Source organism: Helianthus annuus, chromosome 13, assembly GCF_002127325.2.
Source record: "Helianthus annuus cultivar XRQ/B chromosome 13, HanXRQr2.0-SUNRISE, whole genome shotgun sequence".
NCBI lineage: Eukaryota > Viridiplantae > Streptophyta > Magnoliopsida > Asterales > Asteraceae > Helianthus > Helianthus annuus.
Genome location: NC_035445.2, coordinates 169,329,132 through 169,401,220, shown reverse-complemented (window position 1 = coordinate 169,401,220; position 72,089 = coordinate 169,329,132). Strand labels below are relative to the sequence as shown.

Sequence of the window (72,089 nt, the reverse complement as noted above, 5' to 3'; positions counted from 1 at the left end):
GCAGTTGCTTTCTGTCACATCAGCAGTCTCTGCCGCCCATGTTTCCCGAAAAACGAGCCGACGTCTTCTCTCTCCTCTGACGTGTCGGCCATCTATTGGTTTCTTTTTCTACCTCCTGACGTTCCACTATCTCTCGCATTTAATGCGATGAGTATAAATAGTAGAGCGGTTATTCACTTCTCGCCTATCTTCGAAATTTCTAAGTGATTCTCTCCCTTTTTTTCTCCTTTGTTCTTCTTGTTCTTCATATTTTTTCAAATCCGAAGTATCTTACTCCTGATTTTTCTTAATGGCGGAGAAAAATCCTACTCAGAAGAAAAGAAAACAACGGAGTAGGGGTCCTCCTGGCCCGGATCAGGCCGTCATTAACTGGAAAGAGGAGGAATTTCATAACCTCGTTAGAGGGCATAACTTTCGACCTGAGTGGGGGGCTCGATATCCTCCGTCTGGATCTACTGCACTGGATGCCCCCCCCCCGGTTTTATCACTTTATATGCTGCTTTTTTCCGAGAGGGCAATTTTAGGTTGCCCATTACTAAGTTTGTTGCCGGCGTTTTGAGGGGTTATGGTCTTCATATCTCTCAGATAAATGCCATTGGGCTTACCCGGATTACTCACTTCGAGTTTGTTTGCCGGTCTTATCGGGTTGAACCAACGTTTCAGATGTTCAACACTTTTTATAGTGTGACATATTCTAGTGGTTTTTATTCTTTTCAAGCCAGGACGGGGGTTGTCCCAGTGTGTTCTGCCCCAATAAAGGGTATTCATGACTGGAAACAGAAGTTTTTCTACATTTGTCGTGGAGTGATTCCGTCGGAGATGACGTACAGGCAGGTCGATCAAGGGATTCCAAGGGTGGAACCGTTGGAGGATTTTGCTGCCCAAGAATGGTACGGGAGGATAACGGCCAAGGCAACTGCTATTTCTCAACTGGATGAAATGGCCTTGGTCGGTGCTGGGATGAGCATGTTATGGGTGCCTAAGCATCCTTTGGGTCAGCCTGTAAACAGCCATAAGGGCAAATGTATGATTCCTTCTTATTTTGTCGGTTGTTTACTTCCCTTTAGGCTTGTTTTGTATTTTGATTTTTGTTGTTTTTCTGCAGTTGGTTACAGTTTGTTGAATGCTCTGGATCCCAAAGCGGCGGGTGCTATGGTTGAGGCCATCCAGGCTGATGGTAACCCAACATGGCTGGATCAAATACAAGATCGTTTCTTGCATCCTACCGAGCAAAGTTTGAGTCGATACGCTGCTGAAGTTCTTGGTGAGGATGTTTGGGATGACTTTGTTGACTCTGATCAGGAGGAAGTCATCGTTGTTTCCAGTGGGAGTTCTGGTCGGGGTGGCGTAGGTCTAACGTCTCGTTCCGCGCGTGCAGGTACCGTGCCTGGTGGTAATGCTGAACCGGTGCACGAGGTTGTTGGAGATGATGAGGATGCTGAAGCTTCTATCGATCCGTCTGCCCAGTTGGAGACGAGGAAGAAAGCCCGGACTGATAGGTCTGGAAGGAAAGGAGAGAGAACCGAGGGTGGAACTGCTGGATCTTCTCGTAAGCGACCCTCCATTCTTTCTTGTCTAGATTATGTAGTAGTGTCTGATACGTTGTCTGGCTTAGGCCCTGGGGAGGTGCGTCGAGGGTCAGATCCTGATGATGGAGCTACTTTGACTGAACATATGAAAAAGAAAGTTTTGGATGATCATAAGCGTCATCTGGATGAACAAGCTGCTGCTCTTCTTGCGGCCAAGAGAGCTAAACTTCAGAAGGAGGCTCCTCCGGCACCCTCAGAATCTGAAGTTGATTTGGGTGTGTTCAGTGGTGGTCGAGGGAACTTGTTGGAGGAGTTGTATGCCGCTTCTGCTCCTCGCCCTGGTAAGTTATTATTGATAGTATATTCTTTGTATTTTTCTTTTGGTGTTTGTTGACTTTTGCTTTGTTGCAGTGCTTAAAACGTCCAAGAAGCCTCGACCGGTTGATATTTCTCAGATTACCCCACCTACTTCTCCTCCGTCGAGGGTTGTTGAATTAACTCCTCCGCGAGACGATGTTGAGGTTCGTGTGGAGGGCGTTGAAACTGGAGCTGGAGGTAGTGCTGAAGGGGGTGGAGATGCTGGAGGTGATGGTGCTGCGGGCAAGGTTGCGGCGGGTGATAAGGGTAAGGGTGTTGAGCTAAGTGCGGAGTCTAGTGAGACTACCCCGCCGCGAACCATTTATACCAAGCGTCCATCTGGTGGTGGTGGAGCTACCTCTGGAACTGTGCGGGGTCCGCACGTTGAACGAATGCCTGAAGAGTCATGGGATAACCCGGCTTGTGATGACATGCCGCATGTTCCTCGGTGGAACCTTATGCAGGGTTCCCGTATGGATGACTTGGACAACTGTCATCAGTTTTTCTCTTTGTCTCTGCCGCCAGCTGAAAGAATGTTTCAGAAGAGACGTAACCGCTTTGCCCTTATGGACGATCACGTTAGAGCCGGGGTTAACTTCTTTGCTACTTCCCAGGAGATTCTTCGTGAATGGCGGTCTATGGGGGAAGAGACTCTTGAGTTTGAAGAGTCTAAGAAAGCTTTCTCTGAGGAAAGGGAGAAGTTTAACTCGGAGAAAAAAGGTTTGCAATGGCGGGTTGCTGAGGCAGAGAGGAAGTTGGAAGAGCAGAGGCAGTTGAATGAACAGAAGCAGAAGGAATGGGAATCTGCATGCGCGCGCACGAACTTGGAGATGCAGTCTCAGCGCGATGCTATTGTGCGTTTATCTGGTGAGAAGACGGCTCTAGCTGATGAGGCTAACCAGGTGCGGCTTGCTGCAGAGAAAAAGGAGAAAGAGTACGTGGCGCGGATTGACAAGTTAGAACTTCTTGCGCAAGAGAAGGCGGCGCAATGTGAAAATGCTCAGCGTCTTCTTGATGAAAAGACGGCGGAGTGTCGTGCCTCTGAGGTTCTTGCTGAGGAGGCTGCAGCTGATAATAAGTGGTTGCTGTCTCGCGGTGTTCCCTTGGTAACGTTCTTTTATATTTTTTTGTTTTTGCATGTTCTTCCTTGCTATTTTATTTACTTTTTGTGTTTTGCGTAGCTTGCTGATCGCATCGTACATTCATCGGAGCTTGCCCGCTACATGTTTGAACTAGGTGGGGCGGGTTATAATAGTGGACGCAAGTTCGGGTATGCGGAGGGTAAGCTTGCTGCTTCTAATAACGACAGCGATCATAAATTTGAGCTTTTCAAGGTTGACTGCGATGGTGCGTATGCGGAGAAGCGGCGAGAGTTTGCAATGCTTGATTTTGCCGTAGTTAAGGCTGCTGGTAAGTTGGCCCTCAAAGCTGATGGGGTTGCTTTGTTAAAGAAGGCATTGGGAGAAGATGATGCTAGCGGTGCAGGTGGTGCTGGTTCCAGCCGCACTTAATTTGGGATTTCCGGCCTGTGTGCCGCGTACAGCCTTGTATGGGCTTGTAATGATGTTTCAAGACAATTTCTTACTTTGCACTTGTAGTGTTGTGTACTTTGACAGTTGTGTTTTTGCTTTTATCGTAGTTATGGTATATTTTGTTATCGTCATAATATGTGCATGTGTAATTACTTTGATTAGGTGTCACGAATGAATGGTGGCGCTGACAGGTGGTGTTGTGTTATTACAACGTTTATTTCTCTGTCTTTTATGTAGGTGCGCTTCTCGTGTGACGTACTAAGTTACCGAAGCTGCAAGGTATCGTGTGAGCTCAGCTGTGCTTAGCCTTGGGAGCGTTACGATGTTTACTTGTGCTGTTATTGGTACTTTCGTGTTTTTGTGGGCACGAAGTTGTTTTGTGGCATTTTGTAGGCTTTGGTTGTGTTTTTTGACCCGGCAGTTCACTTTATTGTGACGTGCCTTGGAGGTCTACAACGTTTCCTATGGTCTAGCCAGCGATGTTTTCGTGTACGCCCAAAGTAATAAATGCATTTGTGACAAGAAATATGCATAACGTAAAGATAGCCAAACACTTTTTGTATTAGGTAAATGTGTTGGCGAACCGCCTTGTACGATTACATGTTTATATGTAGCATTTTCGTAACTGTTGGGCGTTCCAGGTTCTTGGGACTTCTTTGTCGTTCAAGGTGCGCAGCTTGTAAGCTCCTTTGCCGAGGACTTCATCAATGACGTACGGGCCTTCCCACTTAGGGGCTAACTTTCCGGGTCTTTCTGCATTGGATGCTTCGTTGTCTCTTAAGACGTAATCTCCCGGGTTGAGGGTGCAAATTCGAACTCGGGTGTTATAATACTTTTCGAGTTTTGATTTGTATTTGGCCTCGTTGATTGCTGCCATCTCTCTTCGTTCTTCGAGGAGGTCCAGGTCGATCCTCCTTTCTTCTTCATTGTTGATCAGGTTCATAGAGAGCATTCTCGGAGACGGGAGTCCGATTTCAGCTGGGATCACGGCCTCAGATCCGTAGACCAAGCTGAAGGGTGTTTCTCCATTGCTTGTCTTGGGCATTGTTCTGTGGGCCCATAAAATGCTTGGTAACTCATCGACCCATCCCCGTCTTTTTTCGCCGAGTCTTGCTTTGATACCGTCGACGATGCTCTTATTGACCGCTTCAACTTGACCATTCCCTTGCGGATGTGCTACCGACGAGAAGGTGTGTTCAATGTGTAGTTCCTTGAACCATCGTTCGAGGTCGTCTGCCGCGAAGTTCGTACCATTGTCGGTTATAATTCGGAGAGGGAGGCCGAAACGGCATATGATTTGTTCCCAGATGAATCGTCTAACCACCGCTGATGTAGTTGATGCGAGTGCCTTTGCTTCCACCCACTTGGTGAAGTAATCGACCGCGACGATGATGAACTTGACTGCCCCCGGTGCTTCTGGGAAAGGACCCACCATGTCTATGCCCCATTGCTGGAATGGCCATGCGGTTGTTACTGGCACTAACTCATTTTTTGGGCGCATGGTTTTAGGTGCATGTCGTTGGCAGCCGCTGCACTTTCTTAGTTCTTTCACGGCATCAAGGTGCATTCCGGGCCAGTAGTAGCCGGCGTTCATTACTTTTGCCACTACCATGCGTGGTCCGGCGTGGATACCGCATATGCCTTCGTGCACTTCCCTGATCAAATAATTTGCGTCGTCGGCGTCAACACATCTTAGCAGTGGGCCGAGATATGACTTTCAGTACAGTATCCCGTCTGCCATCTGATAGTGTTCTGATTTATACTGGATTTTTCGTGCCTCGGCTTTGTTTTCTGGGAGTATCCCGGATTGTAAATACATGATTATGGGTGTCATCCATGACGTGGTTCCTGTTTGGATGACGCTGACTTCTCTGAGAGGAACGGACGGATTGCTTAAAACTTCTATTCGTACGTCTTTCGCCAGGTGTTGGAAACTTGTCGACGCGAGTTTGCTTAATGCGTCTGCTGGCTTGTTCTCGCTGCGGTTTATGTGGTGGACCTTGTAAGAGTAGAAAGTTTGTAGCAGAGTCTTTGCTTGTTGGAGGTAGAGTGCCATTATGTCGCCTTTGGCCTCGTATTGGCCATTGATTTGGCCTGCCACCAACATGGAATCCACATGTGCTTCGATGTGTCGTACTCCCATTTTGATTGCCAAACGCAAACCAGCCAAAAAGGCTTCATACTCTGCTTCATTGTTGGTGCTCTTGAAGTCTAGGCGTATGGCGTAAGTGAATTCATGTTTATCGGGGCTGACCAGCCGTAACCCTGCGCCTGCCCCATCTTCATTAGATGCACCATCTGTGTATAGAAACCACGGTTCTTCAGTCTGTTTTTTCTCGGCCTTCTCCATCGCCTTACACTCTCTGTCTTTGTCATCTGGAACCTCTGTCAAGAAGTCTGCCAAAACTTGGCCTTTGATTGACGGTCGGGGTCTGAAAACCACGTTGTGTCCCCCTAACTCGATTGCCCATTTTGCCAGCCTTCCTGATACTTCTGGCCTTGCGAGGATGTTCCCAATGTTATAGTTTGTTAGCACGTGGATGACGTGATTGGCGAAGTACCTACGTAGCCTTCTTGACGCGTGTATCAATGCGAGGACAAGCTTTTCCATGATAGCATATCTGGTTTCTGGATCGGTCAAAGTTCTGGAGACATAATACACAGGTGTTTGCACACCTTGTCGATCGACCAGGAGTACAGCTCCGACTGCCTTGTCGGAGGCTGAGAGGTACAGGATCAGGGGTTCCCCTTTGTTTGGTGCAGTTAATGTTGGTAGCTTGATGAGACAGTCTTTCATCTCGCGGAAAGCGTTTTCTGCTTCCGGAGTCCATTGAAATTGGCTTTTCTTCATGCAATTGCGCAAGGTCTTGATGAATGGGAAGGATTTTGCCGCATGATTTGCTAGGAAGCGATTGAGTGCTGCCAGTCGTCCTGCAAGTTTTTGCATATCTTTGACGTTTGCTGGCGAGGGCATCCTTTCGATGGCTTGGACCTTTTCTGGATTCACCTTAAAACCATCTTTGGTGACTATGAAGCCCAAAAATTTTCCTTCTTCCATTCCGAATGAGCATTTTGCTGGATTTAGTTTTATGCTTACGCTGCGTAGCGTGTTGAAAGTTTTTTGAATATTTGTCAGCATCGCGCTCTCTTCTTTGCTCATTATCACCAGGTCGTCCATGTATACTTCTATGTATTTGCCGATGGCGTCATTGAATGTTCCGTTCATCAACCGTTGGTATGTAGCACCCGCGTTTTTTAAGCCGAACGGCATCTTGGTGTAGCAGTAGAGGCCTGTTGGCGTGCGGAACGCGGTTTTGTCTTCGTCCTGAACAACCATTTGGACCTGGTGGTATCCCTTGTAGCAATCCAGAAAACATTTCCACCGAAATGTTGCTAGAGAATCTATTTTCTCGTCTATGTCTGGTAGAGCGTAACAGTCACGGGGACATGCTTTGTTCAAATCTTTGTAGTCGACACACATTCTCCAACTACCGTTTGGTTTCTTTACCATTACCGGGCTTGCTACCCATGTTTGATACCGGACTTCCCTGATTATTCCTGCGTTTAACAGTTCTAAGACTTGTTCTTTCATGGCTTCATGCTTGATATCTCCGAGGTGTCGTTTAGCATGTACTACTGGTTTTGCATCCTCTGAGACATTCAGGCGATGTTCTGCTATGCGCCGTGGAACACCAACCATATCTGCTGGTGTCCAGGCGAATACATCCATGTTGTCATGCAGTAACTTCTTTAGCGCCGCACGCGTTAAGTCGGACAGTGCGGGTCCCAGAGTGACTGTTTGTTCTGCGTACGCGCTATTTAGTGTCCAATTTTCTGCCTCTATGCGCGGTGCGGGCTTGCTTGCTTTTGCCGGTCGGATTTCGTCTGTTGCTAGCACCTCTTTGCTTGCGTATATCAAGGCGATGCCTGTTTCAGTTGGAAAGCCTATAGCAGAATGTGGTGCGGAGCAAATCATGCTGAAATCTCCTTGTGATTCTCTTCCTAGGAGGATGTCATGTCTTGAATGTGCGGGCAGTACCATGAATGTGACTTCCTCAGTTCTTGAATTTCTCCCGTCAGAAAGCAATACTGGGAATGAGATTTGTCCCAGAGGAAAGACGGCCTCGTTGCAGAAACCAGTTAATGGGTAATCGACTGGTTCTAGGCGCGCCTTATCTTCTTGATCGAACTGATTGAAGCATTGTTCGTATATGATGTATGCGGTGCTCCCGGGGTGGATGAAGATGTAATCTGTTTGGTAGTGACCAATTACGCCTGGAATGACTATTGGCCGCTTTTCTCTTGGGCCTCCCCTGACTACTGGGAACACCACTTGCTTCTCGCGCCATTAATCATCTTGCGCGCGTTTGTTGTAGTTTTTTCTTGGTCGCCGCGGTCCTCCTTACACCATATGAGTTTCTAGCTTTCTGAGCTTCTTGTTGTCTGGGCCCTCATCTCTTCGTTGTATCTGGCGGTAGTCGCGCTTTCCTCCTTTAACTAGGTGGCCGAGTTTTCCATCTCTTAAGGCTCTCTCGATTTCCTGCTTTAAGCTAAAACAATCATCGGTCAAGTGGCCTGTATCTTTATGGAATTCACAGAAGAGATTTAGGTCTTGCCCCCTTTTGTTGCGCATCTGCAAGGGTGGTTTAAATTGGTGATTTTCTGTGGCTAGAACTTCGGATGGTGTTTTAGTCAGTGGTGTCCACTGTTTTTCTCTGTTTTCTCGTTTAACTTCCTTCCGGTGGGCTATTTGGTTGATGGTATGTCGTGCGTCCTCACGCGGGGGGCTCCGTTCTCGTTGTGCGGAGGCTTTCCATGGTTGATTTCTGCCCCTTCTGTTGTTTCGGTCATTGTGATTGTGTGCACGCTGACGGTGGTCGTCACCGGTCAGTTGTCTATCTGTTTGTGCGATGGTTTTGGCCGCTTCAATGAAAGTTTCCCAATCTTTGGGGCCTCCGTCTCGTCCTTTGATTCGCTTTATTAAATCATCACACTTTACCGCGCGCATGAAGTGTGCGCGCATCATCTTTTCCGGTATGTCTCCGATTTCCAAACATTCCTTGTTGTACCTCGTGATAAAATCCTCTACGCTTTCGTAGTCTTTTCTGTATATGTTCAAACAATCACCTGGGTCTCTGGCGTGTCTTCGCTGTTGAGAGAAGTGTGCCAAGAATTTCTCTCGGAAGTCGACCCATGATTTGATTTTTCCAGCTGGTAGATTATCGAACCAGATGCGTGCCGCACCAACGAAAGTTTGAGCGAACAGGTGACACCATGTTGGTAGGTTCCAACCACCTGTTGCTCCTGCTCCTTTGAACACTTGGAGGTGATCGTCTGGGTCCGTCAGCCCGTTGTATTTACCTACGTTGTGCGGAAGCTTCGTTTTATCAATGGCCGCGCATGCAATTTCTCGGATAAACTTTGAATTTTCAGCCATGTCTTCGGGACGATAGCTTAGGGTGTAGTCATGCTCTGCTTTTGGGTCGTACCCCGCGCGCTTGATTGGCTTGTATGCTTCGTGCTCCGGATGGAGCCTGCTGAATACTGTGGATTCCCCGTTGTATGTTGGGTCTTCTTCATCTTCATCCCATTCTGTGTTCATGTTACGTGCGCCCAAACGGGTTTGGATTGGTTTTCGGTGCAAGGTGGAGTTTTGCACGAAATTGCTCTCTGTTTCAGCATAAGTGTCGCGCGTATCTTGCACGCTGGGTCTTCTTATATTCTGCACTGGTACTCTTTCTGGACGCAAATTCCATGCGTTGGCTTGCTGAGCCGTGTGTGTGCTCAGAGACCTTGGTTGCGGAGTTGCAAATGTTGCTTGGTTGGCCTGTGCTTGTAGCAGAGCTTGCTGTGCGCTAAGTTGCGTGTAAACTAAGTTTATGGATGCCATTTGCTCGGCGTACCAGGAGGCTAGAGTTTTTCCTTCTGGTAGCCCTAAGAGCGCGGAGTAATTGAGCTGTGTTGGTTCCGATGGAGCAGAAGGGCCTGCTCCATGGCTTAAACTTGGCATCGGGGGAGGCACGTGGTGCAGGGTCCCCGTTGGAGTTTGGAACACAGCTCCGTTTGTGTTTTGTGTAACGGTTCTCGTTGGTGTTTGGAAGGCAGGTCCAGTCGTTGTATGGCTAACAGCCCTGGATGCACTTCCAAAGATGGATGGGAACTCGTTGTTCAGCTGACCTTCTTGGGTGGTTTCGTTCCTTTGGCTCCTTTGGACGTGTGCTGTGTCCGAAACGAGTTCAAAGGAAGAAACTTCTCCGTCAACCGGGTGTGACTGATTTTGTTCTGCCATTTTCACGAGTGTTTTTTAGGAACGAAAAGAGGTGAGAGTGGTTTTTGCAGAAAGCGGATGGCGCCAATGTTGAAACAATGGTTTTCACCGAGGATAACCAAAGGGGTTGTTTCACTTGTAGGTTCAACCTCTTTTCCAGCTCGCGATAAGGACCTATGATCTGCAAAACAGCAACACCGTTAGTCTCGTTAAGAGGGGAAAGGGAGGTTTTCCCTCTTAACCAGGCTCCGGCGTGAGAATAAGTATTGTTCCGAGAGGAATGAAATAGTGTGTGTATAGAGTGAGTGAAGAGAGCCAGGATCCTTAACCCGAATGATGAAAGGTTCTATTTATAGCCGGAGGGTGAAGAAGGAGGAAGCATCTGTGCCAGCTGTGGGTGCACGCCAGCTGTCCGACCAAGGGGAATATCCTCTTGGTCTGCTCTGCAAGGAACGGCGTAGTGGTACACGTGGTGTCCTCGTATTCGACGGTGCTGAGTACCTCGTACTGGTCATGTCAGCCTTGCTCCCTGGATTGTCGCAGGCCCACGTGGCTTCCCGTGTATGGTGCCACGTATTGTCCTTGTTGCTGGGCGAAGCATCTTTGATGCCAGCTGGGTTTTATCCAGGTGTCTTCTGGAAGCTTCTAGAAGATCCGGATGATGTGGATGCCTTGTGTGTATGAAGGTGGTGTGGTCCCTGCCATGTAGGCAGGGAATTGGGACCATACCTCTTCACTAGTAGATTATGTAGTCAAGGATTATTGATAGAAACCACATACTCTCTTTCCTCATGCAAAAAGTAGTCAAGGATTATTAGAAAGAGCGCAATAAATTCTCAAAAATTCTAGATAAGGTAGATCAATAAACTATAGACCATAAACATACTTTACAATGGTCAATGATAACGCTTATACCTATGCCTGGCAAAATGAGCGGGTCAGATTGGGTGTAGTGACGGATCAAAACGGGTTCGGGTCAGAATGGGTGCGGGTCAGAATGGGTGTGGATCAGAATGGGTCATGTTAAGGAAAGCGTCATTTTGGTTTGGGTCAGATTGGGTTTAGATCAGAATGGGTTCGGGTTAGAACGGTCATTTTACAGATTGATGTCTGCACCCAGCAGTAATAGAATCTCTATTCCCTACGGTAAAACCTTTGCTTTCTTTACTAAAATAGAAATTGAAACTGTAACAGATGTTGAATAGAAATTCATTTTAATTGAAAAACTAAAATTCAGTTAAACTTAAAAGAAAACAGTTTTATTTTGGGAAAAAAAAAAAGCAAATAAACACAAATCAAATATTAAAACATACTAATTGAGAAAAGAACAACCAAATGATCGTATCTGTTTCTTCTGGTGAGGCAGCAACGATTCATAATTCATGCGGTTTCAATTCAGTAATCTCTCCACCTGATCTCTCGCATATGTCGACCCGTTTGGGTTCATAACTGTCGGCTATTGAGTGATCATTTACACACTCACAGGTTACACCATCGATCCGTTACTACCTCCGCATAACATCGAAACACCATCGTTTAATATGTTACCAACTTTATGGTGGTCGGCGTCGCTAGTTTACCGGAACACAGAAACACCGTCGTTTGATGTCACCAACTTAATGGTGGTCAGCGTCGCTAGTTTACCAGAACACAGAGATAGTGCATAAAGGAGACCAGAGTAGAGGAGAATCTGTAAGCTTCTAATATGGTGGTTTGGTGAGATTTTTCTAAGAACTAATTTTGTGTGAGAGTGACGATCTCAGATTTAGAGAGAAGAAAAAAAAAGGCTTTTGAGAAAAAAAAAACCCCGAGATTTCTTCTAACTAGTTCCACCTGTTTCTTTTTTCTTCTGAACCCACTAACCTGTTCCACCCGTTTCTTTTTATTTCCAAACCCAATTTGACCCGTAAATATCTTTCTGTATTTTAGGGTGACCCAGCCGGACCCATTGATTACTAAAAAGAAACCCAAATCAACCCATGGTGATTTAAAAAAGACCAAAACGACCCATATTTTTGCATTTGGGTCAAAAGTGCCCGCTCTACTTATACCCCTTTACTCGAACAATCTTGTATCCACAGCTGGGTGAGGTGAACCAAGTCATATATTTCATCTTTGCTCTTTTACCTCTCCTACTTTGACTATAATGGTCAAAACCAAAATTTTCCAAAATAAGAACTGATATGAATACATTAAAATTTTCTAAGAAAAACTTAATATGTATGTATGTATGTTAAAACACACCTTATTTAAGGCAACCTCATTGAAGCTCCTGCAGAATGTGCAATTTTGCCACCAACATATCTTCAAATGATTGCCTCTTACCAGATTTTGCCCTTACTACATGAAAAAGGTAGGATTTTTAGCATTTTGCCAAACTCGCCATACAAAACAGGCAGCAGGGCAGTTTAGTCACATAACAAAGAATTTCAGGTAGAAGTGAAACTAAGAGACCTAAAACTGCATATAAAACTTGTTGCCTTGATACCATATCATATTATCTTGTACACAAAATTTGGTCAATAACTGTGAGAATGAAGGTGGAAAATTTCAACCCATTTACTTATGAATGCCAAGATGGGTCGATTTGGTTTGTTTTCCACTTTTTCTATCTCAAACTGATGAGACATATATATAGGGTCATATGGCTTTAAAGTTTACGATTTATTAGTGAAGCGGGTCTTATAATGAGCATCTATATTCCATTGTCTTAATAGCAAAACAACAATGTTGATGAAGATTGCTGTTTACTGTAATGCGTTTTTTTTCCTCCATGAGACATCCATCCATTTGACTAGGGGTGCTAAATGTATTAACCTAATCATTTCAGTAAAAATAAATTAGAATATCAATGAAATAATGCAACTTTTGTTGACCCACTAAATCTTTATTTTTTCTAAACTTTTTAGACAACAAAAGAAGCTTTGATCGACTCAATCCGTTCCAATTTGAACCTCTAATAAGTAACCATCTTGATTAGTCAAAGGCCTGGTTAAGACAAAGTATGAGAGATTGCTATATCTGAGATTGCATACCGTTGGAAGTGTAGGATACTTCATTTAAAGTTGCATGAAGATATTGTGTCTTTTCTAGGCTCTGGTAAGAACATCTTCTTTGGTGAACTGGCCTTTCGATGCGACACCAAAGCTGTCACCACATGAAGCCTGGATCCAGCTTGTGTTGCAGCACGTAATTCGGGAGCCTGGATCCACGTTTGTTGGAACCATCCAAAATGGTTTGATTTATATGGGAATCTTTTGATACCGTAGAAAATACGGGTACAAACCAAAATTTGAATTTGATGACAATTTCAATCCACTACTTAAGAACCGGTATACATTGGGGCTATGATTTATTTTCTCAAACGTCAAATGGGTAATTAAACTGAAAATGGCTTGAACGGGTCAAAAGTTATCTATGACGGCTTGGATGTAGATGTATTTTGTACAATTGCTCACCTCAAATTTGTGGTTCCATTTACATTTTGAATCACAAAAATGAAACTCATAATGAAACACGTTGAAGTTAAAGTCGTCAACTGTACTCTTTACGAGTTAAACCTCCAAAAATAGTTCAATATCCAACTAATATAGTTTTTGAAATCAGATATGAGTCTTGAAAACACTCATCCTTTATATATAAACAAATGTTTGACATAAAGTACTTTTGGGTCAACCCAATACACGACATGTTTGACCATACAAAGTTTACTCATTTTGACCTGTTATTCCAGTTTCAACCCAGTCTACCAACCCATTTTGGCACGTCTGAAACAACGAAACAGTAAACTGACAACATAAGAATGAATAGTAATTTAACAACCCAGACTAAATTTGAAATTTTAATTTAATAATCAGATGAGACCATAAGGCTGCACGGTATGCATGCCGTCCTCCACCGGCGCCCCCCACGTCCTCCGTCCCGCCCCCCACGTCCTCCGTCCCGCCCCCCACGTCCAATTTCAGACGGTGGCGACGATCTGAAATGGTGGGCCCCCTTTGTTTTGTTTGTTTGTTTGGTTGTGTTAGGGACTTGTACATTAGGCTTCAATACTTGTACATAGGGCATAGAAATTAAAAAAAAATAAAAAAAAGTGGTGGGGTAGGATCATTCTCTATACCCTCTAGTGACCATCCTTGGGAGGAGTATGACGTGGCGCCTACGTGGCGGATGGTCCTCAAAGGATGGGATGTCACCAATCACCATACCCTCTAGCCTAACAACATCAAATTAGGTCACACCAAATTTGAAATTTTAATTTAATAATCACTTCTAAGGTTCAAAAATCAAAACAGAGACACACAGATACATACACCTCAGTGTGTGTCAGTGAAGAGAAGAGAAGACCTTGAAGCTGCAATTAGACCATGTGTAATGGTAACAACTTATAATGCCCCCACCATGGGGCATTATGCGACACGTGTCATCCTAGTCAGCGTTGGGGCATTATAGCAAAAGTGGCGTAGTGGGGCATTATGCCAATAACCCCATTCAATCATTAAAAAAAAAAAAAAAAAAAAAAGGAAACAAAGGTGATTGGCTGGTCAAAGGGTTGAAGATTTAAAAAAAAAAAAAAAAAAGAAAAGGCCCCTTACTTGGACCAATCTCATTGGCCACCTGCATGTTCAATTTCATTCCCTTGGCGTTTTATTAAACACGCCTGCATGGAAGATTCCAAATTATAATGCCCAAAAACGCTTGATGTAATGGAGGGAGGGGCGTTATCCGGCGTTTTTATGCAATTTTTTTTAAAAAAAACGCCCCGTTACGGGGGGTCTTAGAATTACAAATTCATGTGAAAAAGATAAATGATTCACGTTTTGAGTCACATAGGCTGCTTTAATTGGGCCCAGTCCACCTTCTTAAACAAGCCCAACTTAATATTACTTGTGACATGTATAAAAAGTCATTTGATATCTTAAACTAGTCACTTAAGCGAAACTTAATATTACCTGTAACATTCATAAAAGGTCATTTGATAATAGAGTCATTAAAATAAAAATTAAGTAAGGGATAACTAAGTTGGGTTAATCCACTTTTTTTTTTAAAAAAAAACTTTTAGTTTTATAAAAAAATATAAGAATTTCGTATTAGAGTGAAATTAATAGGAAAGTTGTTGGCTAAATGAAGTTTATTTACTATACATGAGAATGAGAAATAGCATGAAAAAATTATGAAGACAGGATGAATGAAGCAAACTCTCAAGATTGCTTATGGTGAATGTTGGTAACGAAATGGAAACAAAATCAACCAAAATAACTAAATTTGGGGATATCATAAAGTTAAAATCGGGCTCGAGATATAGAGAATTTGCATTACATCTCTCCAAGTATTTTCGAATAGAGCCTAAATTTTTTTATCTCAAACAGGGGCAAAAAAAATGTGACTTTCAAGACGGCCCTGATTAAAAACACATCCATTCATATTACCAGCAACCACATGTAAAAAACAGAAAAGAATACAAATTCATTCTCATTCATATTGCCCGCAACCAAAATAGAGAAAGGGCAGGGGCGGAGGGCAAAAGGTTCCTGCAACGAATTTTGACTTTTGAATTTTGACCATTCATTCGTATTCGACTTCAAAGGAAAGGGAATTGTTTTCATCTATGTTGGGGAAAATTTCAGTAACCGGATGATCAGAGAGGCGTGTAATCACTCTCAGATCAAATTATTTCGGCGGAAATTGTTTTCATCTATGTTTGGTGTTTTTTACTATACATGAGAATGAGAAATAGCATGTAAAAATTTTGAAGACGGGATGAATGAAAATCTTCATGTGGCAAACTCTCAAGTCTCAACATTGCTTATGGTGAATGTTGGGAATGAAATGGAAACAAAATAACTAAATTTGGGGATAATCATAAATGTCAAAATCGGGCTCGAGATAAACTGAATTTGCATTGCATCTCTCCAAGTATATTGAACCCCGTGTTGTTGAATTGCAGAATTCTTAATAGAAAATCTTCTTTCTTCAACTGCAATTTTTAAAAAAACAAGGGTACTGTGGTCAAACTCAATGCTCTACAAATCCAGATCAACAAGAATGTGTGTTACAAAAAGAACAACTTGATAAATGCTTCTTAGAATATTGAAGAATGGTAATCAATTTTAGTGTGTTTGATGTTAAGAATCTTTAAAAGGAGCTAGTTTAATACCCGTCCGGTGGACGGGTTACGTTGGTGTATTATATAGCAATAACATGAATGAAAATATGAACACAAAGAAACAAAATAGAACATCAGATTACACAAAACCAATGTTTTAAAAACCGGTTCAAACCGGCCGGTTGAACCGTCCAGTAGAACCGGTTAAACCGCCCGATACACCCGGTTAAACCGTTTTTTAGCCAAATCCGGTACGATATATATACCAGATTTTAAAACATTGCACAAAACTAAACAAACAATGTGATAAACAAAGCTAACATGTATTAAGCGTACACCAAATTATACAATATGACAAACAAAAACACTATTTTTTAATTTATAATTCAGAAAATAACATGCCTAGTGTGACAATATACAAAATCATCTCTTAATAACTCTTATGTACCAAAAGAAGTCTCATGTCTAAAATGAGAAAAAAAAAACTATTGTATTATACATGTACAAAGATTGCCCTTCCATAGCAATATAGGGGTAAGTTCACCATTTTGTGTATGGTTTGTTTGTGATGAAATCCATCTCACCTGACCATCTAATTTGTATATTTTGCAACGATCATGCATTTTTCAAATTTTTTAATTCTTTTTCATTAGATATATTCACATCATTGAAAACAACTTCTGCAGCAATGTTTGCTAGTTCATTAAGCTTTTTATTTGTAGCTGATAGCCACCTCTTGAGCCAACGCTCGTTAGTCGTAGGATCGCAAACCGTTAAAGACGAGTCGATAGAAAAACGGATCCGTTGCACAGTAGCAGCATGCAAAATGACACCAACATGGGTTAGTCGGATCGGTTCGAATATCCATGGTGGCGGTTCAAGGCTCCCATGCAAATCCACACATCAGTTATTTCTCTTTATGCCCATGTTTTTAATTTAGTTTTAGTCATGCTCTTTTTAGTTGTACTTTCTGCTTTTTAGTTTGTACTTTAGTCTTTTTTTTTCCTAAGATGTAGCAACTTGGGGTAGTTATTTTGTTGAGTTTCCTTTATGTAAACATTTTGTGAGCAATGAAAGATCAGTGAGTTTTAGAATGAAAATCTTTGCGTTAATTATCTCATGTTTGTGGGTTAATTAATTCGTCTATGCTAGCTCAACCGTGGCGCGTTGGGTGGTGAACTTAGACACGATTCTCTAACCGTAGTGGTGTATCTGTATCTTCGGTTAGACGTCGCAGCCCTACCGTTTCGTTTGGTGGTGAATCTGTATCCAAACGAGCCGTAGAACTATCTTTTATTTTACCGTTTAATTTGAACCGGTGATTCGGGGTTTTACTCCTATCAATAGCATACCACTCAACCTGACTCGTAATGTTCTTCACATGATCACTCGTAATATTCTTCACATGATCAAGTATTGCCATAAATAATTGGTTTTAAGGGATCACTCTTCAAGAAAAATAGCCAATCATCATACGAGCTATTGATAACATTATTGTTTTACCAACAACCAACAGACTTGTAGCAACACCCTCATGATCCATCCATTTAAGGTGCGTTTGGTTCTCAGGAATTCAGTAGAATTTAAGGGAATTGGAATCTATATTTCATCTCTTAAGATGTTTTGTTCACACAATTTGTTGTAATTGGAACTTGAATTCTAATCTTCATGTGTTTTGTTGACAAGGGAATTGGAATTGGAATTGGAATTCAACATGAATTCATTCAAATTCCTTTAACTAAAGGAATTCAAAACCCTTCCTATATGTGAAGGAATTAAAGTAAATTCATTGAAATCTTCGATCATTTCAACCCGCACAATTTCAAACCAAACGGTTTCTACCCGTACCGTATCGACTCCAACTGTCTAGACGCGAACTGTTTGGAACCGATCCGTTTTGATGCAAACCGTTTTGATCTGAACCGTTTCGAATCGAACAGTTTTGACACGAATCGTTTGGGTTTGGAACCCAACCGTTTTGACCCGTACTGCTTCCACCCGAACCATTTCGACGCGAACCGTTTGGAACCGAGCCGTTTTGACCCGAACCGTTCTGACGTGAAATGTTTGGAACCAAACTATTATGACCCGTACCATTTGACTCGAACCGTTTTGACGCGAACCGTTTCGAACCAAACCGTTTTGACCCAACATTTCGACCCGAACCATTTCGACATCAAGATATCCGTTAAGTTTTCTAGTTAAGCTGCTATGAAATGACTAAACTACCCGTTATGTTAAAAAATAATATATAAAACATTAAAAGAAATAAAAAATAAATATGTTGGACCTAACCCTACCTTCCTTTTCTCCCTCCTCCTCCCTCTCTCGGATGTCAAACCCACCCACCATCACCGGTCTTCTTCCTCACCGTCAACAGCCACCGTTCACGAGCATTTACGAGCAATTTCACACACATCCACCAACCAAATCCCTAATTTCAGCTTGTTGATCTGTTTTGATGCGTGGTTTTGATGGGTTTCTCAAAAAAAAAACTTGGAGGATTTACTGAAAATTACGGTATCAAGAGATAAGTGGATGGTGGTGGTGGTTATGGTTGAAGGTCAATTACTAACAGGAATGTTATACGATGGACGGTATCGGTTCTATTCAATTACTCCTCCAGGTTGTCAGGTACATTGATCGGACATCCAGTGCTGGATTCTCTGGAGAGTTTAAAAAAGTTTGTACATATTTGCCGAGAAGGGTGGTGTTATTGTCACATTTATTCAAGGAGATTATAGATTTTAAGGGTGATGTGAAGTTGTTGAATTTCTCTTGCTTGTCTGAGTTAATGTTTGCTCTTCAGGATGGCAAAAAGCTATGGGTAAGGGAACGATGGCAAGGGCAGTGTTATCGGTGGCTACAGAAACGATGGCGATAGGTCTCGGTTGTTTCTCTTTGTAGATCTCCTTCTCTATCTAGATATATCTCTTTCTCTTTCTACAGGTGGGTGTTCTTAATGGTTGCAGATGGGTGGCGTCAATGGTGGAGATAGGTGGCGTTATGGAATGAAATAGGTGAGGATGGCGTCGGAGGTGATACCGGCGATGGAGAAAACATCACCGGAGTAGAGGGGGACAATGGGTGTGGGTTGGGCTGGGTGGGGCTTATTTTTTTAGACAAAAATAATGGGTCCCACTCATATTCTCAAATAGTAATCATATTTCTTTTAGTTTTAATGTTTTTGTTGTTATTTTTTTAACACTAAGGGGCATTATAGTTATTTCACATCAGCTTAACAGCTCAAACTAACGGACATCCACTATTAGGACTATCTGAGTAACAACCGAGCAAACCACATAGAGCACTAATGTAATTTCCAAAAACTTACGGACTATACCTGTTACTTTGGCAAACCACAGGGACTATCCGTGCATTTTACTCAAAGTTTTATTTAATAAACGATAAACACGTTTTATTCCTCTCCTCTTGTTCAGTCGATCTCGGTTTCAAGCTTCAACTTTCAACGTCGTGCTGTGTGTGTGAAACCACCATGATTGATTGATTGGAATATTCTTCGATCAGACAGACGCCAAATCTTCCTGACGGTAAACTGCATTCTCGATTGATCGATTGTTTGTTTGTGTACTCATCAGTGCCAAACGCCCAGACTTAGTCCTTCCTGCTGCGCTGATTGATGTAGCTTCTTTGGCTAGGAAGAACCCATCGGCACTTTCACGTCCGGTAAGTGTTTGATGAAATGTCTCAGTGAGTAAGTGTTTTTAAAAGGCTCTTGTATCTGTCTTTTTTAGTCACTTGTTTAATGATTCTCGTTGAAATAAGTCATTCTGAAGTGATATTCTTGATGGGTATGTAAGAAATCTTGGAGATACGTTCCTATTTTCAACTATTGCTGGTAAATTAACCCACATTCAGATCTTTATTTCTTGTGAATCGTTAGGTGATGGAAGGAACCTTCTTGCTTTCTTGTTACGCTGATATATTGAAGGAAGAAATATGAATTGTTTGTAATGTTATTGGTTTGTTTACGAATTGATTGGTGTTATATGCAGTTGGGGAATCATTGCATCTGTTTGAGGAATAAAACTACTAGGCAATGCAAAAGATGGTAAATTGAAGTCTCTTCTTTATTTCATTATCTGTTTTTCTTTCTTTTTTTTTAATATGGAGTTTATACGTATAGCAGTATTGTATCTTTCATTTTCTATTTCTACTTGGTAGTTATATAAGTTGTTGATAAGTAATAACAATATCATGAAAAGGACCTAGTTCTATAGAGTTTGCTATACACATATAAAATAAGTACATGCTCGCTTGACGCCTTATTTAGATCCTCCGGATTAGGTGTTGACTTAGCTGTATATGTAGCTTGCTTTTTTGCACTTCAAGAAAAATGATTGGTCCTGTTGTTATACATGTTCTAATGACTTGTTATATGTCTGCATTGTGCCGTAATTGCAGTTGTTTACATGGCGGAATTTATGTCTTATATGGCTATCTTTTGTAAATATTTTAGAATAGATGTTTTCTTTCTGAGTCCCCTTTCTTTTTATCGGCAGGCACTTGGAGGGGCCATCTAAAATCTAAAGGCTAAAACTCACAAACATCAAGATTGACATTAAAAGAGTCCCTAATAAGAAAACCATGGTTACTGGTATAGGTATTGGGTTTTTATTGTACTGTATATGTTGTTCTTTTGTGGTTTGTTAGGTCAATTGAAGTTTTTGTTATTTGCAGATGTGAAGAACAAGTGAAAGAACAGTTCTAAGGGAAGAAAGATTATCTTCTAATTTTTATATTCTTGAAAAAAAGGGTACAACTTGAACTTATTATTAGTTAAAAAAAGTGTGTTATTTACATGTCGGTTAGCATCCAGATTTTGAAAGCTCAAGATGGCTGTTCATTGTGAGGAAAAATGGAGAAACGTGGATTTGACGAGTTCATTTCATCATTTGCAACAGCTTCAGCCATTGTTTATAGTGATTACTTCAACTGGGAGCTCTGTGTGTTAATAGGGATCTTGGAGCGGACCTTGTTGAAAAAAAGACGGGCCAAGATCTGATAAAAAAACAGGGTACTCTGTTTTAGTCACTGATGCCGCCGGCTTCGTGGGACCCATGTCAGCATCGTCTTGAAGTGCCCACGGTGTTTTAGGGTTGCATAATTTTAATGATTGTTACGTTCCTACCCTCAAAAGGGCTAGTCAACATTTGTTGGAAAAACGTGGGATTTTAATAATTGTTACGCTCCAATGAAGAAAGCCAGTGAGGAAATTGCGCATACGTATAATCATATTTACAGGTTGGCTTTAACGGGTTTAAGGTTTTTATGGTTTATGGACTGTGGGGTGATATGGCTTATTTTTTCTTTACAAAAGATATCTTGAAAGAAAAATCGAGACCTGTCTTTACAGGTCATGTCTACTTTATTTATCAATTCTTTATAAGATATTGTAACATGAATAGATACCTTTCAAGTTATTACCAAGTGAATTACATCTTTCTAGGACACAATGTTGTTGGGAGATTGACTTTGTGCGGATCACAATCAAGCTAATACTAAGCTAATACCCTAGATTGATTATTAGTTAGTTTGTAACGAAATATTAATTAATCAATATGTCAAGTATCACTGTTTCATCGTCAATTGATTGAACATAGCAATAAACAAGAGTAGAAGAACAATTGTTTTGAGCATAGGGTATTAATCAAAATCAAATGTTTCAATACATCATGTAAAACTTGTCGCAAATTTTACAGATGATTTCCTAGATATGTTAGGTTGGGTGGCTTGCAAATTCCCTCTGAAGTTTGCACACATAAGTTCAAGCACCAAATTCATACTCAACTGTTTGACACGATAAGCTATGGGGTCAAGTGATAATAAATTCAATGCAGACTCATGTTTTTGTTATCTTGTTGAGATGTACGGAATTGACAAGTGACAATTACGTATAACATCCTCTCAACAGATTGTCTTCGTGTCAAATGATAGGCTAATACGTGGCATCTCTTCTTCATTAGCGAGACTTCATCAATCTTCACTAGAGGTAACTTGCTTCAGTGGTAAGTTCTTTTATCTTCATCAGATGGTAACTTGACATGAAAGGCAAGTACCATTAATTCTTTATTGGTTATAAGTTCCAATCAAAGGTGCGTAACTTAGCCCATGAATGCCAAGTGCTATCAGACGCAACTTGTAACCACTCCAAGGGTTCCTTGAAATTAACAACCTAAAAAACAACAAATAAATATCTAGTTAAAAAATCCAGCCGTTTTTTACAAGCAGACCAAATTAATTGAAACTGCTAAAATTGGGGAAAACCTTGGCTTCAAAATTGGAGCTCTAGATGACGAAATTGGGTGCCGAGATTTGGGAAAACCCACCTATAGCATTTGTCCATGTGTGTGGCTTGTTGAGACGTTTATGTCCATTACTTATCCCCCATATAACTTCAAACGTAAACGTACTGAAAGTTAATCCTTTTTTAGCATGAACCATTTTCCAATCCACTTCCGTGTGTCTAACTGCACCAAATATGAGTATGCCAGATCATGGATCAACTCTGTATCACCATCAATGGGAAGATTAAGCATTTGCACTTTTGTTTTCATTCACCTTGAAAATGAAATAACTTAACTAAATAGAAGCAAAGATCTGAATCTGCAGCACATACGCAAATTCTTGAGCCAAACAAATTCTTTGTCCCTCTTGTGTTTCTTCATCAAAATAGTAAATCATGTTAAAACTTTTGCTTTGGTCATATGACATAACTTGAAGGTTGACTGTTAAACCAGACCACATAAAATTTTACAAATCAATGGTTCAGTTACATGATCTGAACGAAAAAGGAATGATCAATATGGGTTGTATTTTTACTAACCTGCAAAGCTGTAAAACTTAAAGAAGCTTTGTGGATGAAAGCAACAATGTGATGAAACCATCTTTCTGGTTCGAGTGCATCAAACTTGACCCTCCCTATTGCATATGGGCTCATAAGATGGTAATCTCCTTTCTTCACATCATAACCAACAGATACATCATCACCCTGCATTTGTATTATAAGATGTAAAGTTACCATAAGTGTAATAAACAAAATTAAAACCTTTGAAATTGTTTTCGTAAAAATCGGCTTATCATTGAAATATTATTTCTTCTGTTGAGACGCTAATTATTAATAATAATTAATTTATAACTTTTAGACAAAAATAACTTTCGATAGGCTACGATATGAGCCTCTGACTCTCCTGTAAGTTATGAGAAATTGCTAAATATCTGAGATAGCATACCACTGGAACTGCATGATAGTTCCGTTGAAATCTGCATGAAGATTCTGCATCTTTTGTAGGCTTTCTTCACTCACACCATTTGCAAATTCTACAATGTTTGTGACCTTGTTTCTCATTTTTGTTGTTTTTTCAATTTATGTTGCAACCTTATCTTGAATCTTAGTAATGTAACAAGAATGTTAAAAAAACTCAAGAAGCTTGATAGATTTTCTTCTTTTTTTAACTGCAAATTCAAAAATTCAAGGGTCAAACAACACTCTTTGACATTAGTGGCCAAGCCTGTTGCTTTTCAAATTAAATATAACAAGAATGTTAAAAAAACAACTTTTTTTTTTCCATTAAAGATGATGTGGAACCTGTTGCATTTCTATCCCAGTTATAAATCCATTATAAATGTAGAATGGTAACCAATTTGTAAAGATGATCTTTGAATAGTGAATCCAACCTGCTATCATTAATTAATCCTCTGTTATTGTAAGGTCTCCTAATCCAAGATCTCACTCAGCTAAAGCAACCAAAAGGTGTGCGGAATCCACCTGATGATCAACCACTATAGATGAACACAAGAATGCAAGGATTTGAGAGAGAAATCAAGAATACACAGAGTATTCTTGATGAAGATGAATGACGTCACTCACACAAAGGGCCGCCAGACAAAAAGCACAATGATTAGGGCACAGAAATTCACACAGAAATCGTTGCCTTGTCTATTCCATATTAAAGTATATATACAAGGTGAAACCCGGACTTTCAACACTAAATAGAAAGCCCGGACAAAACATAGAGCACAAAGCCAACACAGAGTTTTTGCCACAAAACTCAGACAAGCCTAATCTATACAAAACTCAGACAAAGCTAGTCTATATAAACTCTGTCTAAAAATAAACTCTTTCCAAAATAAACTCTTTCTAGCCATAAACTCTTTCTAGCCATAAACTCTTTCTAGCCAATAAACTCTTTCTAGACAATAAACTCTTTCTAGACAATAAACTCTTTCTAAACTTTGGACATTGTTCAATAAAGACCCTAAATGTTGGAAGCCTTGCACTTATCACCCAAAAGTGCATTAACAGTTATATCATGAATACGAATAATCAAAACCAGGTTGTTATGTTGTAGACTGAAAGGAACTTACGCTTATGCCATTGACAGAGTGATTGTTATTACACTGCCAAAATCTCTCATTCATAGGTTTTTCTCTGTTCTCTCATATGTCTCGGTCAACTGTGAATGTTCATCCTTTACAATTTCATATGGTTATAGGTCCCTGCAAAACATAGTTGTATAATATATAAGATACTCGATTCGATTGTCCCACTAAATTGAAACTTTTGATCTAAGATAATGAGAAAGATGCTTGATTTATGTGTTTTAAAAAATCAAATGGATTGAAACTGAAAGGCCAAGTTTTAATGGGATTACTAAAAATGAATCATTGAAGAAACTCAATTCAAGAAATTGCAAAAGAGATAATGAAATTGGCTAGGAAAAAAAACAAGATATCCAGTCAGCCCCCTCTGATTGAACAGATTCTTGAATTTATCAAACCGAAAGTCAAGGTGATGTAAATAATAACTGCATGTCTAATTGAAATAAATTTGAATTAAGAAAAGAAAACATCAGAGTAAGACATGATCTCAATCAAAATGTTGTAAAAAAAATAGATATTCAGTTGTGTAAACATCCACTTCCATCCACTTAACCCTTTGAGAGATATTAAACATGTTAAGATATTAATTAAAATTTAATTTTAGGTACTGAGCAACAAATTCCTAGTCCAAAACAAAAAACAAACACGCACAAGACTGAGAATACCAGTTTATCTTATGGAAATCAGAGGGTATTTAATAAACATGTACCTTTATTAGTCTTATATGTTGATTTCGGGGATATGAGAGATGAGGGGCCAGTAGTGGGAGCCTCTTCCTTCACACCTTTCTTTCAATTTTGGGCAATCACCATATATACTCAAACTCAGAAGGGAAGGCAACAGCGTCTCTGGTAAATCGTTCAGCTTTGGGCAATTCGAAATTTCAAGATGTTGAAGAGATGTGAGGTGTTGGAGTCCCGTTGATAGTGATTCCAGTTTATCAAATCTTACTATTTCCAGTTTAGTAAGAGAAGAAGGGAAAAGGTGGGACAATCGACTAAAATCACTCACATTGGGTTCATCAAATAACGCAACCTCAACAAGGGAAGGTGGGAAATTCAGATCCCCCCACTCTGATATGGGCTTCTTCAACCCTTCTAGTGTAAGTGAGCACAATTTGGGAGGCCAACGCCCACCATGAATGGAAACAGCAATACCTGGACACCTTCTGATTTTCAGATCTTTTAACAAGGCGAGATTCTTTAGCTCAGGTAATGACACCAGACGTTTACAATCACTAATTGACAAAAAGGTGAGGTTTGATAGCTCGGGTAATGACTCAAGATTTTCACATGTACCAATTTCCAAACTGGTGAGGTTTGATAGCTCGGGTAATGACTCAAGATTTTCACATTCACCAATTTCCAAACTGGTGAGGTTTGATAGCTGAAGCTCTGGAAGTGACACGATATGTGGGCATTCTATTATCTCCAGGCTGGTGAGGTAAGTGGAGTTACTCAATTCACTGATTGATCTTAGATTTTCCCATTTATAAATAAGTAGGGTTTCAAGCATTGGCATGCTTGTGTTGTTGATTTTTCCCTCAAGTTTATCACAATTTCTTATACGAAGTGATTTGATCTTATTCCCTCCTTCTTTTGGGAGGTAGACATCTGTAATAACTGAACAATCAAGAATTTCCAAACTCTCAATGCTATTTGGACAGCATAAACGCTTTATGCAACTAGAAGAGTATACATGCAAACTTCTAAGAGAAAACAGGGTGCTGCTCCCAAAATTGTCATCCTCCTCTAAACTTACCAAACCTGAACAGTCCCATAACCTCAATTCCTTTAATCTCACAAGAAGCTCACTTGCCTCTGTTTCTGATTCCCACAAGTATTTTATTTCATCACATCCCCAGATACTTAAATCTTCAACTTCCCTAAGATACCCTATAACTCCTCTCCACACCTCATATGTAAGCCCTGATACATAACTTATTTTCAACTTAGTGACTGAAGAAGCTACCTGAACCAGACTTCTCAACACACCATCACCACATCTGTCAATTTCAAGAACCTTGAGTGAAGGCAGTGCTTGAAGTGAGACATGAATCAATTTTGGACATTTCGTTACATAAAGCTCTTTAAGGCACGTAAACACTGCTGCTGAACCCTCTTTTATAGTTGACCACCCCTCCCATCCAGACATATTTTCAAATCTTAGAACTTCAAGTGAACGGAAGGCGTTAACATCATTTCCGGTTAACTCCAAACCTATGATTTTAACCTCATCCATGCCATGAATCTGCAACCTCTTAAGTGAAGGGAGCAACCCAAATGGGGGTAGAGATGTGCATTTTTTACAACCAAGTATTGACACATTAACCAACTCATGAAAAGAGCGATCACCAACCCATTTTGAAATTTGTGTTCCCCCATATGACATGACTGAAAGCATTTTCAATGTATCACTATTAGGTTTCAACTCATTGAGAACTTCCTCTTCAAGTGTATCCATTCGTGAGCCATCAAACACATCCACCCATTGCAGCTCTAATCCAGTAATCTTTTTTAGAGATAAGTTCGCCTCCCGTGCGTGCTTTGCGCTTTGGACTTTGTGCAATCCCTCAATTGAAACTTCCCTGTGGAGATTTGTTAATCCCTTGAGCTCATTTATTGCAAAGCCATCATCTCCTTCAATGATGATCTTGGGGAGAGTCTGAAGGCTTCCCAACTCACCAATCCCCAATGGCAGCTTCTCCAACGGAGTATGTCTTATGTCCAAATGTCGTAACCTTTTAAGATTTAAGAAGCTTTTAGGCAGCTTAGTTAACCACATACACTCAAAAACAATCAATGTCTGTAGATTATAAAGGTTTCCAACATTCTCCGGTAACTCTTTTATATTAGTTCTAGATAAATTAAGATACCGCAAGTGCTTCAAACTACCAATGGAATCCGGTACCTCACTTATCTGAAAACGACTCAAAGAAAGGACCCTTAACAATGTTAACTCTGGAAGTAAGTCATCCAAAATCTTAGAGGATAAGTAACAATAGCCCCAATCTTTATCCACACCGAGAGATACTGCTAAAAATGTTCTCAAGCTTTTGGCTCCTTTGAATGCCTCAAACTTTTGGTAACCTACATACTCCTCGTGAGTAAATGACATATGGCGATACTTTGCCAAAGCTTCTGTCTTTGTCTTTGTATGATTGTCAAACCTTAGAAAAAAATCTCCGGCAACAAAAGTGGCCAAGTCATTCATCAGATCATGCATGATAAACAATGATTCATCATTAGGTGCATGTTGGAAAAATGACCTTGATAATAAAATTTCAAAATATTCACGGCCCAAGCGTTCTGGTGACTTGGATAAGTTCAAAAACCCTTCTGCCATCCACAACGATACCAACTCCTCCTTGTCAAACAAAAAGTCTTTGGGGAACAAAGAACAGTATGCAAACAATTGCTTCAAATCTGCAGAAAGTTCATGGTAGCTTATCCTAAGTGCCGGAACAATCTTATCACTATTTTCCACATCTTTACCATTTTCAGTGGCATTACCAATTTCTACATCCCATATCTCGCTATTCAACACCTCATCCCAGTCTTCTCTATCTGTTTTCGTCCTTAAAAGCCTTCCAATCGCCTTTAAAGCCAAAGGCAAACAACCACACTTTTTCACAATACCTTCACCTTGCGGTTTAAGTGTCATGTGTGAGTCGAAGTTATCTACCCCCAATGCATGTATTGCAAATAAACGCAATGCATCTTCATTCGACAAACTCTCGAGACGGTCTACATTATGCAAACCTATCTGTTTGAGCAATTGATTCTTACGAGTTGTCATGATTATCCTACTTCCAGGAGCACATGATAGAAATTGGCGCACTAGGTTTTCCCAATCCCCATACTTTTCACTCCACACATCATCAACTACTAGTAGAAATCGTTTGTCCTTAAATTGCTCAGTGAGAGCCTTTTGAAGCTGATTTAGATCTTCAAATTTCTTGTTTTCTTTAGTCACATCTTGAAGGATAGCATCAGTTATCTTGAAAATATCAAAATCATGTGAAACACAAACCCATGCCTTGGGTTCAAAGTGTTCCTGCACCTTTGTATCATTATACAAAAGTCTAGCGAGAGTGGTTTTTCCAACCCCACCCATACCAACTATAGGTAAGACGCTAAAGTTATCCTGAGATGACCCATCATCATCCCCCAACAACTTTTTAAGCAATTGCTCTTTCTCAACTTCTCTTCCGACAACATCGCGTTCTGGCAAAGAGGTTTCGCTTCTTCTACTAGTATTTCTTGGCTTCTCATCAATCTTAAGCAAACCTAGATCCGTTTTTCGTTTTTCTAGATTTTCTAACTCTCTGTTAATCCTATCTAACTTGGGAGACAACCTATGAGTTAGTGAGAAATTTGTGCAGCATGATGGGATGAGCTTTCTTACCATGCTGGTGGATGCTGCAGGTTCCTGCAGGGTGAGCTCACGATGCATAGCTTCAGTCGCCACGTCGTCGAGTACGTCGTCGATATCGTAAGCCAAATGTTGGAGAGCATTCAGCCATTCTTTGACAGATTTATGGGTAACCTCCTTCTGCGAGGCATCTTGAAGTAGATCTTGGATTCTGGAGAGTGTCTTCTTCAACTCCTTGAGCTCGTTGTAAATGCCATGAGCACGAGCAACACGCTTGAAGGCTTCATCGGTCATCTTCTTAACAAGAACTTTGAGGAGTTCATTTGCAAGAGTTTCAGCCATGGTTAACAGTGAACAAGTGAAATGGGAGCTGTGTGTGTGTGTGATAGGGATCTGAATGAATTGATGAGTGCACAGATCAAACAACTTTTGAAACTGTTGTTAATAGTGAATTCTGCAATTTTTTTGGTCAAACTTTTTTTTTTTTTTTTAATCTTATTGTGCATCTTCTGGCTGGTAGTTATTAAAAAAAACCACTTGTTTATTTACTCGAGAGGGAGTAGGTAGTCACATGTGTTCCCAGATGAAACAATCAAATATTTATGGATCCTGGATTCAACCACTGAACCACATTTGTTTTCTTTATTATGAAAACGAGTAAATTTCATATCATACACGTTTTGTTCTTTAGGCTAAATCCAGTTAAATTTTCAGTTAAATTTGGTCATTTGCTTTGCACATGAGGGCATTTTTTTGTCAATTCAAAGGTAAGTTCAACGGCAGATTTACAGCTCAAAGCTTCTGCGACCTTTGAATTGACAAAAATGCCCTCATGTGCAAAGCACATAACCAAATTTAACTGAAAAAACTAATTGGGTTAGGCCTAAAGGACAAAACGTGAATGATATAAAAACATAAAGGACAAAAGTCATCAATTTTGAAATAAAGGACAGCGTCTGAAAATGGATATAAAGATAAAGAACAATCCTGGAAATTCACTATTATGAAAAATGTTAAAATCTTCTTAATAAGATTCGCTTTAGTGTTTTGACAACAAAGGCGAGCCCATTTTGTTCATAATCCATCTAGCTTTAATCTGAACCAAATTAACATTTTATTAAAAAAACCCGTTTTAACCAGAAACAAATTTGACCCCAAACTTTTAACTGACCCGGCAGTTTTACCACATAGATGCATGCATGGATGTGGTACATACATGAGTATTAGTATGTATCTATGTTTAAAACTTGTTTTTTTAATAGAAAAGTGGTCAGATCCTAATAAAATATTTGCACAGTACAGAAATATATATTTTTAATGATATTCATTGGGAACTTTACATATTAAAAAACAGGACGTAAATGTTATAATATTCAAGGGTTTGCTTAAAATAATAACCTGCATTTAGGGAATCCAAGGCGTGCATAATTGAATAAGCAAACAAATTTGGTTTTTCCTATGATGATAACGTGGTTGGTCTTAAAAGAATTCCTTAGTTTGACCATTGACCGGGGTTGATTGGTGTAACATATCCAGGGGCGGACCCACATTGGTGCCACCGGAGTCCCCGGACCCCAATCTTTTTAAAAAAAATAGTAGATTCGGTATATTAAATTGTATATGGACCCCATAAATACAATTAGGTGGACACCATAGAAATAAAAAGAAAGCTGGTGTAGTGGTAAATCTCCCTCTTTTCCACCAAGAGGTCATGGGTTCAATCCTTGATAAGCCCATTTTTCTTATTTTTAAAAAAAAATCTAGTTCAAACCTCACTTTAACTTGACCCGAACAAGGACCGACCCGAAAATGGACCCCATTGAAATAAAATCCTGGGTCCGCCACTGAACATATCACATGTTGAGGCACTCTTTACACTATAGGGAGTGGAGAGGCATGGAACAGTGATGTTCAATCTATACGATTTTACGAATATACGAGTAAGAAAGCTTTATTCAACCCGTGTGATACACGGACCTGTAACATATTATACCCTTATACAATTAGTAACTTGGTTTTATGTCTCATTTATTTAAAAGTCACACCCTTTAATTCATTAACTCACACCTTTTTATTATATATTATATAATAATACAATTGCCTAACATTGATTCCGTTTTCCATTCAAACCGACACGACTCTAAAACATTAAACCTACAAAACTTTTCATACTGTCCAAACCAATTGAACGTCTCCTTCACCCACCGTTTCCCGATCGTCTGCCTACGTTTCACATGTTATATAATTGTCTCCGCCACCACTGTAATTTGCCGAATACATCCATACATTTATACCAAAATATAAACCAGAAAAACCCATAAGAACAAGAAATTCCCCAGAAGATGATGACACCCAAATGGAAGAAATAGAATGTGGTCATAGTCTGGTTGTGAGTTGTGACATGGATAGAAGATTCTTTTGGCTTTCGAAATAGAAAACGGGTCTGAATTTTGTTATGCCGGCGATGTGGAATGACAAAGGTTTAGGATTCCATGGATGAATAGAAAAAAGAAAACCACTGATATTGACCAGGGATCGCCGCGTCGTCTACCATCGCTTACCGAATACCAATCTTCTTCTCTTCATCATCTTACGGTGGCGGGTATGGAGGAGGTGCAGGGTTGGGTGTCTCGGTTAAGAGAAATAGTGGACGAGAGAGTTTTGGGTTTTTCATAAAAAAGGCTTCTGAAACCTTTGTCTTTTCAATTCTCACTTTGAATATAACAATGAGATTGATAGCTCTGCCTTATATTGCAATCAGGGTAGGATAAGAATTCCGATTCTAGCACTTAAATTGCATGTCGTAACAATGTTTGTTGTTACTTTTAAATTCTGTTTAAAAGTGATCCAGTTCCGATATCCGTTAACTTTCCGCACCAAACCAGAAAGATTCCAGGATGGTGATCATGGTTCCAATCACTTAAACGTAATTTGTGTTTTTAAGAATTAATCTGAATTCTTGGAGTTTTATAAAAGAGTTGAATTTGCCTAAACTTGATTAAACTTTGGAAAGCATTTGTTTGCAAATTTCTTTTCTCACAAAAAGTATTGAATTCAAAAGTCAAATTTGAAGTTTGTTTTTTTGAGGGTGATAAACAAAAGGCATTTGAAGTTTTTGAATTCAAAAGTCAATTTTCAAATTTGAAGTTTGTTTGTTGTTTTACGGTGCAAATTGTTTTTCAACAGAGTTTTTGAATTAAATCTTCCTCTTTTAATCTGCATATGTATCCAAGGTCAGATTAACGAATTTCCTTGAAATTATATTTGGTAAGAAATTGTTGCAACTATTATTAAATACCTATAAATTTTAGAATACCCACTCATCCTTTCTTCCAGTTTCAGTTGAGATTCACAATTTGGGCTTTTAATCTGCACCCAGAACGATCCTAACCCAGAACCTGCGGTTCTGTATTTGCAATTTGATCATACATGAATATGTTAGGATTTGGATTAACAAAATGTTTGTTTTTGTATGGACTCGGATAAGGTCTTATGTAATAAAATAATAAAAGAAATATATTATTTAAATGCACATCACAATAAAATTATTTAGTAATTTATTAATAAAATAATAAAAGAAATATATTATTTAAATGCACATCGAACAATACAATTATAATTATTATTTATTATTATTATTCTAATTGTTATTAAATACAAAATGAACAGGATATTATGGATGACAATTGGAAATGAAAAAGTAACTGATTGATTAATATCAGTAAAAAAGATGTTAAGACTATAATATAATGCACATATATTAACTTATTGATTCATATCAGAAAAAAGATATCAAGACTATGATATAATGTACATATAAATTTCAAAGTGCACATATACCAATATAGATGACAAGTTTACATGACAATCAAAATAATAGCATATGTATACCAATAAATAAATAAATGAGTAAATAAATGAGGCATAACTCAAATTATTAATTGTATAAGAGTATAATTTTGAAACACTTAAAATATAACCGTGACTTATGTGATTTATTCTATAAATACACCTTATTACGTAAAATACAATTTGTCAACAATTAATATAAGTTTGATCACTATTACACTATAATGTTTTTCCTTTATTTTGAACTCTCATAATTACACACCCTAACACCGTGGCCAGTTTCAGATTTGGTCTATCACATAAAATCGAAATCTAATCGCAATTTATGCACGCCTTTACGTTTTTTCCTTACATTTTGAACTCTCATAATTACACACCCATACACCGTAGCCAGAATCAGATTCGGTCTATCACATAAAGATGAAAGCTAATTGCAATTTATGCAAGCCTTTTCATAAATCGAAATTGAACCTACATCAGTCACGTTCTACTTCAAGTGTAACATTTTTAAAAAATCCCGCCGCAACGCGCGGGCTTGCGTAAACTCGGGCTCGGATTCAGAAATCATGCTTCAACAAACTAGGGTTCAATATTTCAATCAGTAGATGTAGAAATGGCCAACTGTTCATCACCTAGCTCAAGCTTCTATTGAGGTCCAATTTCTTAATTTCATGTTCAGTTGTATGACTTATTTGGTCAATTAGTTAAATTATTATAAAATCTTTGAACGAAAGATTATGAGACGCGGGCTGGATTCGGTTACTACGAAAGGGCATTACTCTTGTTGTAGGTATAAGTTTAGTACTCTTGAAATTCAAATTCGATTTTTTTAGTATCTTGGAAAATAGATGAAGGCATTGAGGGGGTGGTTGGATTGATTATTGAATAATTAGTTTATACTGTTTGGATAAATAGACATTATTGTCACTTGTATTAACATTTGTTAGTTTAATTATTAGTTTCATACCAGCTTTAGTCATAAAAAGGGGAAGATAACTACCTAATTTGAGGAACTTCGATTTTGGGTTAGTATCTAAGAGCTAAAATTTCCTTTTTCCACCATAAGAGGTGCACACATGCTCTTTTGTTAAATAAAAGAACTTGTTTAATCAAAACTTCTCAATGTCTTATTCATCACAGCCATCTAAACACGAAAATCCACACACCCCTGATTGAAAACTATGGATCTATGGTGAAGTACTTTTTAGGTAGCGAAAATAGATAACAGTTACCAAAACAAATGAGGCAGAAATGACAGTGGTGGGAGGACAGAGGGGACGTGCTTGTTTACTTACATTGGTTAATGCACATTTTCTCAATACACAAATTAGATATATTATTTTCCTAATAACAATGAGGTTTACTCCGCTACGGATGAAAGTGTGATACTTGAATATTTACTTTGATTCCTGCTACTTTATTCGTGCTTATAGTGATTTTATCGATGTTCTTGCTTGGTGAACATTTTTTTAACAATTCTTTTGTAAAGTATAGCTGTCAACCACATGACACCGTCTTGATTATTACTTTTAATAATACTTAATGGATTAAATTAATGTCAAGTTGCCAACGGTTACTTTACATTCACATGCTTTCCCGTGTATTGTGGCTGTATTTATGGTCATTAATTTATGAATGAATATGTTAGTTAATATGCTTCTGTTTGTTGAAGACTGTGCTTTTATTTTTGCAACTTAATTAATCCAGGTTACCTCTCTCTCCTCTCATTCCTTTTACACAAATCTTTAAGTTCATCCAATGTCTAATTCTTATGCATATATGAATGTCTCTATATGTGTTCTAAACTCCTTCCTGATTTACACCCTAATTTGTTGTAAATTTGCCCAAACTAATGTAAACTGGTACTGGTTGCTGCATACGGGTTTAGGTAATTATTATTGCGGTGTTCAGTAAGCATGTAAATTTTCCCAAACTAATCTAAACTGGTAACTTATATAATACTTAATGGATTAAATCAATGTCAAGTTGCCAACGGTTACTTTACATGAACATTCCCGTGTATTGTGGTTGTATTTATGGTCATCGAATACTAGTTTATAGTCCCGTGTAGTACACGGGGTTATGCATTATAAAATATTTACAATGAAAAATTACAAATTAATGTTACATTTACAAATCTCGAATAACTTCTTTATAGACAACATTAGATGTCCTACTCGAAAGATTATCATTTTTATTAATAATTAATAGTTTAAGTCTATCTCTACTTTTGATTATGGAAAAAGCCATGTACAGTCTATGTGAAAACACTGGTTGTTTTATAAACAAACCAACTCTCAATAGAAAATGTCCTTCAATTTATTTATCGTCATCGAGAAAACTGTCTTCTTTGATCTCGAGTATTACACACCAATGATCCTAAATTATTCTCCCTAGCCCAGACCTCCCCTCTAGAGGCTTATGCCTCTACAAGTGGGTCATTCCTACGTTAGCATTTATTGATGATTTTTAAACTGATTTTTTCTTAACATATACCTTTTTATATATAATTTAAAAATATTATTAAATTTAATAGTAACCGCAATATTATATAAAAGATTTTAAATTCACATAAATTATATATTGATTATTTGACTTACCAGGAATTTTAGTATTGAATATTATAAATTAGAAAAAAAAAGTTAAAAAATTTAAGTAAAACTGTAATGTTAATAGGGAAAATATCACATGACACTAACTGGAATCGTTTATTAAAATAAGATTTTCAAAAGTACTTGTGGCAACATGACACTAAATGGAATCGTCAGAATGAGAATTTCGAAAATACTTTTGGTAAAAACAAATTATATAAAACAATTAAGATTTTTTAGGATGACAAATAGTTGTTATTTGTTTTTAATCTCTTCAAATAAAAATCATGTCCTATTCATAAATAGATGATAGCTATGACATCAATCCATAGGAAAGTTGAATCCATTTAGAAAATATTTGCATTCTTTTTAAGCGTCAGAAAATTTTGGGTTTTATCCACCATTAAATGGGGAAAGAATAATTATTAAATAGATATATAATTAATTAATTTAAATTTAAAATAAAACATATATAATAATTATGAGGTTAGAGGAGAGAATGACATGTGACATTATTTGTAGTCTTTTATTAATATTTAGATTTTAGTATAGTATTTATATTAAATATTAAATTAAATTCTTACGCCACTCACATACTCATTGAATTGTCATAAAAAATAACTAAAATCATAAAGCAAAACCAGTGACACTTGGAGAATAAAAAACATAGTGACATTTAATTAAAAAGTTAGGTTAAGTGAACTTACATTAAATCGATGATAATCAGAGTTGAAGTGAGAGTGGTGGTGGTGAAGTGAACGGAAACTGTAATTACAAGTATTACACGTCGGTCTCGACTAATATTCTTCACTTTCGTACAAGTATTACACGTGCGTCTTGACGAATATTCTTCACCTCCGCCCTTGGAAAATGGAACTGATTTAAGTCACATTGGAGATTGATGGTTAAGTTGGGTCGAGTCGAGCTTGTTATATAAGTCAATTAAGCCCAAACTAACATTAGACTATCGACATTAAACCTAATCCAATCTTTAATAAAAAAAAACTAATTTTCGTTTCTTCTGTATACACAACTCAAGTCAATTTTGAATACAGATTCACAACCCAACCCAACCCAACTTTTCAATTTTCGCTCCCGGATAGTCCCTGGCACAGATGGAGGTTTGTTTTTGGTGTTAAGTGGGTGAGAAATGACCAAAACACCCTTATCATTAAAAGTTGAGGACAAACCAAACCATATTCAGATCAAACAAAAATGGCTTCAGCAGTATCGGTGACATTTCGCCTGAATCACCCCTCCCAATCCCATTCTCTCAAATCAAAACCTCATTTCACCTTCCCTTTCAAACCCCTCCTCACCTTTTCCCCCTTACACAAACATCCAAAGCTCCAAATCGCCGCAAAATCTACTGACGTCTCCAAAGAAGACATACCACCGGCATCAGAACCCGTAGCTGAAACCGATGACTTCGATAAATGCAGGTTAGAGGAGAAATTCGCAGACCTAAACACCGGAATTTACGAGTGTCGGTCGTGCGGGTACTTGTACAACGAGGCCGCCGGCGACCATCGTACCCGATAGCTCCAAGACTACCGTTCGACAGAGTGCCGGACGATTGGAGATCTATCTATCAATGTTTGAGGAAATTATGGATGAATTCAGTTACAAAATTAAGAGATGAATTCTATTTGCTACAATGAATGTGGTGATGATGTTGTTGATGTAAGTAAGTAAGTAAGAAGATGTCGATTTGGGGGAAGATGAATGAAGAAGATGAAAGGTATATGATTACACAGCGTATATGAATGTGGTTGTGGCACTGGTGGCTGAGTGAAGTGCAAATGAAGAAGATGTCTTTTGGGGTTTTTAATAATAAGGGTATTTTGGTCATTTCACATCAACTTAACTGAAAAACTAGCTCCCATCCACGCTAGGGACTATCCTGGAACGAAATTGAAAAAGTTGGGGACTATAGCTGTAATTTTAAAAAGTTAGGGACTAAATGTGAAAAAATAACAAACCATATGGACTATCCGGACATTTAACTCTTTTTTTAATCATTTGGGCGACTTAGGTTGGGAGAACGTCACCAATGATCATGGTTGCAAAAGTCGCTAGGCGCTCCCTAGTCGGATTCGGGAATACTCGGGAAGTACTCGGCTTAGGCGGAGATTACTTGGGGAGTAATTGGCCTGGGAGACCAGTACTCGTGCCTCGGCAGCCTACCTTGTAGCGAGTACTCGGGGAATACTCGGAGCCTAGGCGGGACTTTTACAACCATGCCAATGATAATGATGTTAGTCTTACTAGATAATAGAATACTAGGGTAACTAAATTTAGGACTCTTTTACTCTTCTTTTTTTTATACATATACATAATACACGTATCTATTTTAATATTATCATACAAAATATATGAACTATTTTTAGTCTCGAATTATTAGGTTATATTTGATGATCGGTCACTAATAATATTTGTCGACCTAAACTGTTAAAATTCAACAGAATTTCACTTCATGATATATCATCTTATGATAATAGAGTAGGGATAATTGTTAATTAAGTTGGGTTAATCGACTTTGTTGTTAGAACTTACATAGGAACTTTTGAGTTTATAAAAGTAAAAAGTGGTTGTTACTCCAAACCAAGTGTAATTTGGTTATTTAACTATAGAAGAGGGTGAGAAATAAACCAACGGGGACGGCCGGTTAAATGCACTTAAATCAAAAGAGACCAGGTCGAATGGTGACTAAACCAGTCCTATAGTAACTTGTTCGGTCTATGCTCCATGAGAGACACCCTCCATTTGATAACTTAGAGACAAAAATATATTAAAATAATAAAGGGGGATGGTGGTTCGGGTCATGACCACACCCTTATGGTAGTAGTTTGGATGATGGATTAGAGGTAGGTGAGATGACACCTATGTGGAGGGTCATGGTGGTCATGAAGATCATGACCACAACCTTTAGCCTAAGTAACCATGTTGATTAGTCAAAGGTCCGATTAAGACAAAGTATGAGAGAATGCGATATTGGAGATTGCTGGTTAAGTTGGGCCGAGTCCAGCTTGTTATATAACTCACTTAAGCCAAAACTAATATTAGACTATCCACATTCAAAACCGAATCCAATCTTTAATAAAAAAAAACTAATTTTTCTTTCTACCGTATACACAAGTTACAACACAACACATTAACACAACCCAATTCTTTTTGATACACATTCACAACCCAACCCATATTTTTATAAAATAATTGTAACACATGGTTATTGTTATTGTATTAAGAATAATAATGTTAAAAACAATTATTTCTATTTCAAAACAACCAAAAGTTATTTATTTTTAATATAAAAGTTAAACGGTCAATATATATAATATATTAGAAAATATATATTTTTGAATGCGTTTTTAATAAATTACTATGTTTAAATATTATCAAGTATTTGAGTAAATAGTTATTGGGTGGAATTGGTAGTTAAGAAATAAAAAAATAAAAATTAGAAGATGGAACCTATCCAATTTTAATAAGTGTCAAAAGAACAGGGGTAACCTCTTGCAACCTTGGGTTGCTTGGCCAACCAGGTTGTGGAGAAAAATTGATTTTTTTTAAATTATTTGGGCAACCTAGGTTGGGAGAACGTCACCAACGGTGATAGTCTTACTGGATTATAGAATATTAGGGTAACTAAATTTAGTACTCTTTTACTGTTCTTTTCTTATACATATACATAATACATGTATCTATTTTAATTTAATATTATCATACAAAATACATGAACTTTTTTTAGTATCGCATTATTAGGTTATATTTGATGATCGGTCACTAATAATATTTGTCGACCTAAACTGTTAAAATTCAACACGATTTCACTTCATGATATATCATCTTATGATAATACAGTAGGGATAATTGTTACTTAAGTTGGGTTAATCGACTTTGTTGTTAGAACTTACATAGGAACTTTTGAGTTTATAAAAGTAAAAAGTGGTTGTTACTCCAAACAAAGTGTAATTTGGTAATTTGACTATATATGACTATATAAGAGGGTGAAAAATAGTGTGTAAAAACCAACAGAGACGGCCGGTTAAATGCACTTAAATCAAAAGAGACCAGTTCGAATGGTGACTAAACCAGTCCTATAGTAACTTGTTCGGTCTATGCTCCATGAGAGACACCCTCTATTTGATAATAAAGAGGGTGATATTAAAATAATAAAGAGGGATAATGGTTTGGGTCATGACCACACCCTTAGGGTAGTGGTTTTGGATGGTGGATTAGAGGTGGGTGACATGACGCCTATGTGGAGGGTCATGACCACAACCTTTAGCCTAAGTAACCATTTTGATTAGTCAAAGGTCCGGTTAAGACAAGGTATGAGAGATTGCGATATCTGAGATTGCATACCATTGGAACTGTTCATTTAAAGCTGCATGAAGATATTGCGTCTTTTCTAGGCTCTGGTAAGAACATCTTCTTTGGTGTACTGGCTTTCGGATGCGGCACCGTTGCTGTCACCACCTGGACTGCTTGTGTCGCAAGAGGTGATTCGGGAATCCTGGAGGTGCAAAATGGTATGATTGACATGAGAATCTTTTAATAAAAAAATTGGTGGGAACAAACCGAGATGAGAATTTGATAGGTTAAGGCAAAGATGACAATACCAATGCACTATTTAAGAACATGTAGACTGGGGCTATGTTTTATTTTCGAAAAGGTCAAACGGGTAATTAAATTGAAAATGGCTGGAACGGGTCAAAAGTTGTCTATCCAACTAATATAGTTTTTGTAATCAGGTTTGAGACTTGAAAACACTAATGGTTTATAAACATATTTAAAATGTTTTGACATAAAGTATTTTTGGGTCAACCCAGTACACCACATCTTTGACCAGTACAAAGTTAACTCACTTTGACCTGTTATTCATATTTCAACCCTCCAACCAACCCATTTTGGCACCTCTAAAACACTTAAGCTCAGAATCTGCTGAAACTGGAAAGCTGTTCCATCAGGTAGAAATGTTCCATATGTATCTGTCACTGCATCAACGGGGAACGATATAACCTGTGAATATAAGAGAGTAATTAGACATGTGAAAACATGACTTTCACAAGGCCGATCTAAACGGTTCACTCACCTTCCAAAATCCAGAGTGCTGCTATGCTAATCTCTAGGCATAAACATCTTGAATAGCCAGGTAATCATGACATTCTTACAAATGTGAATGCATGAGATATGTTTGCTTCAGAACAAAACAAGTGCTAATAATCACCTTCATAGAGTAATCATGACGTAAAGCCTACAAGCTTCCGGTGATTCAAGTTTACGGTGATTGAATGTAGGTGTTGTTGCCTGAAAATATACACTGTCACTCCAACGTCATGTACATACATCTATAACACATAAAAAGTACAAGTATCATGTGACACACTCTTGATAAGGTGGGCCCGCTCCTGGATACACGTAACGGATACACAAGCGTGTCCATCTTATACCAAACCATACAATGAGCTAGATCAAAATGCATAACAGAGTTCAAGAATCCTACATGGCCAAATCAATTAGCTCTAATAATTGAAGGTGATGAATGCAGAGTTTGATAGAGCATCAGAAACAACGAAACAGTAAACTGATAGCATAAGAATGAACAGTAATTTAACAAGTTAGTCATATAACGTCACTAAATTTGAAATGTTCGTTTAATATAATCAGATGGGACCACAACAACATCAAATTAGGTCACCTCTACACACTGGCGTTACAAATCATAGTCTATCTGTATCCACCGCTCAGTGAGGTGAACGAAGTCATATTTCATCGTATAGCTCTTTTACCTGCCCTACTTTGACTATAAAGGTCAAAACAACAATTTTCCAAAATTGGAATTGATATGAATATATTTTGATTTTCATAAAAAGAATTAATATGTATTTTAAAACATACCTTATTTAAGGCATATTCATTCTGCTGTCGAATTGAAGCTCCTGCAGACAGTGGCGGATCCAGGAATTTTTTCCAAGGGGTTCACTTTTTTAAATGTTCAAATATCATATGTCAGAACTTAAAAATTACGGGTCGGTTCGCCGGTTCAGGTCGGATAAGGTTCTCTACGAGATTTCATCTTTTAAAAAGATTGCGTTACATTCATGATGTTGGTCTTGCAACTTTCCGAAAAGATTTTTAACAATAAGTTAAAGAACAAAAAGATGAAAGGAAGTCAGCAAGCAGCCATCAAAAAACAATGTTCACAGATTCCAGATTATAAAAACCGTAATCTGATGATAAAAAAGAAACAATCAAGATTCAAGAATGTGCTACAAATAACACCTCTGAAAAGATTTCAAATATTAAATTATAGAACAAACAGAGGAAAGCAAGCAACCTTCAAGAAACATTTTCACAAGATCCTTTTAAAAAACTCACAAAAGCCAAATTATAAAACAATACATTGATGATTAAACAGAAAAACCCAAATAAATACATACATAAAGATTTAAGAATGTGATTGCAAGAAACTGATAGAAAAGAAATAGTAGTTAAAAAAATGCAAGAACATACAGAGAAGGTTCTTGTAGCCTTCATGGCTACCACACCCACTTCTCAAATCATCATCAACAGCATCATCTTCCTCTGTTCTTTGAGGGTTATTCAGTGTGTGTTTGGGTCTGAGTGTCATTAGGAAAGGGCAACAATAGGGACGAACAACTAAAAGTAAAACCCTAATGGCGTATATCGTTTTTAGGTAAAAATAAAAATAAAAAAGCGCCAAAAAACGCAACAAATGGCTTTAATCAGACTCGGACTCTGGACCTCATGTACAACAAGTGCGGGCACTTACAACTGGACCATCTATAGATTTGTTCACAAGGTTCCCCTATAAAATATTAAAGGGTTCCTTCGGAATTTTATATATAATTTAACACTATAAGTTACGAACCGAACGGGTTCCTGGGAACACCCTAGCTAGCTGTAAATCCGCCCCTGCCTGCAGAATGTGCAATTTCAACCCATTTACTTATGAATGTCAAGATGGGTCGATTTGGTTTGTTTTCCACTTTTTCTATCTCAAACTGACCAGATATATAGGGGCATATGGCTTTAAAGTTTACACTTTATTAGTGAAGCGGGTCATATAATGAGCATTTGTATTCCGTCGTCTTAATAGCATAAATAGAATGTTGATGAAGATTGTTGTTTACAGTAATGTGTATTTTTTACCATTTAATTCACAGCTTGTAAATAAAAAAATTATAAAAATGCTTTGCATAGGGACTAATAAGAGCTGTCATTTGAATCTCATATTCATGTAAAATGAAATACTACCCCATTAGTCTCTGTAGATTGTAGAAGACCATGTTAGTCCCTATACTATAGTACTTTGTCTAAAAAATACTACCCCCAAATTGGATTTATTAGGTTGAAAAAAGAGACATACACATACATATATATATATATATATATAAGTTGAACCAATAAACTGGTTACTACATACATACATGAACACATACATACATGAACACATACATATATATAAGTTGAACCAATAAACTGGTTACTACATACATACATATATATAAGTTGAACCAATAAACTGTTTACTACATACATACATGAACACATACAGATATATGTAGGGGAAGACCATGAAGCTGCAATTTGAATTACAAGAAACAGCCATTCTACTCATAAGTTAGTTTACATCCAAAGTAACCAGTAACAACAGTTGATGAACAAAACACAGAATCAAGATTCAAACAGAAAATTGCAATTAGAATTCATAAAATTGAAGTACTAATCAGCAAATCAAACCCATCAATCATCAATTGAGCTTCAAATCCAACAGTGCAAACAGAGTATCAGAATCAGGGCACAAACAATAGTAAGTTACTAATCGAAATTCCAATTGTATCTAGATCAGAAATCAGCATATAAACGCAATTGGAACTCATAAAATTGAGGTGATACTTACAGGATGCTTTCTCGTGTACTCTCTAAACCCTAATTTCATCCTCTCATTCTCATCACAAACCTCCCAATCTTTCAGTCCTTCATAACCCTACCTATTTAGTTTCAATCAACAGCTGCTATTTCTCCACCAATCCGTGAAACCGACACCCATGAGATGAGAGAGGAAGAGATTTCATGAAAAGATGAAGAAGATGATGATGATAAACAGAGTTGGGTTTGTGTAATTTAGGGGTAGCATCAGCTCTAGGACTGGCCAACTAGTATAATGACACAAATTAATAACCGGGATGAATCGGCGACGACGACACAATGGCCGGAAGTGAACTCCGTTCGTCTCCAAAGCGGGAAGAAGATTAACTGGTTTAAGTCGCATAATAGGCCATTAATGATTAGGTTGGGCCAAGTCCAACTTGTTAAACAAAGTCACTTAAACCCAACTTAATATTACTAATAATTGGTTTCAAACTGGCCCGAAAAGGTGGTTTGTACTTTGTAATCGGTTTTGGAATATATACTTTTGAGACCAGTTAAACCAACTGAGCCAAATTGATTAAACCTACTTTTGAAACCAATCTTTTCCTCCTCAAAAACCACTTCCGAGAGAAATTAGTTTTGGCTTTTGTTGAATCAAACCCGATTTTGAAAGGCTTTTTTCCGCTTAAAAAGCTAGTTTAAAACAAAGCTGGTTTTGACTCTTGTTAGCTCAAACCATTAACAAGTTTATTTTATTGAAATAATAACTTTAAATTAGGAAATAAATACAAGAAAACAATTTAACTAAATTACTTAGTTTTTATGGTGAAAAAAATCATGTAATAAAAAAATGAATACTTAGATTTAACACCCATACAAATCAAGTGCTTTTTTCAATATACCAATCATTAATTATTGAAACTTAATCATATTTAATAATTAGTTTACATTGGAAATTAACCTATGCAGTCCCCAAAGTCCAAACCCCTCGTGGCAATGCAAGTAATTGCACCGTTTAGATTACTTTTCATACACACAATAAGTAAACTGTATTTCGTTTGAATGAAGTTTTATAAAACAACAATTTATTTTGCTTTCTTTTTTGTCTTTTTCTCTAATGAATGAATTATAGCATGTAAAATTAACTTGGATATTTAGAATACTGATGAGCAAATCGTATCAAATCCTGTAAACGAACCGGTATCGTATCGGTACCAAATTTACTATACCAAATCATTTTCGGTACCAATTTGGTACCCACCTTTTGGCGTTTTCAGAATCGTTACTTTCGGTTCGACACCGGTCTAGCACCATACCTATATTTATTGATTTTTATCTTCAAATACCATACTGTATTGTACCGAGCATTTTCGGTGCCGGTACCTAATTTCGATGATTTTCCGGATCGGTACTTTCGCTGTCGTTACCGGTACCGAGCTCATCATTATATTAATGTGTTAGTACCGTAATAACTGAACTGAAAACAACCGAATTTTCAACGTGTAGGACGTGTGGGTCCTATTATCATATATTAGGTTATTTAAAATCGTTTTTTTATGACGGCGTGACCATCCTTACCATGTCATTTTATTTATGTTTTGATATTCGGTATCTGTTTGCTGTTGCTGACACGCCTTTTGTAGTCATTGAGTCCCGCCGCAACGCGCGGGCAAAAAAATAACTAGTTTATTTGAAAAGGAGACATATATAGATTCTCAAATCGCCAATTTGTATATCAGTTCCAACTCTCGTTACTAAAATCAGTTTGGACTCGAACCTGTTTAAAAAACCAGGATAGTTAGAAAACTATAGGTTTAAAAAAGCGAAACGGTTACTACACGGCCAATTTGTATAGAATCAAATATTTTCCTTCATAACCGGTTTACAACCAAACCGTTTTGACTCAAAATGGTTTTGACCAAAGTTGACCAAACCAATCCGGTTTTTCTAAAAAAACAAATGTACACCTATACAACATTCTATAGATGAAATAGTTTATGTTGGGTTTAATCAAAGTTACTTTTAAACATTTTTCCACAACAAATTAAAAAATAAATAAAGCGATGGATGGTTTCAAAATGTAGCAATACTTCAGGGTCTTTTAGGTAATTACACTTTAAATTTGTACCAAACCAGTAACAAAACTAATATAAACAATGTCCGAAAAGAAAAACTTTGAACTCTTCCGTTTGTTTGTTGAAGAGTTGCTTTGATTCTGCAACGTAATACACGTTACCTCTCTCTCTCTCTCTCGTTCCTGTTTACTCAAATATTAATTTGAGGTTAAATTTCTAATTCGTAGTATACTTATAATATGTATATGTATGTTTCCGTATTCTTCTAGGGTTATTCGCCAATTCCTGATTTAAGCCCTAATTTGTTGCCAAATTGCTTAAATTAATGTAAACTGGTAACTTATAACGTTTCCGGTCTGATTGTTGCATACACGTTTGGTGTTCTATATATATTCTTGATTTCACCATTTGAACGTGAAAGTTTACATCTCTGCGTGACTTGTTGGGGCTTAAACGGATAATCATTGAATCTGTGTTTAGTTAATTAACCTTTTAAGATGATTGGATTGGAGGCAAATAACTTTTGAGAGATCGTCACTAAACAAATATTATAAATTGCGAATTGATGCTATGTTTTTATATATGTAGCAATATGAATATCAAATGGGTGATCATGTTGTACAAGTCTAAACGGGTCAATTTTACTAACCATTTTAGTCAAATCATATTACTGCAGTAACATTCTTAATTTTTGAGTGACCAACTTAAGAGGTTTTATGAATTACAAATACACTTTGAGCAACTTTCAGCTTGTTTGACCCGTTCCCTTTTAAGCCATCTAAAAAACATTATTTTACTCATTTATAACTGGAATTGACCCAATCAGTAAATGGGTTGAAATTGCCATTTCTTATGCATACAACGGTAGTTTGATTTTCTTTATATTCATTTTTCTTATGTTTTCGGCAAGCATTAAATTGATTTTCTTATTAATTTACTTAATTATTTTTTGGTTCAACAGGTTTGCAGACCAATGAAACGTTTCTCACCTTCCCTTCAACCCCATATAAACCAATCGCCAAATCCGCAAATGCAACAATCACATGGATATTATGCAAGTTTTAATCATGCTTATTCATCTAACCTACCACAGAGTAGCTATTTACCGAACCCGAGTTGGAGGGGCAATAGTCCTCACCCTAGAGGTTACTGTAGTCCACCAGGTGTCGGTTTTCCTAGCCCGCAAACCCACTTCACCAATGGTCCAAGATATGGGAGAGGGAGAGGTTGTGGGTCAGGACAGGGTGGAGGGCGAGGGCAGGGCCATAATCATGTATCGGCAGAAGAACAACGGCCCGATTGTTTCTTCAACAAGTCAATGTTGGAAGACCCTTGGAAGTTTCTAGAACCAGTAATTTGGAAGTCACTCAAAAAGCAGTGGCTTCCACCTTCTCTTAATGCGAAAAAACCTAGAGTTTCAGAATCTCAAAGACAGTCTAGTTCACAGCCTAGCCTTGCTGAAATATTGGCTGCATCTTTTAATGAAGTTGCAGAGGATGTACCCGATGCTGAATGTTTTTTCTAGGGTTTTGTTTGGATTTGTTTATGGAGGATGATGTGATGTGCAGACTTTGAATTACAAATCATAGTCTAGGCCATCTCACCACGGATCCTACGTGCAAGCTGGATATTCTTAGGCTTGATCGTTACTCGTTCAGCATGAATCACGCACAGATTAGTGGCCACGCTTCAGCAGCCTCCTGGAGAGCAGCTACAGCGGAGCTCGGAAATCGTAGATCTGTTTTGATATCTTGTGAGCGATTTCTCTCACGAGCCTCTGGAAAGGAAGTTTCATAAGCTCAGTACTCTTCTGATACTTGGTATCTCTCTAGGCCTGAATCTTTGTGGCTTCTTTACACCTCGGGTGACGGAGCAGACTCCCATAATAGTCATTTTTGCACATTATATCTGTGTGTACCTTCCTGTTATAAAGTTTTAGATGAATCTTTCTACACGACCATTTTGTAATGTTACTGTGAATACCGAAAATGTTGGTGTTAAAGCATGCCGTGTGAATGTGTAATTAGATATAAAATAATATAGTTAGTCCGTGTAAAGACATGCATGGCCAATATATATTATCATTTTATTGCGAAAGGGTCTTAGACCGCTAGGTTAATTTAAGTTCATCTATGTTTTTTCCTAAAGTTAAATGTCATTTTAGTCCCTGTGGTTTGAACCATTTTACCAGTTTAGTCCAAAGGTTTGAAACGTTGCCATTTTAATCCACTGGGTTAACTTCGTCCATTTTTTTGTTAGCTAGAAGGGTAATTCGATCATTTGATTTGCCCTTTTAGTTAACAAAATTACATATAAAATGACTGAAATGCCCTTCTAGTTAACAAAATAAAGGGATGAAGTTAACCCAGTGGACTTAAATGACAACGTTTGAAACTATTTGAACTAAAATGGCAACATTTCAAAACCTTTGAACTAAACTGGCAAAATGACCCAAACCAAGGGACTAAAATGGCATTTAACTCTTTTTCCTAATTGTAACTATTTGGTTAAACATAGTTATATCGATCTGTACAAATCATAATCTCATGTTCAATAAAACAGTTTAACTAGATCATTTGGTTAGTCGCATTAGTAAAAGCATTTGATGCATAAAAAAAGAAATATTTAGATTATCAAACATGCATTTTGAAGACCACTTGCCCGACACAAGCTGCTATATTTTATTTAGCTAATCACGTTGGTTTATTAGAAGGGTGTTACAAAAGAAAAAAAAAAGCCATACAAACATACCTTTTTAAGGATTTTCACAATAGTTTTGAGTGTTCGACCTACTCTCTTTCAGTTTACATAAGATATAAAATATAATTATTCTCTGTGTACTTTAGATATGTGCATGAGCCATTTAGTTTATCATGCTATCTTGAACGATCTTAGAAATTTTGGTTACTTATATATGATCATCTATTATTTCTCATCATAACTCTTTTGTAAGACACATATAATTACATCAATATATACAAAGGGAAACTCTCAGATTTAACAACACAATTTAACTATATATTTTAGTTTGCACGTTAATTAAATTATTTATCAAAAAAATTAATAACTAGATCTAACAAATATGCAGATCAGTTAGTTATGTAGTGACCCGACCCAGTCCTTTTTACTTTTCTCTTTGTGAGTGGGCTTCAGCCCAGCAGGATAAAACCAAGACTGGGCCTTATCGTCTCCGACTAATTGCTGCATTCGCGTTTAGGTAATTATTATTGCAGTATTTAGTATGTGTAATATTGAAAGAATGATAGGGATGTAGATAGTAATAAAATTCATATTTGTTTATTGATGTTCTTGGTCCTCTTGGTCAACATATTTTAACAATTCTTTTGTTTGGGAGTATGTAAAGTGTAGGTATATATAGCTGTCAGCTAGCTACATAACAACGAATTGGTTTATACTTTTTTTTATTAGATTTCATGGATTATATTTATAATTAAAGTCTAGTCGTCAATGGTTAAAGAAATCACTTTTTTTTTCTTTTTAAACGACAACTTTCATTAAAACGAACCAAAGACGCCAACCACAGTTAACAAGATACTAACACGGAGATGCTACAAAACACATAAAGAAATCATTTTATTGTTGTGTCACACCCATGGTCTGATGAAAGAAATTGTTTATTGAGCTTGAATGAAAATAAACTAATATGAAGTTTGTATGACTAGAAAACTTGACCATTCATTTTATTGATTTAATTTAGTTTAAAAGAACACAATAGTGTAGTTATACCACCCCCTTGATACATATTACAAAGGTAACCAATCTGAAAGGCCAACGCCTACTAGTAAACAAAGCAGCAATGCTTGAACAATATGTGATTTACGGATGTTTTAACAATGAGAGATAAGATAGCTGAAAGTTTGACTCCATGTTTTGACAACATATTCTCAAATCGGTGACCAGTTGGACGTCATGAGATGACTCAATACGTTAACAATGATATATACATAGGTAGGCAGGTAAGGTGATTGAAGTTGCTCTATTAAATGATGATTTATTTAAACATCCTATATAAAAATCCATTGTTATAAAAATGTAGTTAACTTGTAGCAATAATCAACATGTATATACTCCTCCTATACCTGATACAATTTGGGCCTACAAGGGCTGAAAACGGGAAATTAAGTGGCCATTTGCCTATGATAGTTGTTGTTGGGCTCAAACCAACAGCCCAAATGCAGTACATATTTTAAAAAACAATCACAGTGGGCCGCGTGCAATTGTTCTTCACATCAGGTGCGTGCGTTCGAACCGCCACTTTTCCACATAATCACGCTCCCAAAAAGTAATTTATGCCTGCGTTTTAGTTGCTATTTTGATTTCAATCGTTGCCCTCTTTGTGGGTTTGTTTTTTATTGTAAATTTCTGATATTTGTGACTAGTGTTTTCTTGTTCGTGTTTTTTTGCGGTTGATTTATGAACTAGAGGGTTTTTACGCAGATGTGAAATTGGGAATGTATGTTGCGCTCTTGTATGTTTGTTGGTTTTGTTTTTGCTTGTTTTGGAAGGGATTTTAGCTATTGAGTTTGCATGCACACCAGGTGTTTGGTTTAATGCCTCAAAGAAAGATGCCTCTTTTTGTTACAATTTTTGAAATGAATTTGTTTTCAGTGTGTAACTATGTGGCGTTTAGGAGGGGTTCTCAGGTTGTTAATTTGTTTAGAACATAAGATGATGGCTGGGTATTTTGTTCTATTCATATCTAAATCATAGATGTAATTGAACACTTGGTAAAATGAATTAGTTAAGCTGGCTTCTTATTTGAGAACCCATATATAAAGAAATTAGCAATTACTCGATAACAAATAGGCTTACATGTATATCTGAATAAATTAGAATATTTCTTGGTCAAAACATTATCCCTTTGACCCGTTTTAACCAACCCGTTTCTGGCCTCCATTGGTGTATAGCCACTTTTTTGTTTGTTTAAAGATGAATTTTTTATATATATAAATTCAGTTGTGGGGTTTGGAGAACATGCATGCTTGCCATTTCACTCTGTCTAAGCTTTTGTAAGTAAGATATTTTTTTTTAGTTTATAATTTATGCATCATTTTGATAGACAATACATTCTTGCTGAACTGAGGGAGCATAAAAACTCTTATACTGACTTTGACTTTTTTTCAACTTGTTTTACTGCTTTCATGCTATTGGTTCAATCGACTTCAATGTGTATGTAGTGTAGATTTTTAATAAAATCAGAAAATTGATCATGTGTATTCCTTAGCTTCTTTTGTAAACTAGATCGACATTCATTTTGTAGTTATCCAGTAGATCATTTTTCATGTCCAAATTGGGGATGAGTTCTAAATTAGGGTTCTTGAACCTAAAAGTCGAGGTTTTCCATTTAATTGATTCAAAGAAATAAAGTTTGTAAATAACAGGTTATATGGATGTTGATATATACCTAGACTCATATTTATATATGGATAAATTTCGCATACCCTTGAACGAGTGACCCACTGACCCGTTTCTTTTTCAGGAAAGTTTATGAGCTTTTATTAACTGATTATGTTATTTGTTCATAAAAGTAGAACTTTAGTTTGATGGCTGTGTGTAGATTTGCTTTTGGAAATGGTCACTTAATCTGTTAATTGGACTATATCTATGTGATTCATTTGGATATTTTAGGCTGCTAATGTTCACTTTGAAAGTAGTTTAAAAAGTAGGTATGTTCTGATTTTTTTATTTTCTACATCAGTTAGTTGATAGCTGTTATTCATACAAACCCTATAGGTTCTTTTATATCCATAATTTCATTTTATTAAATTAGATTACTTTTTGCTATTTGTTTTATTAATATACAACACCTTAATTATTTTTGTGTCCTAGGTTACCTTTCTAATACTGCTATCTTTTACATGACCACTCACTCTCTGTTCGTATAGGGATACCGATGGGAGTAACGCTCAAGTCATCAGTCAACATCGGATTGAAAACAGGGTACTCTGTTTTGGTCACCGTAGCAGCCGGTTTCGTCGGAATCCACATCAGCGCCGCCTTGAGATGCCGTGGTGACTACGTTTTAGGGTTAGACAATTTTAACAGTTATTACGATCCTACCCTCAAAAGGGCTCGTCAACATGTGTGGAAAAAAAGTGGGATTTTCATTGTGGAAGGGGACATAAAGGACACCGGTTTGCTGAATAAACTCTTTGAGGTAGTTCATTTTACTCATGTTATTTATTTAGCTGCTCAAGCTGGTGTTAGATATGCAATGAAGAAACCCAAACTCTTATACTCATAGTAATATTGCTGGTTTTATTATTGTTCTTGAAGTATGCAAAAATGCAAATCCACAGCCTGCAATTGTTTGGGCATCTTCTAGTTCTGTTTATGGGTTGAATACAGAAGTACCCTTTTCGGAAGAAGATCGAACGGATCCTATACGCTGCAACGAAGAAGTGGGTGAAGAAATAGCTCATACGTACAATCGTATTTATGGGGTAGACCCGATATGGCTTACTTTTTCTTTACTAAAGATATCTTGAAACGAAAATCGATTCTGATTTTTGAGTCTAGTAATCATGGGACCGTTGCGCGTGATTTTACTTATATTGATGATGTTGTAAAGGGTTGTTTAGGTGCTTTAGACAGTGTTGGTGCACTTGTGTCTGTACTTTGTCAGTATTCGGTCTGTATATAAACGATGTCTTTATTTACCTGTAAGTTGACCAGTCAACCATCCTCCGGAAGACTCGGTCAACAGTTTGAAAGATGTTGATCAGTCTCGAAGGATAACCTCGAAGGATACTTGATCCCTCGAGGTGGTCGAAAGATATGGTTCGACCATGGTTTGATCAATAGCCATGGTTCGACCATTAGACATGGTTCGACTACTAATCATGGTTCGACGATTAGACATCGAAGGATGATCCTTCGATGTCCATGCTGATCATTCGACATGGTTGTAGTCGACAGATGATCCTTCGGACCATCTGTCGAATCCTTCGTGACAGACAACATGGTATGGGTATAAATACCCATGCAGTGTATGTGTGAAAAAAAAGAGAGAGAGTTCTGCCATTCCACACACCCGAGAGATAGAGAGCCTTTGAGAGCATTCTGTCCAGAACTCATACATACACACATAGAGAGTTTATAGAACATTTCTGTAAACATTGAGCTTGTAACCGAACCCTCATTGCATTAATACAACTTGTGTTAATCGGTGAACTTGTGTGTTTGTTTCTCTACTTGCTACTAACTCGGTTTGCTTGCTAGCTTGGATTCCGCACTTGCTAGTAGGTTTGTATAACAAGGTTTGAGGTTCGTCATCCACCGGATAGGGACCTACAAGTGGTATCAGAGCTTGGCTCTTTACCTTGTTTAAAACCGGGTTTTTACAAGTTTTGGTGTGTTGAAACACTTGGTTTTGCACCTGTTTTTACCTGGTTTCTTGCATTTTCTTTGAGTAAAAACGTGTCTAAACTAACCGGGAGTGTTTATAGTTGGGTTGGGTAACTTGAAAACTGGTTTTTAAGAGACTTTGTATTTTCCGGCCAACTTCCGGTGTGTTTCCGGTGACCAGACTTGGTGGATAAGGTTTGCCATTTCTGGACACTATTTTCGAAAGTCAAAAAGTTGGTGAAATCCGTGTGCAGAACATACCCATCTGCCGAAAGTTGGTACACCAACCTGTCACCTTTTCACCAACCTATCACATCAGATCAGAGTGTGTCAGAACCTGTCGAAAGATATCTTTCGACATCGAAAGACTATCCTTCGACATCTATCGATCAAGGAAGGCTCGAAAGATAGTTATCCTTCGACCCATCCTTCGAAGTTTGGATCATATCCTTCGAGAAAGGAATCTAATCGAAAGACAAGTGTCCGAAAGATAAGGATCCTTCGATTGGTGAATCTTTCGAGATCTATAGTTCGAAAGATAAGGAATAAGCTCGAAAGATAAGGATCTTTCAAAAGGGAATCCTTCGAGCTTCTGAATCTTTCGAATCTTTCGAAATCATTGTTCGAGATACAACAGTGATCTTTCGAGCACTGTTGATCCTTCGAACAAGATTTGATCTTTCGAGTGTGGTCAGTTTATTGTTAACAAGTTTCTGTGATTTCAGATCCTTCGACCAGATCTTTCGGATTAGGGTCCTTCGACTGTGTGTGATCTTTCGGGTGCTCATCATCGTTCGTGACTTGGACATAGAATTTATTTTTCTTGTCAAAGATGAATCCGAGTTGGTGGGGAAATCCGGCTCCAGACAGTGGAAAGTATATGAACACCAGTCAATCTCCATCATGGGCCGAATCTCCGGTATCTACATCCTCACAAACAAATGCCACTCCAGCTGGTCAATGGGCGTTTGTTTCAAATCAAACTCCGAGTATTCAAAGTCTTCTACTGAGTGAAAGTGAAACTGGAAGTTTGAACAGGCCTCCGAAGTTGATGCATCTTAATGAATATCCGGGATGGGTTGATCGCTTCCATACATACATTCTTGGTCAAAATACAGAGTTGTGGTTGCGGTTCACTACGGAATTCGATCAAACTATCGAGGTTGCTGCTTCTTCGACAGCTACATTTGCCGATCTTCCTGATGATCAAAAGAAGACGTATGACTTAGAAAAGAAAGCATACGCTATTCTTACTCAAGCACTGAGCAAGGATATTTATCATCAGTTTGTCAGTTTCAAGACTACGAAGAAGCTGTGGGATGCTTTGAAGACAAGGGGAGTAGGTAATGAAGCCACACGTCAACTACGACGGGATTTATTGAAGAAAGAATTCGATGGCTTCACATGTATGGATAAGGAGTCCTTGGGAGATATGACAAGCCGTTTTTATCACCTACTTACTGAACTGACAAACTTTGAAGTCACAACGACTCCAACAGAGGTGGTAAAGAAGTTTGCAGATGCATTGCCTCCTCAATGGAATAACTTCTTGGAAATCTTGAAGTACAACGGAACGTTGAAAACTACAAATATCAACGATTTCGTGCAGCTCCTGGAAAACAAGGATCAGGAAGAAACGTTGAAGGCAAAGAGAGTTGCTGTGCCACAGAATCCAGAGATGTATTATGGCACCTCCACTTCTTCATCTGCAAAAGCCGGTTCACATGCTCCACATCAAACGGCGTTTGTCACAAGCACGGATGTGTATGGGAATCCAGTGCAAGTTCCTGTAAAGCCACCTCCAACCACAGATCTGTATGGAAATCCAATACACCCACCTTCTCTTCCTCCTGCTCAACAACCACAACATGCGTGTTATGGTGGAACATCATCTGCTGCAGGTCAACAATCAAAGCCAAATACAGTACAGCTTGACACTTCAAGCTTCTCTAAAGTCAGTGTAGAAGTAGCTAAAGAGCACATGGAGCTACTTAACACTGTAGTAAGCGCGTACTGTGGATTGATAGAAGGTCAGATTGGAAACATTAATCTGACACAAGAAGATTACAGGCAGATCGATAAGGAAGAGATGGACTTGATGGATATCAAGTGGGCCTTTGCTAGTGCTGTGAGAAGAGCAAAGGATTGGATGGAAAGTACAGGCAGAACCAGCTTGGAAAGTAAGCGAGACACCAAGTATGGGTTCGATAAGCAGGCTGTTAAATGCTTCAACTGTGGTGAACGAGGCCACTTTAAAAGGGAATGTACAAAGCCAGCACAGCACGGGAATCAAAATCCCTTCAGAAACCAAGGCAACCAGCAGAATCAGAACAGAAGCACTGAGCGTTCATTGGTGCCTGCAAATAACCAAACCAACCGAGCACTTGCAGTTCAAGTAGATGAAGGTTGTGACTGGTCAATCCAGTTGGGTGGTGATGCTCCCGACAGAACAGCATGCTTTGCTCAGGTTGTGAAGGAGCTAGTTCACACCAGTGGTAGAGAATCTTCTGCCAGTGGTGGTGAATCATCTGAAGATGAAGACTCCTCGGGGTATAGCAGGAGCACTGATGAAGAATCATCCAGTTCTAGTGATGATCATGTGGGTGAGACATCAAATACAGCAATCGATGCAGATATTGATGAACTCTTGGGAGAAGGTGCAGCAGAAACTCAAAGAAGATCTATTCTGGTGGATCAAGCTGCTTATACCTCGTCTTCTCTCCATTCAGCCTTTATGGCTAATGTCGACAGTTCATCAAGTCAGGTATGTGTCGATGAACCCACTGCTATTAACTGTGATGAATGTGATAGATTGCTTGCTAGGTGTGCAGATTTAGAAGGAAACATGTCTGAGTTGCAAGCCAAACATGATGCTTTACAAGCTAGTTTGTTTGACTTGCAAGACAAACATAGTTCCTTAAATGCTGAATGGTGTGACTTGCAAAGCAAGCATGAAGCTTTGCAAGAGAAATATGATGTGACATTCATCCACAATCAGAAGTTGACTGTGGATCTCGCAAAATGCACAGAAGCCAACATGTTTTATGCAAACCATGAAAAAGATTTTAAGTCAACGATTGAAACTTTAAAGAAAGACAAATCTGAATTGACTAAAATGGTTTCTAGAAAACAAACTGATATAAATTTGTATATATCTCGTCTTGAGGATATGCAAAAAGAGATGGCCTGTGTGAAAACCGAAAGTGATGCGATTCAACTTAAGCTAGACAGCTATTTGAGCTCTAGTTATGTGCTGGATCACATCATTGAAGTTCAGAAAGCGAAGAGGGATGTCACGTGCATAGGCTATCAGAAGTGTCCACCACCAGTGAGACATAATTATGATGCCATGCCAGATGAAGAGTACAGAACTCATTTTGAGCCATCTGTACCTCTAGATGTGAAGGAGTTTGCTGAAGGACTCGGATACCAAAAGGAAGTATCCTCAGATTCAGATGTGTCAGCAAATACATTTGTAAGTGCTGAACAGGATCAAGATCCTCCAGTTGTGATTGAGGATGTTGATTCTTCTGATGATGAATCTGATGATACTACCCCAGCAAAGTCTGATGCGGTTGTCAAAAATGAGGACATACCTCTTGAGAATCACATTCTATGTGATCCCCCTGTTCAACCTGCTAAGACTGTTGCAACTGAGTCCACATCTGCAGAAGAGCCGGAGAGTGTGAATTTGCTGTACACTCTAGTTGGTGATGATAAAATTTACTCAGACAAAGATTTTCCCATTAAGAATGTTAATCAATCCTTAATCTGCAAAGTCTTTGAAAATTCGACAAGTAAGTTTTTGGGAAAGTCAGGACCACATGTTACTGTTACACAGTGTCCTCCTGTTCCAAAAGCTGAAGTTCGAAAACAATTTGGCAACAAGAAATTACCAACTGTGCCAAAACAGCAAAATCACACCAAAACCAAAGGAAAATCAACGGCTCAAACTCAAAAGAAGCCGAATCAGAAGAAAAACAAGAAAAATGTTAACTTTGTGAAGTCGACGGGAACCGACAAAATGGAAAAGTTTGAAAATCAATCTAACTTGGATTTTGTCAAAAAGGTTACCATTTTGAAAAGAAATGAACAAAGTAGTTCAAAGCCTAGTACCTCGGGTTCACAAAGTTCAACATCATCGGCTAAACGAACACATGATTCTTCGGGGTTTGTAGAACGAAGAACATGTTTCGAATGTGGAACCATTGGGCATATAATTAGAAATTGCCCATATCTTCATAAATTGAAAGAAAAGGTTGATGCTCCCCGTGGTAAAACTGACCGTAAGCCATCTGTTTCCACAAAACAAGATCCCAGACTTGTAAAAGAAAGGGAAAAGAAACAGAAACGCCAGCAGGTCAAAAAGATTGAAAAAGCAATTAAGACCGATGTGATTCAGAAACAATCTGTTTCGGTAAAACCAGAAAAATTAAAAACTTCAAACAACAAAGAAGTTAAAGTTTTAAAGAAAGACACTGGTAAAGCGAAACAGACTTGGAAACCAAAATCGGTTACTAAATCAGGGGGAACATCACAACTCACCAACCATCAAAGACAAGAGGTTATTGTCATTGATGAAAATGGAAGACCCAAGACCACAATGGCTTGGGTCCCCATCTCCAACTAACTCTTTTGAGTTCATGTGCAGGGTGCTTCAGGAGGAACTATCAGTAGTCACTGGATTGTTGATAGTGGGGCATCCAGGCACATGACAGGCGACATGAAGCTTCTCTACGACGTTAAATCTATTAGGGGAGGTTATGTTGCTTTTGCTGGAGATAAAGGTGGGTACATTACGGGTGAAGGAATGATATCCAACGGGATTGTCAGTTTTGACAAGATCAATTTTGTGCAACAACTTGATCACAATCTTCTTAGTGTTTCTCAAATCTGTGACAAGCAGTTCTCAGTACACTTTGATGCTAATGGATGTTATGTGCTGAAACCCGGCTTCAAAGTTCCGAAAGAATGGATTCTCTTGTCGGCTCCAAGGATAAATGACTTGTACGTCCTTGACATGAGCCAAGCTATTACAACGTCTGCACAAGCAACTTGTTTTGTTTCCAAAGCCACAGAAAAAGACACTATCTCTTGGCATAGACGTATGGGACACATTCACTTACGCAAAATGAATCATTTGGTTTCAAATGAATTAGTGAATGGTGTTCCTCTCAAGAATTTCCATCTTCAAGACGTCTGTGTTTCGTGCCAGAAAGGAAAGCAAACAAAGAAGAAGCATCCTACAAAGAAAATCAACACGGTGGCAGTTCCTCTTGAACGTTTGCACATGGATTTATTCGGTCCTGTCAAGCACAAGAGTATTCGGGGTGACCAATACTGTCTCGTGATAACCGATGATTATTCAAGATTTTCTTGGGTTGCATTCATGGCACACAAGAGTGAAACCTTTGGCATTATCAAAAACTTGATCTTTCAGATTGAGAATTTGTATAAGTTGAAGGTTAGGCGGATACGTAGCGACAATGGTACTGAATTTAAAAATCATTCCATGACGGAGTTCTGCACTGAAAAAGGTATTCTTCATGAGTTTAGTGCTGCTTATACTCCTCAACAGAATGGTGTCGCTGAACGTAAGAACCGCACATTGATCGAGACTGCTAGGACAATGTTGGTAGAGTCACAGTTGCCCATTCCATTCTGGACTGAAGCTGTGGCCTCTGCATGTTATACTTTGAACCGAGTCCTTACAGTCAAAAGACACAACAAGACCTGCTTTGAGCTTCTTCAAAAACGGAAACCAGATTTGTCTTATCTAGAACCGTTTGGAGCTCCTTGCACAATCATCGATCCTAATGGAAAGTTCGGGGCAAAAGCAATTGATGGATACTTTCTTGGGTATGCCACCCCTAACTTACGAGTCTGGAATCTAGAGACAAAAAGGGTCGAGGAATGGTCTGAGGTCAGAGTACAAAGGCATACATTGCCAGTCAAAAATCCGGGTCAACCTTGGATGTTTGAGTACGATGACTTCTTTAATTCGATCAATGTTGAAGCCGTTGAAGATAATGCTGCGGCTAGGATGTTTTTCGAGAGTGACAATGCAACAGTTTCACCGGTGGTTCGTCCAATTCTTGTTAATCAAGAACCATCTTCTTCGGTGAACAATAATACTCTCAACAATGAGGATTTTCATGATGCAAACGAATTGAACGAATCTTCAGAGGACGAAGAATTTGTGGATGCAGATCAAGAAGTTCCAACAACAGCAGTTCATGGTACTTCAGAGGGTACTCCTCCAGTGGATGCCCATAGAACAGCTGAGGCTACTGCATCATCCTCTTCGTCAATTCCTGGTCTTGAATTGGTTGTTGATCTTAATCTCAACAACCTGGGTATAAATGTTCCAGTTCCAGAAAATCCAGAAACAAGGATTCATAATACCCATCCTCAACAAAACATCATTGGAAATGTGCAAAGTGGCGTTCAGACAAGAAACATGTTGCGAAACAACAACAATGCAGGCTTGTATGCAGCTATTCGAGAATCCGGGCAACAAAACGATTGGTCTTTCGCGTGTTATGTCTCACAGGAAGAACCAAGAACGTGGAAAGATGCCTTGAAGGATAATGCTTGGGTTGAAGCAATGCAGGAAGAGCTGCAACAATTCCAGAAGCTGGGTGTCTGGAAACTAGTAGAGAAACCTGCTGGATACAAGAAGATTGGTACCCGTTGGGTCTTCAAATGCAAAAAGGATGACCGTGGAGTTGTTATCCGAAACAAAGCTCGTTTAGTCGTTCAAGGTTTTCGTCAGATTGAAGGGATCGACTACAACGAAGTCTATGCACCTGTTGCACGTCTCGAAGCAATTCGAATCTTTCTAGCCTATGCATCCTTCAAAGGATTCAAGGTTTATCAAATGGACGTGAAAAGTGCATTCTTGCATGGTGTGGTTGAAGAAGAGGTGTACGTCGAACAGCCTCCAGGTTTCGAAGATCCTATCCATCCCGATCGGGTTTGGTTGCTCAACAAAGCTCTTTATGGTCTTCATCAAGCACCGCGAGCTTGGTACGCAACCTTATCTCACTATCTGCTGGAGAATGGTTTTCGTAGAGGTCTTATCGACTGCACTCTTTTCATCAAAGAACAAGATGGAGATCTGCTTCTGGTACAGGTATACGTTGATGATATTATTTTTGGTTCTACTAATGATGCTTTGTGTAGGAATTTCGAGCGGATTATGCAGGAGAAATTCGAGATGAGTGCTATGGGGGAAATGACCTTCTTTTTGGGCCTTCAAGTACAACAAACGGAGTCTGGGATATTCATCCATCAGACTAAATATGTTGGTGACATCTTGAACCGGTTTCAGATGTCTGATGCAACGCCCATTGGTACCCCATTGCCAACTAATCACGGAATTACTCCAGACTTGAAGGGAGAAGCTGTTAGCCCTTCAATCTATCGCGCTATGATCGGATCTCTAATGTACCTCACAGCATCAAGGCCAGACATAATGTATCCAACGTGTCTTCTTGCCAGATATCAAGTTAATCCAAAGGCCTCCCATCTTGCAGCTGTTAAAAGGATTTTTCGTTATTTGAAGGCGTACCCTGACACCGGTCTGTGGTACCCTAGGGATAATAACTTTGAATTGGTAGCGTTCAGTGATTCTGATTTTGGCGGATGTAAAATCGACGGCAAATCCACAACGGCTGGATGTCAGTTTTTAGGAAATCGCCTAGTTACATGGCAGTGCAAGAAGCAGACATGTGTTGCTACCTCAACATGCGAAGCTGAATACATTGCTGCCTCAAGTTGTTGCTCCCAAGTTCTTTGGATCCAGCAACAAATGCGGGACTACGGTTTTGAATTCCTAACTACTCCTATATACGTTGATAATTCTGCTGCTTTAGATATCACTAAAAATCCTGTGCAGCATTCAAAGACCAAACACATCGAAATCAAATATCACTTCATACGTGATTGCTTTGAGAAAAGGCTAATCGATGTTGTTAAGGTCCACACCGATGACCAACGTGCCGACTTATTTACCAAAGCTTTTGACAAATCTAGATTTGACTTCTTGTTATTGGTAAACGGCATTAAGGTCAAGCAAGAGTAAAACCAACATCGGAAAATCATTTTTGTAAATATCTTTGTGTTTTTAAATTTATCTTGGTTTGTTGATTTTAGGGGGAGTAAATCCGAAAATATGAAAATCCAAAAACATCGAAAAATTTCAAAAACACAAAAACAATAGAAAAACAAAAATGAGTTTCCTGGTGAGCAAAAGAGAAAATGATAGTACATCAGTGGTCTATCCTAACCTCTTTAAACCTTAAATGCAAAACGATAAGCAGCTCTATATAGATGTATCGGTAGGCTCACAATCATTTTAAAGTGTGCAGGGTGATATAAATCTTAATCGACTGAAGACCAGGTGGGAACCATTCATTGGCATATGGTCTTAGTACCGAAATTTCGTTTGATAGATTGCCGAGGTTCTGAGATATTCGGTCTTTATGCTGCTTATCATCTGGGTATCATGGTTGTAACTTTTACTGAAAAATAACGGGGACGCAAGTCTAGATCTTCCATGATACTATACATACGTGTATATAATACATACTGCATTCGACCTCAATAAGTGATAAACAATCACATGTCCAAATCAAATAAGTGATAAAATATCACATTTAATCCGGGTGTCAAGTTCGTCTCTCTGCTGTACGGAAGTACTGACCTGTTCACGGACTTGCACCTGTGCCCTCATGCATACGAAAATCAAGTTCCTCATAAATAAGTGATTATTTCACATAGGGCTTGTTTTCAAATCAAAATAAGTGAGAATCTCACATCATATACGGTCAAACAAGATGATAATCGGTATACTCACCGGTAAGATGAACCCTCGTGCATACCTTGATACGGGAATGTGTCGTGATGTGGATGAACACCGGTCGGTAAGTATAAATTATACCTTAACGTATCCTCTAAACATGATTACATCTGATAAGTTGAGCTTAAGTGGATAACAATACCGATAATTGTTATAGGATGTTTATCTTAATGTTAACTAATAGAACAACAAGAGTGTTTTGGCTTGACCGTACACTGATATGATTCTCTTACCCTCGAAACTCGCAAAAAGAAGTGTGTATATATTTATTTGTTGCTTTCAGTCTTTACATTTAAGAAATACAAAAATACCAAAAAGATTTTATTTCTGCTTTATTTTCGATCGTACGATGTTGGAGCTCAAGTCTTCGTTACCTAAAATCTGAACGAAAACCGAAACGACTAAATCTTCATAAACGGTCGAAATTTGCATGTTTTGAAAGTTAAAAATTAAAATTGATAAATTTTATTAAAACTTTCAAACTGTCGGACGGTGTTTGATAGTGACATGGTCAAACGTGTGTCATTTGTTTACGATTAACTATATTCTAAGCAGTTGTTCTCATTACGCGTTTAGATTTCTTGCATGTGCAGATTCTAAAGGCTAGGAGAACATGGTCAATGACAAAGCATTGGAATGAAGACACGACGTGAAGGCGCTCAAGTGACGAAGATGATCGAGTTGCCGCTGGCCACCGTCAACACCTCAAGGATCTCACTTCATAAAGATAAAGTTGTTCACGAGCATAACTCAAGGGGGAGCTTATGTTAAGGGAGAGTTTGTCTACACACTTCCTACATGATACGGGAAGTTTGTTGGTACACTCTCTACTTTCAAGACGTGAAGACTTTGAAGATCCTCCGACATTGAAGACATGAAAAGACATCAGAGTTTTGGGAACTCGAAGACCAAAGACCGTCGAAGTTTGAGACGAGTCTACAACTATAGAAGACAAAGACAAAGCTACAGCCAAGGGGGAGTTTGTTGGTGCACTTGTGTCTGTACTTTGTCAGTATTCGGTCTGTATATAAACGATGTCTTTATTTACCTGTAAGTTGACCAGTCAACCATCCTCCGGAAGACTCGGTCAACAGTTTGAAAGATGTTGATCAGTCTCGAAGGATAACCTCGAAGGATACTTGATCCCTCGAGGTGGTCGAAAGATATGGTTCGACCATGGTTTGATCAATAGCCATGGTTCGACCATTAGACATGGTTCGACTACTAATCATGGTTCGACGATTAGACATCGAAGGATGATCCTTCGATGTCCATGCTGATCATTCGACATGGTTGTAGTCGACAGATGATCCTTCGGACCATCTGTCGAATCCTTCGTGACAGACAACATGGTATGGGTATAAATACCCATGCAGTGTATGTGTGAAAAAAAAGAGAGAGAGTTCTGCCATTCCACACACCCGAGAGATAGAGAGCCTTTGAGAGCATTCTGTCCAGAACTCATACATACACACATAGAGAGTTTATAGAACATTTCTGTAAACATTGAGCTTGTAACCGAACCCTCATTGCATTAATACAACTTGTGTTAATCGGTGAACTTGTGTGTTTGTTTCTCTACTTGCTACTAACTCGGTTTGCTTGCTAGCTTGGATTCCGCACTTGCTAGTAGGTTTGTATAACAAGGTTTGAGGTTCGTCATCCACCGGATAGGGACCTACAGACAGTCCTGAAAAGAGTACAGGAAGTGGTGGGAAGAAAAAAAGGGGTGGCTCAGTTTAGGATTTTTAATTTAGGGAATACTTCGCTTGTGCCTGTTTCGGAGCTTGTTAGTATTCTGGAGAAGTTGTTGAAAGTGAAAGTGAAAGCGATAAGACGTGTGATGAAGTTGCCTAGAATTGGTGATGTCCCGTGTACTCATGCGAATATTAGGTTGGCGCAAAGGGAGTTTGGCGTTGAAGAAGTTTGTTAGATGGTACGAGAAGTAGTATGGTTCAGGAAAGAAGAGTGATCACTGAGGCGCAATACAACACATTGATGCAAAAAGTTGTAAGCTTGTTCTTGAATTCTTGTTTCTTTTGATATATTCGCATGATTGATTTGTTACTCCTGCACTTTCCGAAAACAAATTTTCTTATTTTCAACTGTTGGTATATGATGTTGCATCAAGTAAGGAGGAAAGAGGGATCTCACACGATGAACAAGTTTCTGTGGTCCATCGGGGTCTTCTTTTGAGAACTTTGTGTTCTTGTAAACTCGCGCGAATGTAATTTATTGTATCAGTATTATTGTAGGATTCATGGCTAATAGAACAATGTGTCATGATACATTTTTACATTCAGCATGACTTTATGATTTTTACATTAGCATGACTTTATGATTTCCTTTGTTTTGTTACCTCTTTACTAATCTTTCTTTTTATTGTAATTTGTCAACTGAAGTTGCTAGTATAGGGTTATCAAACAATCGTGTCGTAATAGTAGCTGTGCATTCTTGCCATCTAACTCGCATTCACCAGTTGTTACATAAATCTATTAACAACCTAGGGCAATAGTTGTGTAAACTTTACAGGTCATGTCTACTTTGTTTATCCATTATTTATAAGATATTGCCACTGCATGAATACCTTCCGAGTTACTACCAAGAGAATTAGATCTTTCAAGGATACAATGTTGTCGGGAGATTAAATTTGTGTGCATCGCAATCAAGCTAAAACTTAGCTAATACCCTACATTCATCGTGAGTTAGTTTGCAGTGGAATATTAGTTAATCAATGTGTCAGGTATCACTGTTTCATCGTCAACTGATTCACAATATGCGCAAAACAATAAACAAGAGTAGAAGAACAATTGCTATAAGCACAAGGTATTCATCAAAATCGATTGTTTCAATACATCATGTAAAACTAGTTATAAATTAAAATTGAATTTACAGATGGTTTTCTAGCTAACGCTCTAGCTATGAAGAGGGTGACATGCAAATTTTCTCTGAATTTGCACACATTAAACTATGGGGTCAAGTGATAATAATATCAATGCAGACTCATGTATCTATATTCTTGTTGAGACGTACGGAATTGACAAGTGACAATTATGTATAACATCCTCTCAACAGATTGTCTTCGTCAAATGATAGGCTAACACGTGGCATCTCTTCTTCATTAGCGAGACTTCATCAATCTTCACTAGAGGTAACTCGCTTCAGTGGTAAGTTCCCTCAATCTTCATCAGATGGTAACTTGACAATTGACATCATAGGCTAGTTCCATAATCCTCATTAGTGGTAACTTGCCGTCAGAGGTAATCTCCATTGATTCTTCATCAGTTATAAGTTCCTTGAAATTAACAGCCAAAAAAACAACGAATAAATATCTAGTTAAAAATAATCCAGCCGTTTTTTACAACCAAGCGAAATTAATTAAAAATGCTTAATTGGCGAAAACATTGACTTCAAAATCGGAGCTCTAGATGACGAAATTGGGTCCTTGAGAGTTGGGAAAACTCACCTATAGCATTTGTCCACGCGTGTGGCTTGTTGAGATATTTGTCCATTACTTATCCTCGTATAACTTCAAATTGTCTGGTTGCACCAAATACGAGTCTGCAGTCTGCTAGATCATGGATTAGCTCCGCATCCCTATCACTTAATAATAATAATAATAATAATAATTTTTATATAAATTTAGACAAAAAGTTCTTTGGATTGATCCAATCCGATCCATTTTGAACGACTCCAACAACTACTAGTAACCATGTTGATTAGTCAAAGGCTTGGTTAAGTTAAAGAATGAGAAATTGCTGAATATTTGAGTTGCATACCACTGAGATGCAGGATAGACTTGCGAGAGTTTTGTTCCAAGTTACATGAAGCTTATCTTGAATTTGTTTCTCATGTTTGTTGCTTCTTTGATTTCTTATTGAACCTTATCTTGAATCTCAGGATGTTTGTAGAGCATGTAAATGAACCAAATTATGGAAATAGATGTAGCCAGCCTCCTTTCCACCAATTATGAAGTATTTTGGATGTGTGTTGTTGATTTGCAGAATATCTTCTTTCTTCAACTGCAATTAAAAAACTTCAAGGGTCAAACATTACACTTTGATATTAATGGCCTAACCCATTAACGGATATAACTCTTTTATACGTTAATATTTTTTTTTAAAAATTACACCGTATTAACGAGCATTTCATTCTCTTTAATTCGAGCACCCCGTTGCTATAGTTTCCTTAAAACAATTACAGGATTTTGAATACCTGTTAGTTCATTACGTGATTTTGAATACCCAACACATGACTACGTGATTTTGAATACTTATTACGTGATTACACATTCAGTATAAATCCACTACGTGATTACACGTTCAATATGATTAAAAAAAATATTAACGTATGAAAAAGTTATAGCCATTTGAAAATCAAGGGGGAAGGAGTTCAAGTGGGAAAGGACCAGAATACCCTTTTGCTATTTGTTTCTTCAATTGTTTGAATCTCATATTTACGAAAATGCCACTGGATTACTTTGAGCCATTATTCTTAAAAGATCAATGGGTTAAATACTCATGTATGCTTCGTACAAGACTCGTCTTGTACAGAAGCCAACCTCTATTTATTTTATATTCAATTCAATTATATACCTCAAATAAGCTATGGTCTCAACCAAATAATATGTGTGTAATATAATTCTGTGATATTTTGATGGGCTCAACCAAATAATGTGTGTGTAATATAATTCTGTGATCTTTTAGGCAAAAAATATATATTAGGAGGGGGAACCTTATTTACATTTTACCCCAAAACATACAAAGAATAGGAACAGCCATACAAGTGGTTTTAAAGTTATTAAAACATAATCAAAACACATGTTACTTTTTAAACACTCCTTTAAAAAAAGTTTAGGCGACTATTCTAAATAGTATATTTTCTGTAATCGTAGCTAAAACATTAATTGGCCATAAGGTCAAAAGAAAACAAAAATGCTTGTACCAGAGTCCAACACTCCAACCCGCCTCAGTTCAACCCTACTAAAAAGTCAACAATATTATTAACCCGAACCTGTCTTGACTCGTTATCCAACCCACCCATAATTTTTATGGGAAAAAAGCACAAGCTTACCAGAAATGATCTTGTCCATCATTAAGCACTTTGAACCTTTCCTTTAACTTAGCCTCTGGTCCGATGTTTGACAATTTCTTAAGACCTTCACTTTGAATATTGAATCCAACTGATTTTCATGAATAAATCCTGTGTTATATCATGAATGCTAATAATCAAAACCGGTTTCTTATATTATGGGGTAGTCAAATGTTGTTGACTTAAAAGGAACTTACACTTGTGTCATCGACACTTTGTCTGTTATTAGCTGATTCAGTAATTATATGCGCGAGTGTTACTGCACTTTACTCAAGATACTTTCCCTGAAAATTGACACCTTGAGACTTTTCTCTGTTCTTGAATTTGACCTGGTCAACTGTGAATGTTCCATCACCCAGAAGATCCTTTAGGATATGTCACTGCAAAAGTTTAGTTGTAATATATAAGTTATTCACAGACTTCATATCAAGTATTAATACAATTAATCAAATTATCTATGTTTTCTTTATTATAACTCCACAGTAAACAAAATGCCTAAATTAATCAAAACAAATGCAGATCTAAAGCCTAATTTGTATCTTCAGCTTCTGAATCAGATTCAACTTTGTAATTGAGACTCGAAGTAACTTCAATCAAATTTCATTATGTATTACTATAACACTTCAATAATTCCACAAACCACACCAAAACCCTAACTAAAGTCAACTCGCATCCATCGGATAAACTAGCAACCAAAAAACAAAATTAACCGTACAATCACACAAATCAACTGATTAACAACTTAAAATCGCACCCTATCAACCTACAAAAGCAAGATCAACAAACAAAACAATAACAATAATAATAATTAATTGGCAAGTTTAACTCACGAAAGTCAAAATTAGTACACATTGTGAAATGAGTTCCAACGTATGATGCAGCTACATAATAGTTTAAACTCATGAAAAGTGATAACTGATTTCAACATATATATTAATGACATCATTAAAATTCAATTTTAGGTTTTGAGCAACAAATCCTATTCCAACAAAAAAAAAAAAAACACGCACATGATGTCTGAGAATACCAGTTTATCATATGGAAATCAGTGGCTATTTAATAAACAAGTACCTGTCGTCCATGTCATGTAGATGCAGGGGATATGAGAGATTCGGGGCCAGTAGTGGGAGCCTCTTCCTTCACACCTTTCTTTCAATTTTGGGCATTCAATGATTCTCAAACTCAAAAGTGAAGGTAACAGCGTCTCTGGTAGATCGTTCAGCTTTGGGCAATAGCTAATCCTGAGATGTTGAAGGGATGTGAGGTGTTGGAGTCCCGTTGAAACTGATTCCAGATTATCAAATCCAGGTATGTATAGAGATGTAAGAGAAGAAGGGAAAAGGAGGGACAATTGACTGAAATTCCTCACATCAGGTTCATTGAATAATGTTAGGTCAACAAGGGAAGGTGGGAAATTCTGATAGCCCCATTCTGAGATGGGCTTTTTCAACCCCCCTGTTGTAAGCCTAACCAAATTGGGAGGCCAAAGCCCACGAGGAAAGGAAGCATCAATCATTGGACAACTGGAGATAGTCATATATTTTAACATGGTGAGTTTTGATAGCTGAAGGTCAGGAAATGACTCCAGATTTTCACAATCCCATATCATCCACCAGCTTAGATTTGGTAGCTGCAGGTCACCAAATGCCTTCATGTTTTTGCAACTTACAATCTTCAGTTCTGTGAGATTTGGCAGATGGAGGTTAGGAAATGACTCTATGCTTTCACAAACTGCTATTTCCAACCTGGTGAGGTTTGATAGCTCAAGGTCAGAAAATGACTCTATGCTTTTACAACCATCTATTGTCAACCTGGTGAGATTTGATAGCTGATGAAGATCAGAAGATAACTCCATGTTTTTACATTCTCTTATTGTCAAAGAGGTGAGGGGAGTGGAGTTACTCAATTGATTTATTGATTTCAGATTTCCACAACAACGTATATCTATAGTAAGTGACTTGAGATTCTGCCCTCCTCCACCTGTTGTTGTTGCTCTTGGGAAGGAGACATCTCTAACTGAATTACACTGATAGATATATAAACTCTCAATGCTATTTGGACAACACAAACGCTCCATACTTTCACAGAACTTTATATCCAACTTCTTAAGAGATGATAAGAGGTCGCTCCCAGTGTTATCCTCATCCTCCTCTTTCTCTCCTAAACTCACCAATTTTTTACATCTCCATACCTTCAATTCCTTTAAATTTACAAGAACTTTACTTGCCTCTACATCTGATTCCCATAGGTATCTTATCTCATCACAATCTCGTATGCATAGCTCTTCAACCGCCCCAAAATTCACGATGACACCTCTCCACACCTCATCCGTAAGCCCAAAAATTGATCTTATTTCCAATTTAGTGGTTGATGAAGCTGCTTGAACCAGACTTCTCAGCACACTTTCACCACATCCCTCTATCCTCAAAACTCTTAGTGAAGGTAATGCTTCAAGTGAGACATCAATCAAATCGGGACATTTGATTATTTGAAGCTCTCGAAGGCGTGGAAACATTACTTCGCTATTGGTTGACCATACCTCCCAACTAGACATATCTTCAAACCTTAGAATTTCAAGTGAAGGGAAGGTAACATCCGTACTCCTACTTAACTCCAAACTGATGACTTTAACATCATCCATTCCTTGAATCAACAACTCCTTAAGTGAAGGTAACCGCCCAAGCAGCGGTAGAGATGTACATTTTCTACAACCATGTAGCGACACCTGAACCAATTGATGAAAAGACGGATCCCCAACCCAATTTGGAAACTCTATTCCCTTATAATACTTAACCTCAAGCATTTTCAACTTATCACTATGGGGCTTTAACTCATTGAGAATCTCCTTCTCAAGTGTTTCCCTTCCTGAAACATCATCCCATTTCAACTCTAACTTATTAATCCCTTTTAAAGATAAGTTCGCCTCTCGTGCATGCATTGAGCTTTGTACTTTGTTCAACCCCTCTATGGAAATGTCCCCATGGAGATCCTTTAATCCCTTAAGCTCGGTTATTGCAAATTCACCATCGCCTCCAATGATAATCTTGGTGAGAGTTTGAAGGTTTCTTAACTCACCAATCCCCAAGGGTAGCTTCTCTAAAAGTGGAGTATCCCTGATGTCAAAATGCCTCAACTTTTTGAGCTTTAGGAAGCTTTTAGGCAATGTACTCAAGCTCTTACAACCAAAAACGATCAATGTTTGTAAATTGTAAAGATTACCAACATTCTCTGGTAACTTTGAGATATTTGTTCGAGACAAATTAAGATACCTCAAGTGGTCCAAATGACAGATGGAATCCGGTACCTCACTTATGTCAAAACGGCTCAAAGAAAGAACCCGTAACAGTTTTAGCTGAGGAAGTAAGTCAACCAAAATTTTATTGGATATGTAAAACGTGTTCCAGCTTTGTTCTACCCCAACATATACAGCTAACAGTGTTCTCAAACTTCTTGCTCTTTGAAATGCCTCAAACTTCTGGAAACCTACATAGTCCTCACGCATAAATGACATATGTCGGTACTTGGCTAAAGCTTCCACTGCCATCTCCGTCTGATTTTCAAACCTTAAAAAATATTCTCTAGCAACAAATGCAGCCAAATCGTTCATGAGATCATGCATCACAAAAAACGATTCACCATTAGGTGCAGGTTGAAAAAAGGACCTTGATAGCAATTTCTCAAAATATTCATGGCCCAAGCGTTCTGGTGACTTGTTTGCAGTTGACTCGTTCAGATACCCTTCAGCTATCCATAATAATATCAACTCCTCCTTGTCAAACAAAAAGTCCTTTGGGAACAAAGAGCAGTATGCAAACAAGCGCTTCAAATCAGCAGAAAGATCATGGTAGCTGAGCCTTAGGGCAGGAACAATTTCATCAGCATTTTCTAAATTCCATATCTCATTGTTTAACACGTCATTCCATTCTTCTCCTTCGGTTTTTGCCCTCAGTAACCTTCCAATTGCCTTTAAAGCTAAAGGCAAACCACCACATTTTTTTACAATACCTTCAGCTTGTGGTTTAAGTGTTGTATGTGAGTCAAAGTTATCTACATCCAATGCATGTAGAGCTAATAAAGACAAAGCGTCTTCATGTGACAAACTCTCAAGATGGTCTAAATGATTAAAACCTATCTTTTTAAGCAGTTGATGCTTGCGAGTTGTCATGATTACCCTACTTCCAGTAGCCCCAGAATGAAATGGACGCACTAGGTTTTCCCAGTCGTCATAGTTTTCATTCCAAACATCATCAAGTACTAGAAGAAATCTTTTGTCCTTAAGTTGCTCTCTCAGAGCAGTTTGAAGCAGATTTATGTCTTTAAACTGCTTGTTTTCTGTAGCCACTGATTGGAAGATGGTTTCACTTATTTTAAATATATCAAACACGTCGGAAACACAAACCCATATCATGAGTTCAAAGTGACCTTTCACCCGTGTATCGTTATACAATATTCTTGCCAGAGTGGTTTTCCCCACCCCACCCATACCAACGATGGGCACAATAACAAAGTTTTGTTTAGATGGTTCATCCTGCAACAACTTGTTGATCAACTTCTCTTTCTCACCTTCTCGCCCAACAACATCAGATTCTAGCAAAGAGGTTTCGTTTCGCCTACTACTACTTTTTGGCTTATCATCTCTCACAATCAAACCCAGATCAGACTTTCGTTTTTCTAGTTGTTGTAACTGGGTGGTAATACTATCTAACTTGGGAGACAACCTATGACTTAGTGAGAATTTTGTGAAGAAACTTGGGACCATGAGCTTTCTTACCTTGCTGATGACTGATCCCGATTCCTGTGTCAGCTCACGATGTATAGCTTCGGTAGCCACATCGTCAAGGACGTCATCGATATCGTAAGCCAAATGTTGGAGACTATTCAGCCATAGTCTCACAGATTCATTGGTTATTTCCTTGTGAGAAGCATCATTAAGCAGAGCTTTAATTTGGGTCAGTGTGATCTTCAGGTCATTGAGCTTAGAATCAATCTCCTGAGAGCGAGCAAATTTATTGAAGGCTTCATCGGTTAGCTTGTCAAAGATGACATTGAGAAGAGCTTCTGCCATTGTTAATAGACAGTGAAGAGGTAAAAACTGGAAATTGGAATGAGAGTAGTTGGTTGATCTGTATGCTATGAATGTAAGTAAACAAGACACAAGTGGAGATAAGATAGGAGTGGTTGAGAGGAGATAAGAAACGAGTGGACAGAAAGAAGGAAACGTTTTATAGACATTTGATCCAATTGTCTTGGTCAACAGTTTTTTTATTATTATATTGTGAAAGGATTAATTGCCAGTATTAAATGAGCTGCACATTTGTAAATAATAAAAAGGATTATTGTGTGACATTTGACATCGTTTTACGCCCCGTCGCAACACGGGGGTGTGCTTTGAGGGGGTTTCTAAAGAAAAAATAGTTATGCATATAGTTGTTGTGACCTTGACTTTGGGGGTTTTTAAAAAAGTTGGATACCTAGAGGGATAGAGAAACACAAAGAAGATAAACACTACAAGAATAAATCGACAAAAGCTAGGCCTCTAATATTGACTAGGGACCAATAACTCAATTGGTCAACTCGTATCGTACTAGAAACGATAAGTGGAACATCTGAGAAAACAATCTAACCTCAAATGGTTGTAACTCCTAACAACCATCGTTTACCTCTCCAAGTTCATTTTTTGGTTACATTTTCTATTACGCCATACTCTAGCCATCTTCGTCCGTTACTTAAAAATTAAATTTAACCTTTCAAGCTATTCTTTGGTTATTTTCCGTTACATAA

At 38.2% G+C, this 72,089-nt stretch overlaps 3 protein-coding genes, 2 long non-coding RNA genes and 1 pseudogene across 5 annotated transcripts; 3 read left to right on the top strand and 3 right to left on the bottom strand.

Annotated features, from left to right (window-relative positions):
• Positions 1 to 19,210: 19,210 nt before the first annotated feature.
• On the top strand, positions 19,211 to 21,392 carry LOC110900185. Its single transcript, XR_004876619.1, has 4 exons — positions 19,211 to 19,479; positions 19,809 to 19,864; positions 20,316 to 20,416; positions 20,494 to 21,392. It is a non-coding gene; the product is annotated as an uncharacterized LOC110900185 (long non-coding RNA).
• Positions 21,393 to 24,915: 3,523 nt separating this feature from the next.
• Positions 24,916 to 28,911, bottom strand: LOC110902249 (putative disease resistance protein RGA4). Its single transcript, XM_022148955.1, has one exon. The coding sequence runs from the start codon at positions 28,909 to 28,911 to the stop codon at positions 24,916 to 24,918; it is 3,996 nt and encodes a 1,331-aa protein (XP_022004647.1).
• Positions 28,912 to 35,702: 6,791 nt separating this feature from the next.
• Positions 35,703 to 43,363, bottom strand: LOC110900184. Its single transcript, XR_002570826.2, has 5 exons — positions 42,940 to 43,363; positions 40,108 to 40,322; positions 39,930 to 40,034; positions 39,378 to 39,528; positions 35,703 to 35,885 (listed from the first exon to the last, which is right to left on the bottom strand). It is a non-coding gene; the product is annotated as an uncharacterized LOC110900184 (long non-coding RNA).
• Positions 43,364 to 45,959: 2,596 nt separating this feature from the next.
• Positions 45,960 to 46,511, top strand: LOC110902251 (protein SICKLE-like). Its single transcript, XM_022148957.1, has one exon. It carries the CDS (start codon positions 45,960 to 45,962, stop codon positions 46,509 to 46,511), a length of 552 nt encoding a protein of 183 aa, XP_022004649.1.
• A 4,387-nt stretch (positions 46,512 to 50,898) lies between these two features.
• On the top strand, positions 50,899 to 63,562 carry LOC110900182 (annotated as a pseudogene).
• A 454-nt stretch (positions 63,563 to 64,016) lies between these two features.
• Positions 64,017 to 71,389, bottom strand: LOC110900191 (putative disease resistance protein RGA1). The gene is made up of 5 exons (XM_035981750.1): positions 67,380 to 71,389; positions 66,506 to 66,688; positions 66,291 to 66,419; positions 64,684 to 65,239; positions 64,017 to 64,512 (listed from the first exon to the last, which is right to left on the bottom strand). The coding sequence occupies exons 1-2, from the start codon at positions 71,371 to 71,373 to the stop codon at positions 66,660 to 66,662; spliced, it is 4,023 nt and encodes a 1,340-aa protein (XP_035837643.1). The 5' UTR covers positions 71,374 to 71,389; the 3' UTR covers positions 64,017 to 64,512; positions 64,684 to 65,239; positions 66,291 to 66,419; positions 66,506 to 66,659.
• Between the last annotated feature and the right edge of the window lie 700 nt (positions 71,390 to 72,089).

Excerpts from the sequence above, each read along its gene's own strand:
- LOC110902251 (XM_022148957.1), top strand. The coding sequence starts at position 45,960 with ATGAAACGTTTCTCACCTTCCCTTCAACCCCATATAAACCAATCGCCA.
- LOC110900191 (XM_035981750.1), bottom strand. The coding sequence starts at position 71,373 with ATGGCAGAAGCTCTTCTCAATGTCATCTTTGACAAGCTAACCGATGAA. Across the intron at positions 66,689-67,379 it reads CTACATGACATGGACGACAG|TGACATATCCTAAAGGATCT; the intron begins GTACTTGTTTAT and ends AAACTTTTGCAG.
- LOC110902249 (XM_022148955.1), bottom strand. The coding sequence starts at position 28,911 with ATGGCTGAAACTCTTGCAAATGAACTCCTCAAAGTTCTTGTTAAGAAG.